This window comes from Silene latifolia, chromosome 11 (assembly GCF_048544455.1).
Source record: "Silene latifolia isolate original U9 population chromosome 11, ASM4854445v1, whole genome shotgun sequence".
NCBI lineage: Eukaryota > Viridiplantae > Streptophyta > Magnoliopsida > Caryophyllales > Caryophyllaceae > Silene > Silene latifolia.
Genome location: NC_133536.1, coordinates 134997274 through 135069362, shown reverse-complemented (window position 1 = coordinate 135069362; position 72089 = coordinate 134997274). Strand labels below are relative to the sequence as shown.

The window sequence follows — 72089 nt, the reverse complement described above, 5'->3', positions numbered from 1 at the left end:
AAGGAATTTCAAAACGAAGTAGAAAACCAATTGAACAAAAGGATTAAGGCACTACGATCCGATCGTGGTGGTGAATACCTTAGTCTTGAATTTGATTCACACTTGAAAAGTCGTGGTATTATATCACAACTTTCTCCACCCGGAACACCACAACTCAATGGTGTTGCCGAAAGGAGAAATCGAACCCTACTTGATATGGTTCGATCCATGATGAGTCAAACCGAGTTGCCGAACTCGTTTTGGGGATTTGCGATTCAAACCGCAATTCGATCTTTGAACAATAGTCCCACAAAGTCCACCGAAAAGACTCCATGTGAGATGTGGACGGGTAAGATCCCAAATATTTCCTATATGAAGATTTGGGGATGTGATGCTTACGTCAAAACTAAGAACGACAACAAGCTTGCCCCAAGATCCGAAAAATGCACCTTTGTAGGTTACCCCTCGACCTCTCGAGGATATTACTTCTATAAACCTCAAGATCATAAAGTGTTTGTGTCTTGCGAGGCTGTCTTTTTAGAAAGAGAATTCATTTCTAAGAGACAGAGTGGGAGAAATTTTGAACTTGACGAAGTTCAAGAGCCACAAACCGAGATAGAGACGCAAGAAGATGTTCCTTCGTCGTCTAACGCGGTTGTACCTCCTCCACTAAGAAGGACGGGCCGAGTAATTCGCCATCCCGATCGATATGTGGGACTTATCGAAGAAGATGGAACACTCGATGTGTTACTTATGGAAAGTGACGAGCCCGCCACCTACAAGGCCGCAATCTCTAGTCCTAATTCCACCTTATGGCTTGAAGCCATGAAATCCGAAATGGAGACGCAAGAAGATGTTCCTTCGTCGTCTAACGCGGTTGTACCTCCTCCACTAAGAAGGACGGGCCGAGTAATTCGCCATCCTGATCGATATGTGGGACTTATCGAAGAAGATGGAACACTCGATGTGTTACTTATGGAAAGTGACGAGCCCGCCACCTACAAGGCCGCAATCTCTAGTCCTAATTCCACCTTATGGCTTGAAGCCATGAAATCCGAAATGGATTCTATGCTTGAAAACCAAGTTTGGGACTTGTTAGATTTGCCTAAAGGGGCAAGACCCCTCCAATGCAAATGGATATTCAAAGTCAAAAATGGCATAGAAGGACATGACGATGTCTACAAAGCTAGGCTAGTGGCAAAAGGATTTACCCAAGTCCAAGGTCTCCATTATGATGAGACCTTCGCCCCCGTAGCCATGCTAAGATCCATACGGATTTTGTTAGCGATCGCCGCATTTCATGATTATGAAATTTGGCAAATGGATGTCAAAACCGCTTTTCTAAATGGGCATTTAGAAGAGGAGGTGTACATGATACAACCCGAAGGTTTTGTTGATTCTAAAAATCCTAACAAAGTGTGCAAGCTTAAGAGATCCATTTATGGTCTTAAGCAAGCATCTAGAAGTTGGAATCATCGATTCAATCATGTTATAAAAGAAAATGGTTTCACTCGAAATGTTGAGGAACCATGTTTATACATGAAATTTAGTGGGAGCAATGTTGTGTTCCTAATCTTGTATGTCGATGACATACTACTCATTGGAAATGATATTCCAATGTTGTCTTCCGTTAAGAAGTGGTTAGGTAACCACTTCCAAATGAAGGATTTAGGAGAGGCACAACGCATATTAGGTATCCGGATCTATAGAGATAGACCCAAGAGGATATTGGCACTAAGTCAAGAGTCTTATGTTGATAAGATTCTTCGACGATTCAGCATGGACAAATCCAAAAGGGGTTTGGTACCTATGGTAACCGGAACGATATTGAGCAGGACTCAATGTCCCTCCGAACCCCATGATGTTGAACGCATGAAGTTGATCCCTTACGCTTCCGTTGTTGGATCAATCATGTATGCCATGATATGCACACGTCCTGATGTCTCGTATGCCTTGAGCATGACGAGTAGATATCAAGCAAATCCGGGTGAAAGTCACTGGATTGCTTTGTCAAAGAACATCCTTAAGTACTTGAGAAGAACTAAGGACTCTATCCTTGTGTTTGGAGGAGACACCGAGTTGCGTGTTACAGGATACACGGACTCAAGTTTTCAAACAGATAGAGATGACATGAAATCACAAGTGGTTTTGTTTTCATGCTCAATGGTGGTGCCGTAGTGGAGAAGCTTCAAGGAAGTCAGAATCATGATTCAACAACGGAGGCTGAGTACATTGCGGCATCGATCGAGGCTGCCAAGGAAGCTATGTGGATCAAGCAATTCACGGAAGGTCTAAAAGTAGTACCTACCGCCGATGATCCCATCACTCTCTATTGTGATAATAGTGGGACGATCTTCCAAGCTAAGGAGCCGAAGTCTAGTAATAGATCTAGACATGTACTTAGAAAATATCATGTAATAAGAGATTTCATTGAAAGAAAGGAAATTGCGATTTGTAAGGTTGGGACGGATGACAACATAGCCGATCCGCTCACCAAGCCTTTATCGCAAGCTAAGCATGATGGGCATGTTACGTCCATGGGACTTAAACGTGTACCAAATTTCTGTTAGATTTTGAAATGAAATAAAAGTGTTGTTTTTGTTCATGTTCATAATCGCATTTGTCTTTTATCCTTAATTTATACTTTGTTACATCCAAACGGGTTGTAGAGACAATTGAACCTCGTTAAAGTGAACATGGATTAACATTGTTTTGCCCATAGTTACTTATATGAGGTGACGTCTCGAAGTGACTAGAGTGTGAGGCGATTGATGGCAAGTTCAAGTGCCATACAGTCATGTGAGATGACTAGTCGATCACATAGGCGGACTGTTAGGAACATTTTGTCGGGCCTTATGACCGCTTATAGAGTTCTGGCAAATTTATATAGCCTGGTCGTGGCGAGAGCTACTATAGTATTCAAATGAGTCGATTCTTTTGACTAAAGACTATTCGCCTAAGATGGCACAGTTTCAGATTAACTTTGATTTGTGTTACTACGACCTTCGTAAATGGGGTCAAATGGGCATATTTTGGGTTATGATGGTCGTGGCTAGTCGAAGGGAATGAGTGCGATAGGAATTGTCCACCCCTAGTCAGGGTTATAACAATATCTCAGGGCCACTCGAGGAGTAATGAACTGGAAATGCGTGGCCACGCTCGGAAGGTATCCAGTGTGGATAAATCCGGTCAATCAGTTATTCTCCAGATCGAGGAAACCACTCTCGATATGATCACTTGCAAGTACGACCTGAAAGACACCTTGCATTGAGTGGGAGATAGTAATAGGACAAGAGAATTGGTGACGCACACTTGTCGAGGACAAGTGGGAGATTGTTGGGAAATGTGTCCTCAACAATAGTGCGATCACATGGTTTAAGTATCATTATTAAATCTCATTTTAAGAATACAATTGGGAAGTAATATTATTCTTTTGTCAAACTGGTCAACATATATCGGTAATGATTGGCTGACTAGAGTTTGACATTACTGTCGTGTGACGGTGGTGATCAGTTGACCCCCTAGGTCATACCTATAGGGCAATACTCTTAATTGATCATTTAATTAATCGTATAGTGTTACGAGTTAATTAAATTACTTGAAAAATTGACGGACGATTTTGGAAGTAAAATTTACGTATCATATTGAAATGAGATTAAATGAGATACGGTCTGAGTAATCGAATTGTTTCATTACTCGGATGAAATTATTGTTTAAAGAAACAATCAAAGTTGAATGAATTTTTGTAAATACGATTTATAAATTGGTAAAAATTTTGGCACAAGTAATTATGAAATTACTAAGTCGATTTTTGTATGTGACGTATTTTTATTAATACGTTGATTTTTAATATGTTAAAAATACATAACAAATTTATGTGACATGTGACATGTGACATATTGACAATTGACAAAAATAATATGGATCCCATATTATCATTTGTGCCGAAAATAGGAGGAGGTTTAAACAAATATTGTGGTTGTTTAATTAGTGGTGAACATAATGATGATTAACCTAATTCTAGCCATGCACCCTACACTTTCTTGTGAAGAACAAATTGTGCATGCATTGGCCTTAACCTCTCCTCCTACCCGGTTCTACCTAGAGAAGAACAAGGAGTTCTTTTGCTTATTTTAATTATTATTCACAATATGTATTGTAGTGTAATAATTTTATTCATTCACTTTTCATAATATAATTTTTAGAGAGATAAAAATTACCTTCCTTCTCACTTCCTCTCCTACCCGGTTTTAGGAGTATAACCAAAGATTTTTGGTTCAATTTTTCACTAAGATTAATATTATACTAGCTCTAATAATATTAATTAGATTAAGAGAAAGCCTTGGGTATAAAGCATAGGGAGAGATCTTACTCTTAGATCTTTGTTCTTCCATTGGAATAAGCTCAAGAACAAAAGAGAAAGGTGATCTCTTTTGTGCCCTAATAGCCGAAATACTTCAATGTAAGGAGATTATTTCTCTTCTCTTTTATTAATGTTTGCATGCATAAGATCCGTTTTAATTTATGACAAATTAATTAGACATATATGAGTATGTTAAATATGTATATAGATCTACTTTTCCTTCATTGAGATCAAAACATGCAAGCAAATAAAACATGAAAGCATATTAATTTAAGCATGAATCATTCCCCATGTTGGTTTCCCCTAATCACCCATTAACCCTAGCTAAGAGACTACTCACTCATTATCATGTTGATCATGCTAGCAAGGTTGTCAATCATACCAACAATATGAAACATGATGAATAAATGAAAGTAATTAACAATAATTCAAAGGGATTAAGAGATTATACCTACTAATGATTCCAATAATAAAGCAAAGATAAAAGAAGTACTTGAATGCTTGATTGGAAGGTTGTCAATCTCCCAACAATAACCCAAATAATCTTCAATTACCCAAAATAAAGGATGAACAAAAGAGAGATTAAAGAACTAAAACTTGGATTAAAACTTGATTAATACTTGATTACAATATTAAAGAGAGATTTGATTGATATTAACTACACTAATTATTGATAAGAAGAACATGCTCCTCTAATTAGACTAATGGGGTATTTATAGTGGAAATTAGGGAGGATGTATTAGGGTTAACTAAGGGCTAAACTAGTAATTACACTTTTTAAGTTGAGCAAGGAGGACCCGGTATTTTTCGAGAGAAGGGCTTCTTTCTTCGTAGCTTGGAGAAGACAATCCGTGCTGTGCTGGAATCCGGGCGGAATAGGGTCGGGACGGGCGGATTCTGGCGTTGGAATCCGAGCGGATTCAGGGGAATCCGGACGGATTGTGGAGGGGGAATCCGAGCGGATTAAGGCAAAGCCGCTCGGATTGTCTTCTTTGGGGACGGACGGATTGGTGACGATCCGCTCGGATTGTCGATCAAAGAACAAATATTCTTCTTTTCTTCCCTTTTCTTCATAAATTCCTTGAGGATTTCCTTGGGGACTCAAGGATCCTTTCTCAACTTTGCTCTTCTACTATAATATGTACAAAGGCCTTCTAATCTTGTCTCTCCTTGATGCTTGGTCATTGAATTCGATCAATTTAGTCTCGTTTTGCCATGAAAATGCAAGATTCTTACTCCTTTCCTACCAAGGGATCAAAATCTCAAAGAATATGCAAAACAAAGAACTAAAGATAAGAAATGACCCAAATAGGCACTAAAAAGCATGGGAACAAGGCTAATTCGGGGCTAAATATGCGCCAATTATGGTCACATCAAATATCCCCAAACCGAACCTTTGCTCGTCCCGAGTAAAGAGGTGACAAAGACTAGGACCAATACTAACCTATCCTAATAATATAGCCGATATGAGACAATTAGCGGGTCTCACTGCGCCCCTTCAACTCACAACAAGACAACCATGAGGTAGGATGCCTTCTTGCAAGGCAAGGTGGGTCTTGCCAAAATGGCGACACATCCAAACTTTAAGCACACAAAAACACATAATGGATGCATCTACAAAAAGAATAGCCACTCCCTCATCAAGTGGCGGGGGCACTAAAGAGGAACAAATTTAAGAGCATGTAATCCTTCACAAATACTAGTTCAACAAATTACTAAGTCTAAGAGGATGGCACTAAATCACCTCCAAATGGTGTTAAACTAGACTACTTTCGTCCTCAATTTCCAAATGCTTTCGTCAAGAGCGATCGGATGGTGGTGGAATGATGATCCCTATGATGCTAGTAGCATATGACATGACAAGTCTCGAATTCTCTACAAAAGTAAAGGTCATGGATCGTCCCAAACTCGACCAAGTGGCTTGACAAAAGGCTTTTTGGGAATGAAATGCTCAAATCTTTATTCACAACGGGTGGATATGACTAGTATTCAAAATTGTCCTCATTTCACTTTCACATTTCAAAAATTTAAGATGGGGGTTGTCCCTTCCGGGCTAGTGTCCTTTGCTTTCGCCAATCGCTTATTAGGCAACCGGTTAACCTCTAGACAATAGCTTTTCGGGGTGATAGTCACTCTGTCTCTGGGCGGCCGAATTCACAACCGTATGGGTGCCCAATTCAATGGATCCCGCACCAAAGCACATCGAAGTGGTACGCCTCCATCAAAACAACTTAACTTTCTCAACTTTCAACAATTCATAACATTTGAGGTTTCCTTGGCATTACATTACTTCCACATGACAAAATTTCTTTGAAATGAGCACTTCAAGCTTATTGATAGAAAATATTTTTGGGTTGCCTTACCACAAGGTCAAACAAGGTCACCTAGACAAGTTAGCCAAGTCTACATCGCATCACGGGGTTGGATAGGTGACTCACATGCAAACCCTTGACTAGGCCTTGGGTCATGGGTCAAAAGACACTAGTATGACACTATCTAGGGTGTTTTACAACCATTCTAGTAGGCAAAGTCTTAAGTTGAACAAGTATTTGTAATGGCTTAGTTGCTCTTGTCAAAGGTCCTAAATAGGCATTTTTCAAAACATTTCTAACATGCAACTACATGCCATGATGCAACTAATATAAACATCCTAATGCAAATAATTCTATCAACTAATATGACATATAAACTAAATGCAAGTCCTAAATTCACATTGTTATACCGCATCAATCAAAATAAAGCCACATAGTCATTAACATAAAGAGGAAAAAGGAGATTGGAAAGATCATACCATGCGGTCTTCAATATCCTCATGTCTCAGATGTGGCGTAGTCAATTAATGTGAACAAGGATAGAACAAACACAATATATACAAGACAATATATACAAGACTTTAAAAGGAAATAGACATGTTTTTGGGTTTTCAATTTTCAAATTTTTATGATTTTTGAAATTTTTCAATTTTTTTGGATTTTTTGAGTAAAAGTTAAATGTTAGAATTCACATCCCCACACTAATATGGGCATTGTCCTCAATGGCCAAAATGATGGAAATTATGCAAAGATGATGCATGATTTCTATACTAAATGCAATCTACACTAAGCTATACTACATGATGCATGGTTTTTGTTATGACGGAGAGGATAATTTAGATTACCTCCCGTTGTGTATGCATTAACTTCCCCAAACTGAGTGAGACACTATTGCTAATGTCCAAGGATGGGTGTAGTTCATGCACACACTATGCTATGCATGAAACTAATTTGTCATTTTGGATTTTGAAAATGGGAACAATAGAATGAGAACACCTCAATGGTACCGAGGTGTGAGTCCCCTAATGGGGCTAGGACTACTCCAACAATGATCAAAATTAGGTAAAATACAAAGAGAGAAATAGACAAACCATGAGAGGGTAGGAGTCTCCAAGGCTTGCTAATCTTCCATCATGCTATCATCATCACTTCCCTCATGAGAAGTGGTCACATTGCCACTTTCCTTGTCATTTGCTTCTTCACTTTCTTCCTCATCTTCCTCATCATCATCTTCACCATCCTTTTCTTCTTCACTTGCTTCTTCCTCAATATTATCATCAACTTCTTCATCATTTCCAACAACCTCATTGTCACCCAAAACGACCCTAGATGCACCCGGAAATAGGACTTCTCTATCCGCCCAACTAGGCAAAGGACAAGATGGATCAAGTAGTCCTTGCCTAGCTAAAAGTAGGAGGGGTGGATATTGAGCCAAGTAGGCATTTTTCCGATCTTCATAGGCTTGCTTGTGCATTGCTTGCATGAGAAGAGTCACATAGTCTTTCCCAACTTGAACTCCTTCCGGCTTGAACTCTTCATACTTAAAGGGGTAAGGTGGTATGACAATGGAAGAGGAGGGCATTTCAAGATCACCCTTTTGTTGTTGAATGATATACTCGGCCTCTTTGGAAAGGGGAAGTAGATAATTGGTCCGGTGGACGCTTAGACGACAAATCTTCGAAGGCAAGGTGAACGATCTAGCTTCACTAGTGAGCCATCCATACTTAGTGTCAAGGGGGTTATGGGCAACCCACTTGAACTTGTGAATCATAGTATGCATATCAACAAGATGACCACCCTCCTTTGCTTTGTACTTGTTATCCTTATTAAAGTTAGGATCAAAGTGCTTGGCTAGGATAGTGACTAGGCCGCCATTGACAATAACTGTCGTGCCCTTCTTCCCACAATCAATGTTGAGCCATCTATCTACCAAGAGCCTCAAAGAATTGTAAGGCTTGGTGTGTACTCTTCCGATATTCAAAGCCGATTCAAGGAGAATAAAATCAAGTCTTGTGAAATGGTTGGTATCTTTCCTAGCAATTATGGTGTTACCCACGACCTTGTGCCATACTCTTATGCCCGGATGGTGGACCAAAAGAGCACGACTCGCATGAAAATCCTCAAATTTCTTCCCGGAGATTGCCTCCCAAAGAGGTTCGGGGTCATACTTGACACGTCTGTCGCGTACCTGTCAAAAATAACCAATTGGCCAACTAACTAATATAGCTAGGGAAGTCAGGTCGAATCCACAGAGAGGTAGGAAATTGACTGCTAAAACTAGGCTCGTCTAAGTAACCAATTTTGGGGGTTTATAAATTGTGATTTCTAAACTAACAGAGTAAGGGAAAGAGAAATAAAAGGAGGAGTTAACAGATAAAAGAGAATAGCTGAGACAAGCGGTTCGCCATAATCATCTGGTCGAGTAATCTAGGTCCCAGTCAACGCAAAGATGCGGTCTAAAGGGTAGCGAACGTCACCTTTCGGTCCTTAATTCACCCTAAAGTGTAAACAGTTTAACTTTCGCCCTCGCTGCAATACTCTATTGTTCGCTACTAGTCTGCCTCTTCCAACCTTTCGGTCCAGGTCAAGGTCCACCAAGAATAAGGGTCTAATTGCGTCGACTCAATTAGGCAATTACAGTTATTTGTAGCATTTAAACAACAAAGACGGTACCGGCATTGATCTAGTAATTCGATTACTCTCCCTTTAAATCATGGGTCCCCTATAGTCTCAGCATAGGAAATTAGCTACTCATAATTGTCAGATTAACAATAACAATAACCAAACAATTAAAACTAAACATGATGAATAATCTAATTGATTGAACGATTAAAAGGTAAAGAGAGAGAAGGAATTAAAAACAATAAATACGATAAAGAAGTAAATTAAATTGATAATACCGAATTCGAGTAGCAAGGTAGAGAATAGAATCCCAAGAACAGTGACAAAAGTAACAAATGAAATGTACGTCGTAAAGGAGATGACAGCAACGTAGTGTCTCCTCAGTCTTATATTGAAAAATTGTCTTAAACCTAATCTATGGACTGATTACCAAAGCCCATAGAGGATTAGGCGGAAATAAACCAAAAACACACGAAATCCTCTCGATCGAGCAGAGAGATTACTCGATCGAACTCCAAGTTACTCGATCGAGCTAGCAAAATCCCTCGATCGAGCACTGCTTGCAGAACATCCTCGATCGACTCCTTAAGCTGGTCGATCGACCAACCTTGAGTGTGTAAAGCATTCGATCGAGCACTAAAGCACTCGATCGAGCTATATAGGCGCATCAGGACTTGAATTTCTTCCTTAACTCAGCTCATACGTCCTCCAAGTGTAAGATTCCTAAGCTCCGACTCCTCATTTCCCATGAATGCATACAATTAGGACAATTAAGGCTCGATTTAGCTCCTCCTCGGTCAATTCCTGCAAATTACAATAAACGGACCAAAGTAGAATATTCGGGGGTATTTGTAGCCAGATGCTACATAAAAAACACAAGAATGCGTGTAAAAATGAGGTGAAAACCTTATATAAAAGACACGCATCAAATCTCCCCAAACCAAACCTTTGCTTGTCCCCAAGCAAATATGAATGCAACTAAGGGTGAACAATAGAACGGGACCAACGCATCAGCTACAAATCTTAAGGAAATGTAGATCTTTATACATAAACATACTCACATATGTTATAAATTAATTTGTCATAAAATTAAATATGGATCTTATGCATGCAAACTTTAAAACAAAATAAGGAAGAAGCATTATTCTTACATATGGATTTTCGGTTTATGGGCACAAGAGAGATCACCTTTCTCTCTTGTTCTTGAGCTTTCCAATAATGGATGAACATACAAAAATCCCAAAGTAGAGATTCTCCAATTAGTAGCACCCAAGACAATCCCTTAATCCCACAAACTAACATGTACTAGATGTTTATATTGTGGTTTACCTTAAATTTGATTACTAATACTCATATATTACTTTGATAATTTTAGTAATCTTTTGAACAAATTTGGATTAAAATCTCATCTTTTTGATGAAGATTAAAGAGAGAGAAGAGAGAAAAGCATGAACCTTTTTGCATGTTTTGTAAGAATGAATTATCATCATATGAATGTGTGTGTGAGGAAAATAAAATAACCAACAACCCATAATGGAGAGGGAGTGTCACGGTTGGAAGAGCCTAAATTGGCATCATTTCTTTTCCTTTTACTCTTCTCAAAATAGTAGGTGTGTAAGATGTGTAAGACTAGTTGTAGGTAGGCATCATTATGTTTATTTTATCAAATAAAATAAAACAACCAAAACCCACTAACACACCCTCCATTTTCGGTCCATGTCTTAAAATGGACTACCATTTTATTTTGTCAATTTGTCAATTGTCACACAAAATGTCACATGTAGTATGATACATGTTACTAATTAATTAAATGCATATTTATCACATAAATATCATTTTATAAATTAATTAAATTATATTCAACAAATTGATTAGTGATACTTGATCACGTAAATAAAATGGGTCATATAATTATAATTCACAATGTCTTGTAATTATAATCAACCATTCATTCTTATCTTTATTGTTTCTCAAACAATAAACAATTTTAGTAATAAAGCATTTTATTACTAAAATAAATCTTATTTAATCCCATTACAATAAGATATCAATATTCTCTCTCACAAATCGAATTGTTCAATTTTAAGGAATTAATTAATCAGACGGTATACAACTAATTAACCTTTTTAATTAAGGGAATCGTCCTTTAGGTGTGACCTCAAGGGATCAATCGATCACCACCGTCGCACGACGAAATGTCAAACTCTAGCCAACCAATCATTACCGATATGTGTGGACCAGTTGACTATATATATATGTAATGTATCATCCCTTCCGTATTCTTGAAATGAGATTTAATAATGATATTTAAATCATGTGATCGCACTATTGTTGAGGACACATTTCCCAACAATCTCCCACTTGTCCTCGACAAGTGTGCGTCACCAATTCTCTTGTCCTATTACTATCTCCCACTCAATGCAAGGTGTCTTTCGGGTCGTACTTTCAAGTGATCATATCGAGAGTGGTTTCCTCGATCTGGAGAATAACTGATTGACCGGAATTTATCCACCATGGATACCTTCCGAGCGTGGCCACGTATTTCCGATTCATTACTCCTCGAGTGGCCCTGAGATATTGTTTTAACCCCGACAAGGGGGTGGACAATTCCTATCGCACTTATTCCCTTCGACTAGCCACACCATCATAACCCAAAATATGCCCATTTGACCCCATTTACGAAGGTCGTAGTAACACAAATCAAAGTTAATCTGAAACTGTGCCATCTTAGGTGAACAGTCTTTAGTCAAAAGAATCGACTCATTAGAATACTATAGTAGCTCTCGCCACGACCAGGCTTTATAAATTTGCCAGAACTCTATAAGCGGTCACTGCCCGACAAAGTGTTCCTAACAGTCTGCCTATGTGATCGACTAGTCATCTCACATGACTCTATGGCACTTGAACTTGCCATCAATCGCATCACACTCTAGTCACTTCGAGACGTCACCTCATATAAGTGACTATGGGCGAATACAATGCTAATCCGTGTTCACTTTAACGGTGTTCAATTGTCTTTACAACCCGTTTGGATGTAACAAAGTATAATAAAAGAGTTTTAAAGTAAAACTCGAACGACAAATGCGATTATCACATATGAATAGTCAATGCTTGATTACTACTTCATATTCTATAATCTAATTTGATCTTTTATGTAGTTATTCATCTCAATTTAATTGAAATGACATGACTCATCATGTTAAGCCTATGAGAAGGCTTTGGTTAGTAGGTTTTATCAACTTCTTGTACCTTACTCAACCTTACTACATACTCGTTTTCCTTTGTAATGTATACATTTGCATTACAAAACTTTCTGAGTACGTGTCGAGATCCAATCAAGACATAGGCCCTCTTAGCCTAAGAATAGCTCCCACTGTTTTCACAGTGTGCGGGACTCATCCTCTTGCACATCTCATGATTGCAAGTGTACTCAATTTCCATTGTAAACATTTCTCATTGTTCTTTATTGCCTAGAACGATTCTAGAAAATCTACTTCTTAATTAACATTGCCACAATGGTATCTTAACCATCATGATGTGTTTTGATTATGGTTTTGTCGGAAACCATGCGCAATCTCAATTGTCAATTGTCACTTGTGTAACACCCTTACACAAAATTGCATCATAAACACTTTGCTTTACAGCCTTAATGCTTCTGTAAGCACTTAAGGGTAATCTTTATTGCTTACTGGGCAAAGATTACTTAAATTCGATTTTGAAAACAATTCATCATACTCAAAGCATATGAAGTGTTATACATCATTTCCTTTTAATTGATTCGGCAGCGGAAGCAAATGGAATCAATCAAATATGTTCAATATAATTGAACTAGTCATGAATCTTATCAACGTAAGACTTCTTATTGACACTAATATCATGTGGATTTATCTTCATAAAACCGGATATTCAAGACGTATTATAATACTCCAAAAGTCTTAAATCATTCTCGATGATCAATATGTCATCCACATATCGGACTAATTAAAACTTCCGTAACTCCCACTAAACTCCATGTGTAAACATAACTTCTCGACTTATCGAGAAATGTTTTATCACATGATCAAAATGTTGATTCCAACTCATGGATGTCCTACTTAAGACCCTCTCTTAAGTTTCACATTATCTTAGGATTGCAAGAATCTACAAAACTCATGACATGTATTGAATACATTCCTTCTTTTGAAGAAGTGGGTTTTAGATTCACTTGCTACGTATTTCATAACTTCATAATGAAACACAATCCCTAAAAAGATCCAAATAGACTTAAGCATTTCAATTAGTGCAAAACCCTTTGCAACCAATCTTGCTTTGAAATATCTCTTTATTAGTGCAAAACCCTTTGTAACTAATCAAGCCTTTTATTTCGGATTCTCATGGCTCTAAGCCTTGTATTGAGTTGTGACTTAAACACTCTTATGTAAGTCATATGTTCATTACTTTCTAGAAGTAATCAACTTGAATCAAACAATTTCTTTTGTAAGTTATAAGCTCTTTACTTTCTTAAAAGTAGCATGAATTCATCATTTTTAACAAGTGACGAATTTAACCTCCTAGGTATTGAAGAAACAATGTATAATGTTTTACACAAAACGTCTCATGTAGCCAAGAAAGACCAGTTTCTTGCGACATAAAATTCTTTGTGGCATTCTTTGTGGCTCTTGAATAATTTCTCCCACTCTGTCTTCTAGAAATAAACTTGTATTTTAGAAAGACAGCTTCACGAGCCACAAACCCGGTGTACTCGTGATAATTGAAAGGGAAAAATGAGCATTTGTTTCTTGTGAAAACTTACAAACATGGTACCCTTACCATTTCATATCTCATATGATTCGATTTAGTGGAAAAATAATTTAGACAAAAATGATAATATCCCCAAAAGGATCAAGTAACTCAAAGTAACTTGATTGAAGTTCAACCATATCGAATAGCATTTGATTTCTTATCCAACCACACATTATTCCATAATGTGTGCTAAGAGAGATTAACTTGTGATACTATATCACATTTCCTTTGGCTTATATCAAAGTCTTCACTTTGATAATCCCATCACGACTTAAATCGTGATTCCTTGAACTCTTTGAAATTCTTCAAAGATTTCTCTATTTACCTTATTAAGTGAACACATTAGCGTCAACCTAAATCGTTGGTAAAAGAAAATGATCAACCTATTTTGGATCAATGATTTACAACCTCGATCTCCTTTTCAACCAAAAGGCACGAGACATCTTGCTTTGAATACAAGATACGCATATACCATTAACAATCTAATGGTTTCAAGAGTACTCGATAACTCTTTGCGTTCATCATTCCAATATTTAAGGTTTGATCTTGGGTTACCAATTTGAGTCTTGCATCATCTTCATGATATATCATTCTAGTTTGGTTTAGAATATTATCACCTTGATAATGGGCTAGCCATACATCAAATCGTGGTGTATAGGGTCACAAAAGTGAAACCTCTTTTGTATCTTAACAAGTTTGTATTATTATTTAGAGTTTATGTACTTAATAGTCACAATTAAGTACAACTCCAAACCCGAAAAACTAGATTTAGTACACAATGACTCTATCTCTCGACTTCATTGTTGCTAGTCGTCATATTCTAATCATTCTTATGTATCGCATACCATGATGAAAACCACCACTGGTTTCTAATATTGACGAAGTGGTACTAGCAAAATTTATGTTTAACCAAATAAACATTTAAAGAAGAAGATCCCATTAGATGTCCCACAACTAATTTTGTTGATTCTTCAATAATTTGGGGTAGTTTCCTCTCTTGTGTCCAACATTTAAGACAATGGAAACTTTATCGGTCGGGATTGATAGGTTAAGTATCGTCATTCTCAACAACTTTACCTTTAACATTACCTTGTATCAATTCCATTATAATTTTTACTTCTTGAACCTCGTCCTCATCTTAACGGTTTAAGAGAATGCTCCCACTCATTTCAATGAGTCTTTGCTTTGAGAAGCAAAATTGAATTCATGAAGATTACTCTTCATTTGTTCGTTTTAGTCTTAAAACTTTCATTGAAGTGGTTGCGTTATTTTGGACAATTACGAATTCTGATAAATCTAATTTACCAAAACAATTTATCGCTTCAAGGTACTTAATTCAATTAAGTATATGAATAATAATCCATTGTAAGTAGATGTGTTAGTCAAGAATCAAAAACCTGTTTGATAATGAATAACTTTAATCTATACTCTTTACAAGAGATCATTAGCAATGGTTCATTTGAGGTTTTAGAAGCAAATTCATATTTGTCTTTAGTTACGATGTTTTAATGGAGATTTGAATCAAAAATCGAAATGATATCGTATATGATTGTGGTAAAGAAATAGAACAATATAATAACGGAATAGTGGAAAACTTAACATTTATCGTTTTATTAATACTTGTAAATAACAAGTAAAGCATTTACATAGTGCCCTCTACCCAACTATGATAAATGATTCCAAGATCCAAATTCATATTAACTTGGGCACGGTATGGCCGATGAAACCCTTATCAATATAACTCGGTGGATTAACGTTTTAATCGATTCTACTTTTAGAACTCTTGGTCGATAAAATTACTCTAGTAATTATCTATAGCCCGGAACACATGCAACTACGGTCGCGAATACTTCCGTTGAGCTCAATCCAAATTTCGAATAAATGTGTCCATGATCCAAATCCACATCAACTTGGGCACGGTATGGCCGATGAAACCCTCATCAACATGAATTCGGTGGATTGACATTTATCACCCACTTCCCCTACGTAACAAGGTTTGTACCCCGGTAGGGCCGAGTGCACTCCCTCGCGAAATAAGTTTTCATGGTTTCTACTATTTGGTAAGGCTATGTCTCAATTAATTGTTTTAGCGAGAGGTCATGTCAATTTATTATCTATCACGTTTTAAGTGAACTAAAGCGGTGAACTACGATAATTTTAATTGACACGGTCGATAAACTCGATAAAAGAAAATGCATGTTTTAGTTATGGCGATTTAGCGATGCATGTGACATAAAATAAAATGCAAGCATAAAAATAAATAAATCCTAGTATGGCCTTTCCTAAAATAGAAAAACTATTTAACTATTACATATTCGGAAACCAACTCCATTGGTCCCTTGAACTTCGGTTGTGGCACGCATCTCGAGGTAACACCGTCTTTATGTATCGCCATTCTTGAAGAAATCCATCTTTGGGAACTCCGGAATGAATAAAATTACATAATTTCCTATTATACATTTGTAACTAAAATAAAATAAATCTATTAAATTACAAAACGGTGATACGAGATCACAATAAAATTACAACCGAATCGATATTCCCATACATTTCGGGAAATATCAATTAAAATCTAAGGCCATACTAAGTAAAATTACATAATTCAAAATTACATAAATTAAAATTATGACAATCATAAAGAAAATGCAGCATTATAATATGTATGAACATGCTCAATTTTATGCTAAATCGCCTTTAATTAGCCAATATCATATATTACTCGGTTTTTACAGATTTGCGTGATTTCAACATTTTACAATCACAAAAATTACATAAATTCATATTTATGCATAAGTTAATTACCCTAACATCTTAGGACTCAAAATTTAGTCTTTACTAATAATTTGACCATAATTAACTCATTTTTATAAAATTGTTCATTAATGGACTAAAAATACAAAAATAAGCTATAAACTTCAAATAAATCACAAAAATTTCAAATAAATTCAAAATTTGAAATTTAAACTCATGAACATTCTGGAAAAATACCATGACACTCATAATGTTCAAAATCTTAGGTTAAAAATTTCGAGATTTTTCCGGAAAAACAATGTTGCGGTTTATCGATTTTAACTAAAATAATCATAAAAACATGGGAAAAATAATATTCATAAACTTTTCAATTTTAGATCTGAAAAAGATAATAAAAAGCAACATTAGACGTTTTTCCTAAGTCATAGATTATGTTTTATTAATTTTACACTAATAATGTCACTATTTATGCTATTTTTCTTCAAAAATCCATAAATCATGCAAAAAGACTTCTTTATAGCCAATTATTTTACACACATCTTGTAAAATTGCATGTGACAACATATTAATTTTCTATGACCAGATTCGAAATTTAACTCATATTAACCTATTTTTCACCTAAAACCGAATTTAATAATGAAAAATCCATTTTTCGAGCATAACAAGTCCAAAAATTATGAAACTTTACAGGTTATCTCAAAATAATATATGTGACAACATATCCAAAAATCAACTGAAAATTCGAAGTATAGCTAATTTTAGACCAAAAATGACATTTTTACTCATAAAATCATATTTAAATGTCATTATTGTATAATATGAACAATAAAAATCCGTAAAATTAACCAAAATATCCTAAAACATTTTAGGACCAGAAATATTAACATGCATGATTTAATTTCGTGATATTTCATAATAACACAAATTTTATAAGTTTTATATGTTATTCTTATAACTCGGAAAAACTTTTAACCGATTTGCATGCAAACAACCATGGCTCTTGATACCGATTGAAGGAAATGTAGATCTTTATACATAAACATACTCATATATGTTATAAATTAATTTGTCATAAAATTAAATATGGATCTTATGCATGCAAACTTTAAAACAAAATAAGGAAGAAGCATTATTCTTACATATGGATTTTCGGTTTATGGGCACAAGAGAGATCACCTTTCTCTCTTGTTCTTGAGCTTTCCAATAATGGATGAACATACAAAAATCCCAAAGTAGAGATTCTCCAATTAGTAGCACCCAAGACAATCCCTTAATCCCACAAACTAACATGTACTAGATGTTTATATTGTGGTTTACCTTAAATTTGATTACTAATACTCATATATTACTTTGATAATTTTAGTAATCTTTTGAACAAATTTGGATTAAAATCTCATCTTTTTGATGAAGATTAAAGAGAGAGAAGAGAGAAAAGCATGAACCTTTTTGCATGTTTTGTAAGAATGAATTATCATCATATGAATGTGTGTGTGAGGAAAATAAAATAACCAACAACCCATAATGGAGAGGGAGTGTCACGGTTGGAAGAGCCTAAATTGGCATCATTTCTTTTCCTTTTACTCTTCTCAAAATAGTAGGTGTGTAAGATGTGTAAGACTAGTTGTAGGTAGGCATCATTATGTTTATTTTATCAAATAAAATAAAACAACCAAAACCCACTAACACACCCTCCATTTTCGGTCCATGTCTTAAAATGGACTACCATTTTATTTTGTCAATTTGTCAATTGTCACACAAAATGTCACATGTAGTATGATACATGTTACTAATTAATTAAATGCATATTTATCACATAAATATCATTTTATAAATTAATTAAATTATATTCAACAAATTGATTAGTGATACTTGATCACGTAAATAAAATGGGTCATATAATTATAATTCACAATGTCTTGTAATTATAATCAACCATTCATTCTTATCTTTATTGTTTCTCAAACAATAAACAATTTTAGTAATAAAGCATTTTATTACTAAAATAAATCTTATTTAATCCCATTACAATAAGATATCAATATTCTCTCTCACAAATCGAATTGTTCAATTTTAAGGAATTAATTAATCTGTATCGGTATACAACTAATTAACCTTTTTAATTAAGGGAATCGTCCTTTAGGTGTGACCTCAAGGATCAATCGATCACCACCGTCGCACGACGACAAGTAATGTCAAACTCTACCCAGCCAATCATTACCGATATGTGTGGACCAGTTGACTATATATATATGTAATGTATCATCCCTTCCGTATTCTTGAAATGAGATTTAATAATGATATTTAAATCATGTGATCGCACTATTGTTGAGGACACATTTCCCAACAAAATCATCCACTAGAACCAATTTAATGCAACAAAATGACAAAGTGGCAACTGAAAAGTGCAAACGAGTTAAATTAATGTTTCAAGCTTACTGAACCGTCGACCTTGCAAGATTCAAAGATGTCGGACTCTCACGGGTCGCTCGTCACTCAAAATCAGGTACAAGGTGAGAATATATGTGAAAGATAGGAAAAAGCAAGACACTCACCTAACTCGACCCATAAGAACATGCATGCAGTTAACATGAATAAAGTCTCTACAACCGTACATACGCATTCCAACCATACTAGTGACCAAGACACGTGCCGAGGACTTACATTTGGGTTAGTGAGGTAATGGGTAAGAAGGGGCTAAAATGAATTTGGATATGTGGGGTTAATAGCTAGGCTAGCAACAACGGATCCAAATATAAACTGCATCCCAACTTCATACTCATAACAGCTAGATGAAACGGTGCAAAATTTATGCACTAAACTCACAAAACACCAAAAGTCGTCAACTCCCCATAAGATATAAATAAGGCATGGGAGTGTGAAACGTTGCGCAATTCTCATTCTTTTTTCTTTCTTTTTCGCACTCCTTTTTTTTTCAATTCAACATTTTTTCTTTCTTTCCCTTTCAATCTTTCTACCATCTTCTGAAATCAGATGAAATAACCATTTTGCAATAACACATTCCAGGAACTACTCGTTACTAGCTCAGCTAGGGTAGGAAATATTATAGAAAGTAGTTGATGGGACAAAAAGGCAATTTGGCTATGTGAGGCTCATGGGTAGAATGAAATAAGGGGAACTGCCTCACCTAACACGTGTCACCATCCACAGACCGAATGCATACAGGTATTAAGAAGACTGGACTCATGCTTATGCAAATTGATGTTACATGTCTTAAAGAGAGTACTACTCACATCCTAAATGAAACCGGTCATGAATGTCACCAGTTTAATAAGCTCTAACCTCAGAATGTATTGTAGCTTGCCGACATAAAGAATCAAGTCTATTCGTTCAGATAAGAGAGAAACAAAAACTCGTAGATTATGCACATAAACATGCCAGCTAAATGTCAAGAATCTGCCAGGCTCAAGTAAGGATTCAAAGTAGCGTCAATGTTCAAACGTTCCGACTCAATTTAAACATGAAAATTTTGAAATTTTTTTTGAATTTTTTATGATTTTTATATGAAATTTTGAATTAATTAAAACAACAATGCATGCGGAAATAAATAAACGTGCAAGCAAAAATGCAAGAAACATGCAGACACAGATATGGATGCATACCTCCCCAAACCAAACCGTACAATGCCCTCATTGTACCAAAAATAGGGAAAGAAATGCAACTGAAAAGAAAAGGAAGATTGGAGTCGGAAAACTTACAAAACGTCATAAAGCGGGACCTCCCCAAACCGACCATGAACATGGGAGGTCAAGGAAAGTCAAGGAGTGGCTTTGTAGACGTAACCCAACAGCGGCTGGAGATCATAACTGCTCGATCGAGCGCCTGGAACGGCTCGATCGAGTAGACCAGTGTATTGGAAGGGCTCGATCGAGTGACAACCCACTCGATCGAGTAAGCACGGTTATGTATCTGGTCGATCGAAGACATCATCCCTCGATCGAGTAGCAGCCGCATCAGAAAGTGCTCGATCGAACACAAAAACCCTTCGATCGAGTACCCTAACCTGCAAAGGACGCATAAAAGCAAGGAAGGCACAAAAATTGTTCATAAAGCAGCGTCTAACGTTTAACGTAAAGCTAAATAAAAACAAAAAGTTCAACAAAAAGTACAAAAAACTGTCCGGGCTGCCTCCCGGAGAGCGCTGGTTTAAGAGGTCCCGCACGACCTTTCTGGTATCAAGTAACTGGCGCGTCGAGATCGTCGAAGAGCAACACTTCAACGCGGTTGTCCGCTTCACTCGCCTCATAGTAATGCTTCACATATTGGCCGTTCACCTTAAATCTGTGGCCCTCGGAATATTCAAGCTCCACGGATCCAAATTTGGTGACACCTGTCACCGTGTATGGACCACTCCACCTGGACTTCAGCTTGCCAGGAAATAGTCTCAAACGGGCATTGAACAAAGAACACCTTCGCCCCCCACATGAAACTCCCGAGGTAAGATTCTCTTGTCATGCCATCTCTTCGTCTTTTCCTTGTAAATGCGCGAGTTATCATAGGCATTAAGCCTAAACTCTTCCAATTCATCTAGCTGCAAAAGACGATTCGACCACACAGTTTAGGATCATAATTAAGCTCACGGATTGCCCACCAGGCCTTGCATTCCAGCTCAACAGGTAAGTGACACGATTTCCCATAAACTAACCTATAAGGTGATGCACCAATCGGTGTCTTAAAGGCAGTTCTGTAAGCCCATAACGTGTCATCTAGCTTAAGACTCCAGTCTTTCCGTGATTTAGAAACTACCTTAGACAAGATCTCTTTCAGCTCACGATTAGAGACTTCTACCTGACCACTAGTTTGGGGATGATACCCTAAACCACGCCGGTGTTGGACACCAACTCTAGACAGTATGGAAGTGAGTTTCTTTTCCTTAAAATGCATCCCCCCGTCACTAATGACGACCCTAGGGACACCAAAACGGGGGAATATGATCTTTTTGAACATCTTTATCACGGTCTTACCATCACAATGGGGTGAAGCAATTACCTCAACCCATTTTGACACATAGTCTACAAATACTACTAAAATGTACTGTTACCTTTCTTTGGACGGGAACGGTCCTTGGAAATCAATGCCCCAGACATCGAAAATCTCAACCTCTAGGATGCCGTTTTGTGGCATCTCGTGTCTCTTCGAAATATTCCCGATCGTTGGCATGCATCACAAATGAAACAAAAGACTTGGCGTCGGAAACAAAGAAGGCCAAGAAAAAAACCAGATCAAGTACCTTAGCCACGGTGCGCGATGGATCGTGGTGACCACCATATGAAGAGGAGTGACAGCCTTCCAGGACTATTTTGGTCTCCCACTGCGGAATACACCGTCTGTAGAGACCGTCTGCACATTCCTTAAACAAGTAAGGGTCATCCCAAAATCTTGCTTAGCGTTATACGAAAACGCTTCTTTTCTTTGATGAGAAAGGTCGGGCGGCGACTTGCCACGACAACGAAGTTAGCTATATCTGCATACCAAGGTTCCTGGTCAACAATAGACGATATAACAGCAATTAAAGAATCGTCAGGGAAAGAATCATCAATGGGTAGAGAATCTTCCCCTTCTTGTCGCATCGATCGCGACAAGTGATCGCTTCTAACGTTTTCGGCTCCTTTCTTATCCTTAATCTGCAAATCAAACTCCTGAAGAAGGAGTATCCATCTCAATAGCCGCGGTTTAGCCTCCTTCTTAGCAAGGAGATGCCTCAAAGCTGCATGGTCGGTAAAGACAGTGACTTCGACCCAACTAAATAAGTACGAAACTTTTCTAAGGCATAAACTACATTGCTAACGCTCCTTCTCGATGGTAGTGTACTACTTCACTTGAGCCTCATCCAGAGTTCGGCTCGCATAGTAAATAGCATTCAAGGCTTTGTCTTTCCTCTGGCCTAGCACCGCTCCTAGTGCATAGTCACTCGCGTCGCACATGATCTCGAAGGAAGTCCCGTTGGGAGGTCAGTATGATCGGCGCGGAGACTAAGGCCTGCTTTAACCCGTTAAAAGCGGAAAGACAAGCGTCGATAAACACAAAAGGGGCATCTTTAAGCAACAATTTGTGTAAGTGGTTTAGCAATTTTGGAGAAATCCTTGATAAACCGGCGATAAAAGCCAGCGTGACCAAGGAAACTCCTCACCCCCTTAACATTAACGGGAGGTGGTAATTCTTTGAATCACTTCCACCTTTGCTTTGTCAACTTCTATTCCCCTATCAGAAACCAAGTGCCCTAAGACAACTCCCTCGTTGACCATAAAGTGGCACTTCTCCCGATTCAAAGACAAGGTTAACCTCAATACAAATACCTGCAACACTTTCTCAAGGTTAGACAGACAGTTAGAAAAATCACTTCCATAAACACTAAAATCGTCCATAAAAACTTCCATGATAGACTCAATATACTCTGAAAATATCCCCATCATACACCTTTGGAAGGTGGCAGGGGCATTGCATAAACCAAAAGGCATTCTCATGCGGTACGCAAAAACGCCCTTAGGACGGGTAAAAGTAGTCTTGGCCTCGATCGTGCAGGTGGATAGGGATCTGAAAGAACCATGAATACCCATCTAAATAGCAGAAAAATTTATGAGAAGCTAACCTTTCTACCATTTGATCAATAAAAGGAAGGGGAAAGTGATCTTTCTTAGTGGCGGCATTCAGCTGTCTGTAGTCTATGCACATCCGCCAACCAGTCACTACTCGGGTAGGTATTAATTCATTTTTCTCATTCTTAACTACAGTTGTCCCTCCTTTCTTTGGGACTACCTGTACTGGGCTTACCCATCTAGAATTACCTACCGAATAGATAATACCTGCATCCAGCAGCTTCATTACCTCAGCCATCACAACATCCTGCATCTTCTGGTTCAGCCGACGCTGACCCTGCCTGCAAGGTTTGTGATCCTCCTCCAGCTCTATCCTGTGCATACAAATATCGGGGCTAATACCCGTGATATCATCCAGTGAATAGCCCATTGCTTTCCTGTTTTTCTTAAGTACAGCTAACAAAGAAGTCAGCTGATCATCACTAAGCTTGGCACTAACGATGACCGGATCTTTTCTCGTATCGTCTAGAAAGGCATATTTAAGATGAGATGGGAGAGGCTTACGTTCCGGTACCTTTACCTCAATGGAGCAAAAAGTGCTGATCATTTGTTCCACCTGCTCTCCCTCATGTTCATCTAAGTCATCCACAAGCAAATCCAACGCAGCGTCATCGTCCTCTGGGCTATCTGCACACTCATCAAAAAGCATGAGAGCTTCCAGTGGGTCCTTCATAAAAGAACCCGACCAGAAGTCATAAATAGACTCATCAATGATATCGACCGAATAACAAGTGTCCTCTATCATTGGGTGGGCCAAAGTACTGGGCAAACTGAATGTGATAGTGTCATCCCCTACTGCAAGAGTTAGACGCCCTTGTCTGACATCAATAACGGCCCCAGCTGTACAAAGGAACGGTCTTCCTAAAATAATTTGGGTCCGGGTGTCCTCAGCTATATCCAAAACAATGAAATCTACTGGGATGTATAGCTTGCCTATTTTCACAGGCACATCCTCCAAGACACCTAAAGGTCTCCTAACGATCTATCACCATCTCGTAGGGTGATGTTAGTCACCTTGAAGTGACTCATCTTTAATTTCTTGCGAGACGGAAGGGGCATGACACCGACACGGCACCTAAATCACAGAGGGCCTTATCAATAACCATATTACCTATGACACAAGTAATAGAAAAGCTGCCCGGGTCTTTCATTTTTGGAGGGGCCTTATTTAACAGCAGATTACTAGACTCTTCCATAAATGAAATCGTCTCAAATTCGCTCAAATTTCTCTTACGCGTCACGATATCCTTCATAAACTTGGCGTAAGTGGGTACCGAGTAACAAGTTCGAAAAAAGGGACAGATTACGAAGGTTCTTCACGATGTCCACGAACTTACCATATCTTGTTGCTCGATCCTTGCGTCCTTCAGACGGCTCGGGAAGGGCACCCTGGTAGCGATGAGTGGTCCCGCAACCTTTCCTTTACCCTTATCAATTCGTGACGTCTCCACAGCAGGGGAAGATGACACGGTGGCGGTATTAGATAATAAATTAGGATTCCCGCCACTTACAGCACTGGGTCGAACACTTTTACTGGTCGATCGACCAGTTTCTTCTTCAATTTCATTCGATCGACCAGTCTTGGCACTCGATCGAACGTTTTCCTCAAAGATAGTTACTCGATCGACCAACCTGAGTTACGTGCTTCTCGATCGACCGCCATTGTCACTCGATCGAGTGGCTGGATGATTAGAACCGCTCGATCGAGTAGATGAGTTGCTCGATCGAGTGGTCACTGCACACGCAGCAAGTATTTCTTGCAAGAACTCGTCTAGATCATCATCTGAGTCATCATCAGTTGCCAAAACCTCGTCCTCTCCATGAATAAGGTCATTTTGAGAATTCATGGCACTGACGGGATCGCAAATTGGAGGAGTCTTGGTTTGGTCTGCCGCGAGTGTTAACTGCGCGACTTGTTCTTTCAACTCCGATATAACAAACATCGATTGTCGTGACCTACTCAACATGATGGATTTCAATTCGGCAATTGCTTCTCTTGAAGAAGGAGAGACCGGTTGTGGTACGGGTGCAGAAGGGGTAGAAACGCTTTTTATCTCGTCATATAGCTGGGAGAAAGGAACTCCCTGCTTGAACTTCTTATATGCAAGGGCGCGCTCTATACTTGACGTACACTCATAAAGATCGTGCCCTTCTTCACCACATCTTCCACATGGCTCTGTATGCTCTGTAATCGTAGGCATTTTGGCAAACAACTTCAAAACAACGGCTTATCTGCAAAACCGGTCAAAACTTTGCAGAAAATGAGATAGTCCCAAGGAATAAATTCCTCGAGACAAAAAGACAAACTTAGTTAAAGCAACAAATATGCGCCACCTCCCCCTAAACACGCCTTAAAATTTGACACGTCTGTCGCGTACACAAAAAATAACCAACTGGCCAACTAACTAATATAGCTAGGGAAGTCGAGTCGAATCCACAGAGAGGTAGGAAATTGACTGCTAAAACTAGGCTCGTCTAAGTAACCAATTTTGGGGGTTTATAAATTGTGATTTCTAAACTAACGAGTAAGGGAAAGAGAAATAAAAGGAGGAGTTAACGAGATAAAAGAGAATAGGCCGAGACAAGCGGTTCGCCATAATCATCCGTCGAGTAATCTAGGTCCCAGTCAACGCAAAGATGCGGTCTAAAGGGTAGCGAACGTCACCTTTCGGTCCTTAATTCACCCTAAAGTGTAAACAGTTTAACTTTCGCCCTCGCTGCAATACTCTATTGTTCGCTACTAGTCTGCCTCTTCCAACCTTTCGGTCCAGGTCAAGGTCCACCAAGAATAAGGGTCTAATTGCGTCGACTCAATTAGGCAATTACGATTATTTGTAGCATTTAAACAACAAAGACGGCATCTCACCGGCATTGATCTAGTAATTCGATTACTCTCCTTCAAATCATGGGTCCCTTATAGTCTCAGCATAGGAAATTAGCTACTCATAATTGTCAGATTAACAATAACAATAACCAAACAATTAAAACTAAACATGATGAATAATCTAATTGATTGAACGATTAAAAGGTAAAGAGAGAGAAGGAATTAAAAACAATAAATACGATAAAGAAGTAAATTAAATTGATAATACCGAATTCGAGTAGCAAGGTAGAGAATAGAATCCCAAGAACAGTGACAAAAGTAACAAATGAAATGTACGTCGTAAAGGAGATGACAGCAACGTAGTGTCTCCTCAGTCTTATATTGAAAAATTGTCTTAAACCTAATCTATGGACTGATTACCAAAGCCCATAGAGGATTAGGCGGAAATAAACCAAAAACACACGAAATCCTCTCGATCGAGCAGAGAGATTACTCGATCGAACTCCAAGTTACTCGATCGAGCTAGCAAAATCCCTCGATCGAGCACTGCTTGCAGAACATCCTCGATCGACTCCTTAAGCTGGTCGATCGACCAACCTTGAGTGTGTAAAGCATTCGATCGAGCACTAAAGCACTCGATCGAGCTATATAGGCGCATCAGGACTTGAATTTCTTCCTTAACTCAGCTCATACGTCCTCCAAGTGTAAGATTCCTAAGCTCCGACTCCTCATTTCCCATGAATGCATACAATTAGGACAATTAAGGCTCGATTTAGCTCCTCCTCGGTCAATTCCTGCAAATTACAATAAACGGACCAAAGTAGAATATTCGGGGGTATTTGTAGCCAGATGCTACATAAAAAACACAAGAATGCGTGTAAAAATGAGGTGAAAACCTTATATAAAAGACACGCATCAATACTTTCCATAACTCTTAAAATAACTCGGTTCATCACTAAGACCCAAAATTTCACCCAATTTCCTAAAGGTAATGCGTCTACTAACATTAGCTAGACGAAACTCGAGATTCTCCCTATTCTCAACTTTGGTGACTTTCAAAGAACTGAAAAATTCCAAGGTAAGGGAGGGGTATGTCAATTCCCTTTTTTCAAACAATTTCTTCAACCCCATGGCATTGAAAAAGGCTTTTGTTTGCTCAAGAACACCCAATTTTTCTAAGGTATCTTCACATATGAATTTGGTGGATTGTAATGACTTCATAGCAAACTTGACAAAGGTATTTCTATGGGTATCGGAAATAAAAGTTACCTCCGGATAATGCAAAAGTTGATCAATTACCGGAGTAGAAGGTGTTGTTGCTCCCATAGAAGGTTGTTGTTGTTGCACTTCCAAGTTTGGTGTTGCTACCACCATAGCCAATGCTTTCTTTGTTTGAAGAGCCTTTTGCCTTTGTGAGAGTGCCTTAGCCTTTGGTGCCTTTGTTGCCTTTGTTGCTCCCTTAGTCCTTGCCATTGATGAACTAACCAAGAAAAGAATTAAAAATCTTCAATTTGTAGTATGCCCAAATCGATTTGAAGGTGAAAGGCTTTGCCTTTATGAAATCAAAAATCGACTCAAAGGTTGAAGATTTTGTGCTTGGTTTTGATTTTTGTTGAGGAAGGAGTGATTGATTTGTTGTTGGAAGGATGGTTTGATTTGTATTTGGTGAATGTTGTTGAGGGTTTTTGTTTTTGTGATGGAGAGGATGAGGGTTTTGATGTTGTGGGTAGTGTTTATGAATGAATGAATGAAGGTGGGAGGGGTTTTAAAGAGACCGAAATTTTCGAATCTGCAGGGGCAATCCGTGCGGATTCTGTCGAATCCGTGCGGATTCTGCTCTTTCTGGACTTTGCAAAACTCGCCTAAAGACGGGCGGATTGGCGACAATCCGCTCGGATTTGCTTAACACGGGACGGGCGGATTTGCTTAAAGACGGACGGATTTCAGTCCAGAAAATTTTGCTTGTTTTCCTCAGCTGCAAAGACGGGCGTCTTTCTTACAAGACGGGCGGATTCTTCAAGACGGGCGGATTCTTCACAGGACGCCCGAATTCAGTCACATTCAAGAATTTTTCAAAATTCAGCTCAGTTCAGGACGGGCGTCTTTTCTGCAATACGCTCGGATTCTTCAAGACGGGCGGATTCTCTGGAATCCGCTCGGATTCTTCCCCTGTGTACACGGATTCAGTTCCATCCGTGCACAATGCGTTTCCCATACCATTCTTCCATTCTTTCTTCAAGTCTTGTGTTCGTCATCGTGGGGGCACTACTAAGGCATGGATAGCCTAGGCAATTTCCATCCCCACACTAAGCTAAAAGCACTACACATCAATTGAAATCGTTAGTCCCTCCCTCACTTCTCTCAATCATGACAATTATTTTGATCAAAGTAAATAAAAATCCAAAGATGACATTGTAACTTTAAAAACAAAAAAGAATGAAGAGAAACCCTAGAGAAACCCTACGCAGACATCAACTAGGGCTTCAATTTTCTGCTTAATTTCACCATTATGGCACGTAATTCATCAAACAAAACGAAATCCAAGCATGTTAGTAGGATTACTAAGGTGAAATCTGGTGGAAAAAGTAGTATTACAATTCAGGAATTGAGGAAGAAGGGGCCGTCTGAGAATGATGTTACTAAAACAGCAAGCACACAAGAGGTGCATGGAATCCCTGGACTGTCCTTTGATGATGATGACGAGGAACCAGTGGTTGAAAACAACCTATGGATTACCAAACGAGGAAAGAAAACAGTAGTAGAGGAAGAGGATGATGAGAACGATAGTAACCTAGTCCAGTTCACAAAGGAGGACACTCATGATGAGATTGAATATTGGAATAAAGCAGTCTGTTGCTTTGTGTTGGGTGCTAACCCTCCTTGGGAAGTTCTGGATGGTTATATACGTAGAATTTGGCAAAAGCATAACATTGATAAAGTCTCGTTTATGCCAAATGGAGTTTTTCTTGTCAGGTTTAAGGAAGCAAAGGATAAGGATGATGTTCTCAAGGCTGGACACTTTATGTTTGACAATAAACCTCGATAGTGAGGCCATGGACCGAAATGTGGAACTTACAAAGGAAGATGTCAAAAATGTCCCCGCATGGATCGGAATTCATGAACCGCCTCTCTGCGTTTAGGGGTAAGTGCCTGCTGTTATAGCTGGACTGGTAGGAAAATATCAGAAAGCAGATCAGGCTACCACAGACAAGACCAGACTGGGATTTGCTAGGGTTATGGTGGAGTTAACTGTTGGAAAAAAATTCCCTAACAAAGTGAAATTTCTTGATGAAGAGGGGAAGATGATAGCTCTGAACATAGAATATGAATGGAAGCCTTCTTTATGCGGAAATGTAAGGGCATTGGTCATGAGAGCCAGAACTGCTGAAAGAATGCTCCACCCACCGGTAGAAGCCACCGCAAATTCAACAAGTTTGGAAACCGGTGAAACTTAAGATTGTTCAGCAGCCTCAAGAACATGCAAAGATTGATAGACCCCCTGTCCAGACTATAGAGAAAGGAAGCACTAGTGCCACTGTGGTGATTAGCTCTCCTGTTCCTATCAGTCAGACAGTTGCTATGAATGAAACAACCCCAGAAAAAGGGAGTGCACAAATTGGTAACTTAACTCCTGAACCCCCTGATAATAATGCATAATCTAGGTTTTTGGAATGTGCGAGGGTTGAATAATGTAAATAAGCAAAAGTTTATTAAATGGTTTATTCACAATAATAATGTAGGGTTATTTGGTTTCCTGGAAACCAAAATAAATAGTAAGAATATTCATAATATCTCCTCAACTATGCTGGACGGATGGAGTGTTACTACCAATAGTAACTATCATAAGGGAGGAAGAGTTTGGCTTTTATGGAGACCTAGTTTATTTGATGTGCAAGTGCAAGCTTATGATGCACAATTCATTCATGCTAAGGTTACATCTAGAATTACCCTGCAGTCCTTTCATTTGACTATGATCTATGCTTTTAATGATGGACAAGAGAGGAAAGTTTTATGGCGATTTGGAACAGTTTCGACTCGGTGTTCGAGTCCATGGGCTTGGGCAGGGGACTTTAATACAGTGGTAAATCCTGCTGAAAGATTGGGTGGACAAACCAAGCAAAGTGATATGGATGATTTTATTGAGTGTATAGCGACTTGTGGCATGACCGACATTCCTGCAATCGGTGCTTACTATACCGGACTAATAAGCAAGAGCCTCGGACAAAGAGTGTATAGTAGACTTGATAGGTTCCTGATAAATCAAGAATGGGGAGATCTATTTCTTGATATGAATGCTCACTTTCATCCTGCTGGACTGTTTGATCACAGTCCATGTATTGTTAGTCATACTCAGATAGGAAGCATGAAGAGAGCCAGCTTCAAGTACTTCAACATGTGGGGTAAAGCTCCATCTTTTTCTCCAAAAGTCCAAATGGTATGGCAGCAAGAGATACCTGGGCATAAAATGTTCTGTGTTGTGAAAAAATTGAAAGCTCTGAAGCCTGTGTTAAAAGATATAAACAAAGAGTGCTTTTCTGATATAGAAAATGCTACTGTACTGGCAGAGAAGGAGTTGTATGCAGTGCAAACGAAATTATATCAAGATCCACAGCATACTGATCTGATCCAGCAGGAAATTAAAATTGCTGACTCTTTGAGGAGACTAACAGAGGCAAGGGATAGTTTTTTATTGCAGAAAGCAAAGGTAAAATGGACTGAGCATGGGGATAGTAACTCTGCATATTTCCATGGAGTCATCAGAAGGAGATGAAATCAAAATAAGATTATACAAATTGAGGATCAAAATGGTGTTATGTGCAAGGACAGTCAGAGCATTCAGAATGCATTTCTTGAGTACTATACTCAACTGTTAGGCACTCACAAACCTACTGAGAGGGTCAGAAACCAGGTTATTCAGGTTGGGAATTGTTGTACTCCAGCACATGTTGATATCCTGAATACTCCCATAACTAATCAGGAAATAAAGCAGATATTTTTTGAGACTCCCATTGATAAATCTCCTGGACCTGATGGTTTTACTAGTGGATTTTTTAAAGATAGCTGGGAAATTGTTGGAGGGGATATATGTGCAGCCATCAAAGATTTCTTTCACACAGGTAAATTGCTTAACCAAATAAATGCTACTAATATCACTTTGATCCCAAAATGTGATAGACCTACCTCTGTTAAGCAATTTAGACCTATAGCTTGCTGCAATATGATCTACAAAGTGATTTCTAAACTATTGTGCAATAGATTATCCTTGGTACTTCCTGACCTTATCAGTGCAAACCAAGGGGCATTCATTAAGGGAAGATCTATAATTGAGAATGTCCTTATATGCCAAGACATAGTGAAGCTATACAACAGGAAGGTAGTATCACCTAGATGTCTCTTCAAAATTTACTTGCAAAAGGCTTATGACACTGTTGAATGGGGTTTTGTGGAGCAATTATTTCAGAAAATGGGATTCCCTGAAAATTTTACTCAAAGAGTCATGACTTGTGTGCAATCTACATCTTTCTCCATGTGTCTAAATGATAGCTCTTTTGGATACTTCAAAGGAAGGAGAGGACTCAGACAAGGAGACCCTATATCTCCTCTTATTTTCACAATGTGCATGGAGTACCTCACTAGAATGATAAACTATGCTACTGACAGATGGCCTTTCCAATACCACCCTCTATGCAAGGGCATCAAGTTGAATCACCTAATGTTTGCAGATAACTTACTAATGTTTTGTAAGGGCAATACTCACTCTATTATGCTGATGATTAGAGCTTTCTCCTCATTCTCTAAGGCTTCTGGATTGGTCATGAATAATACTAAATCAGAGGTGTACTTCAATGGAGTTAAACAAGAGCTTAAAAATGACATCCAAAGAAGTCACCGGGTTTGTTGAGGGTAGCATGCCCTTCAGATATCTTGGAGTTCCTATACAGGCTGGGAAACTCACCAAAAAAGAATGCAACATCCTGACTGAGAAGATGGTCAATAGAATTCGAAGTTTGGGGGCAAAAAAGTTATCTTATGCAGGGAGAATTGTGCTTATAAACTCAGTCTTGAATACTCTTTATTCATATTGGGCTGGCATTTTCCTTATCCCTAAAGCTGTGATCAAAAGAATTGAAGCTATATGTAGAAATTTTCTTTGGGATGGGAGTTCTGACTACCATAGGGTACCCTTGGTTGCTTGGGACACAGTTACTCTACCAAAGGAGGAGGGAGGCCTAGGGATTAAAAAGGTAGAAACCTGGAATGTAGCTATTATAGCCAAATTAGTGGACTGGATTTATGGGAAGGCTGATAGGCTCTGGATCAGATGGATCAACCAGATTTATCTGAAAAATGGGGACTGGCATAACTATAAACCACCTCCTGATGCTGCTTGGGCTTGGAAACAAATTTGCAAAGTGAAAGAATTGATGAAGAGTTCATATATAGACAGTCAATGGATGCATGACATAGCTGGTTACACAGTTAGACAGGGTTATGAATGGCTTAGACATTCACAACCTAAGAAAGACTGGTCTATTGCAGTTTGGAACAAATGGAATATAGCAAAACATGCTGTTATTACCTGGCTCTATATGAATAAGGGTCTGAATGTCGAGAAAAGTGCATAGAATTGGATACTGTCAGAGAAGACTTGCTGCATTTGTGAAGATGCTTGATGAAACTGTGGAGCATCTGTTTCTTTAATCAGAACTACAAGAGATAATTTCTTTGCAGATATAGAAATCTGGTGCGGGTTCAGAATAGATGTCAATATGAGTGTTACAGGGAGAATGGGAGTAAAAGCTCAGTCTCATGCTATGATATGGACTGCTTGCTGCTACTATATCTGGCAACAGAGGAACAATGCACGAATGAATGGAGTGTTGGTGAGACCAGCTACCCTTGCTGAACGCATGATAAAGGAAGCTAAGCATAGAATCAGGAGTATGGTTGGCAGGAATATGCAAAGAGGAGAACGAGAGTGGCTTAATAAATGGGGGTATGTACATCCTATTGTTGGGCAGCAGGCTGCTTAGTCTGAGTTTCTTTGCATACATGTTGGTTTGTTTGAGCTATCTGAGTGTTAACGGTTTCTGTTAATACTCTTTCTAGTTTTGCAAGTTGTAAATTTGACATTTTTTGTCCTTGATATATATATACTCTCACATTTCACCAAAAAAAAAAATCCAAAGATGACAAAAATGCAATACAAGAATTGAAATGTAAGTTAGGGAGTTAGAAATATTTACAAGTGGTGGTTTAGGGAGGACTCCACCAAACTCTCATTCTTGATGAGATGTCAAGGGGGCATGTCCAAGGTGTTGTTGATGTTGCTCAACACCTTGAAGAAGTAATCAAAAGCTTGTTCATTATCATGGTAGAGGTTCTCAATAGACCGTGGCCCTTGTTATTGGTCTTGATCGATGGCATTACCAATGTAGGGATTAAAAATCCCTTCAAATTCGTCGTCCCAAAGACCACAAACTTCATTGAGTTGATCATTGAAAATCTCTTGCTTAGATGGAGACAACTCTCCCAATTTCTTCTCTTGGCCAATGAGGCCATCCTCTTCTTCCTTGGTTGATTTTGATGAGCTTTGCAGGCTCTCCTTGTCACAATTCACTTGCTCTTTGAATGGAGCATCTTCAATTTTCTTCTTCCATTGGAGTTCCGATTTCTTCCTTTCATCCTTCCGGCTATAATGATCAATCATGAAACATGGTTCATGCAAACGAGGAGCTCTCATAGTCTTGTCAAGATTAAAAGTTATGCTTTCATCTCCCACTTCTAGAGTGAGCTCACCATGTTTCACATCAATCACCGCACCGGTGGTGTGTAGGAAAGGTCTTCCTAGGATGATTGGAATGTTGGAATCCTCCTCCATATCAACAATGACAAAGTCCACCGGGATGAAAAACTTCCCAATTCGCACGGGGACATCTTCCCATATCCCTAACGGTGTCTTCGTCGATCTATCGGCCATTTGGAGTGTGATGTTGGTGCATTTAAGCTCTCCCATCCCCAACCTTTTACTCACCGAGTACAGCATGACACTCACACTAGCCCCTAGATCACATAAGGCTTTGTTGATCGTTGTGTCGCCAATGGTACACGGTATTGAGAAGCTTCCTGGATCTTTGAGTTTTGGAGGTGAACTCCTTGAAGTATTGCACTACTCACCTTAGTGAAGGCGATAGTCTCAAGCTTCCGGATCGACTTCTTCTTTGTGAGGATATCTTTCATGTATTTCGCATAGGCCGGCACGTGATTGATTAATTCCGTGAAAGGAATTGAGACTTCCAAATTCTTCACAATTTCCATGAACTTCCCAAGTTGATCATCAAATTTGGGCTTGGCTTGACGACTTGGAAAAGGGAGTCTAATCACAATGGGCTCCTTCTCCTTGGCCTTGTCTTCATTTTTCTTTGAACTTTCTTCTTTTGACGATTCTCCATCTTTGGAGTTTTGCACAATTTCTTCCTTTTCACTAGCTTCCACAACTTCATCCTCAACTTGCTTCTTCGGTGCTTCATACCTTGTACCACTTCTCAAGTGAATGGCACTAACCGTTTCATGTCTAGGGGGATTACTTTGAGGTGGTAATTGCCCCTTTTGTCTTTGTGAGCTTGAAGATGCTAGTTGAGTCAATTGTGTTTCCAACATCTTGGTGTGAGCTAGAATGTTGTTGATGGTGGTTTCCTTTGCTTGGCTATATTTTTGCATTTGAGTGAAAAATTCTTGTTGATTCTTTTGCATTTAGAGGACCGCTTTTTGGACATCAAAACCTTGGTCATTTTGGTGATTGTATGGATTTTGATTTTGGTAACCTTGGTTTTGATTGTAAAAGGGTCTTTGATTTTGGTTTCTCATGGGTGGTGGAGTGTATGTTGTTTGAGGGTTTTGAACATTTTGGCTTTTGTATGAGAGATTTGGATGGAATTTGGTGTTTTCATTGTAAAAGTTGGAATAAGGGGTACCACTCTTGTATGCTTGGAAAGCATTCACTTGTTCATTTGTTCCCCTACATTCACCTTGGTCATGTCCCAAAGTTCCACAATTCTCACATATCCCACTTGGGATTGATGAGGATGCCGTCATGGCATTAACATGATGCTTTGATGATTTTGAGTTTTCCTCAAGTCTAGCCATAGCTTGTTCAAACTTCAAGTTGATTGTGTCAATGTGAGCACTAAGTTGAGCACCCAATTGAGTAACGGAGTCCACTTCATGCTTTCCTCCTCTAGTAGCCTTGCGAGGTCTACTATATTGTGAGTTATGGACCGCCATTTCCTCAATCTTGTTCCATGTTTGATTGTCATCAACTTCGGTGAACATTCCATTTGATCCCATATTGAGAATGTTCCTAGAATCTTCATATAAACCATTCCAAAATTGTTGTACTAAAAACCATTCGCTAAGTCCATGGTGAGGACATGAGCGACAAATTCCTTTGAACCGCTCCAAGCTTCATACAAAGACTCTTCATCCCTTTGCTTAAAACCCGTAATTTGAGCTCTTAGCATGTTAGTCTTTTCCGGTGGGTAGAATTTTTTGTAGAAAGCTAGAGCCAACTTCTTCCAAGAATCTATTCCAAGGGCGGCCTTATCAAGGCCCTTCAACCATTGCTTTGCGGTGCCGATTAAGGAAAAAGGAAATAAGACCCATCTAATTTGGTCTTGAGTCACGCCCGTTTGAGAGATAGCATCACAATAGTCGCAAAAGGTTTCCATATGAGAATGAGGGTCCTCACTAGGCATCCCCCCGAATTGGCTCCTCTCAACTAATTGGATGAAGGCGGACTTGGCAATAAAATTTCCGGTTAGATGTTGCGGTGTAGGAGTACCATTTGGTAGATTCTCCTCGGTGGGTACGGAGTGTGACGAGAATTTTGGCATTGTAGGTGGATTTTGTGGGGTATTGTGTAATGGGTTCTCTTCTCCTTCTATTGCGAAAGGATTGACAAACTCACTAGTGGGTTGGACAACTTCACTAATACCTCTTAAATTCCTCCTAACAAGTCTCCTATTGTTCGTCAAGGTTCTTTCGATTTCACGGTCAAAAGGTAACAAATCACCTTGTAACCTTCTAGACATGCAAAATATCAAACAACTCGAAAACAATTAGAACAAACCTTGAGGAGTTTTACTTCCTCAAGGCGAAGAAAGACACAACTAATAACAATAAAAAGAAATCTAAATCAAACAAACACCGTCCCCGACAACGGCGCCATTTTTGATGCGATCCCGCTAAGTGTTCACAAATTAAGATGTGGTCGTTGGTCACGGTCGAATCAAAACACAATTTATAGCTCCACAAACAACTCTACAATTAGTAAAGAGGCAAGTAAAGGTCGGATCCCAAGGGACGGGTATTGAAATGAGATTTCTATTGCAACTAGCGGTGTCTAAGGGGTGTCACAAATTGGGTTGATGTAGAAGGTTACTAAACTAAAATAGCAATGAAAATAAACAAGCAAGATGAATTAAAGGGGTGTAAACAATTGGTTAAAGGCACTAGGGTGTCATGGGATCATAGGGGAATCATGGGATATGATCATACAAACATGTTCTCAAATTATAAGCAAGCAATTATTGTTGTGATGGATTGAGTTGGGTTATATCTTACAATCCTAGGAAAGTTTGGGTCCCGGAGCCGAATCGATTAGATTGTACAACACCTACAAGTCGACTTAATCTTCCCTACTCAACAACATGCATGGTCTAATGAGACTCGAGTTGGGTTATGTCTTACAAGTCTCATTGAAAAGATAGAAGATGATAGTAAATGCAAGGATTCATAGGCTTAGCATTTCATCAAATATAACATGTGCATGAGTTGAGATCAAAACAAGCAAGCAAATAAAACATGAAAGCATATTAATTTAAGCATGAATCATTCCCCATGTTGGTTTCCCCTAATCACCCATTAACCCTAGCTAAGAGACTACTCACTCATTATCATGTTGATCATGCTAGCAAGGTTGTCAATCATACCAACAATATGAAACATGATGAATAAATGAAAGTAATTAACAATAATTAAAAGGGATTAAGAGATTATACCTACTAATGATTCCAATAATAAAGCAAAGATAAAAGAAGTACTTGAATGCTTGATTGGAAGGTTGTCAATCTCCCAACAATAACCCAAATAATCTTCAATTACCCAAAATAAAGGATGAACAAAAGAGAGATTAAAGAACTAAAACTTGGATTAAAACTTGATTAATACTTGATTACAATATTAAAGAGAGATTTGATTGATATTAACTACACTAATTATTGATAAGAAGAACATGCTCCTCTAATTAGACTAATGGGGTATTTATAGTGGAAATTAGGGAGGATGCATTAGGGTTAACTAAGGGCTAAACTAGTAATTACCCTTTTTAAGTTGAGCAAGGAGGACCCGGTATTTTTTGAGAGAAGGGCTTCTTTCTTCGTAGCTTGGAGAAGACAATCCGTCTTTGTCTTTGGAATCCGGGCGGAATAGGGTCGGGACGGGCGGATTCTAGCGTTGGAATCCGAGCGGATTCAGGGGAATCCGGACGGATTGTGGAGGGGAATCCGAGCGGATTAAGGCAAAGCCGCTCGGATTGTCTTCTTTGGGGATCGACGGATTGGTGACAATCCGCTCGGATTGTCAGTCAGCAACAAATCTTCTTCTTTTCTTCCCTTTTCTTCATAAATTCCTTGGGGATTTCCTTGGGGACTCAAGGATCCTTTCTCAACTTTGCTCTTCTACTATAATATGTACAAAGGCCTTCTAATCTTGTCTCTCCTTGATGCTTGGTCATTGAATTCGATCAATTTAGTCTCGTTTTGCCATGAAAATGCAAGATTCTTACTCCTTTCCTACCAAGGGGTCAAAATCTCAAAGAATATGCAAAACAAAGAACTAAAGATAAGAAATGACCCAAATAGGCACTAAAAAGCATGGGAACAAGGCTAATTCGGGGGCTAAATATGCGCCAATTATGGTCACATCATCTAGGTAGTACAATGGGGTATTTATACTAGAGATTATGTACAAATATTAGGGTTACTAAGAGCTTAATTGACTATTAAGACCCTTAAGAAATGTTGAGGAAGTGCTCCTCTCCAAGGAGATGCTCATCTCCGTTTTGGTAGTCTCCAAGGAATATACTCGTCCCGAGGGTCTAGGCAGCAGGGACGGTTGGTTCTGCATGGGGATCTGAGCGGATTGTGGGAGGGACGCTCGGATCATTTGGCCTCAAGATGGGCGTCTTGGCATCAGGACGCTCGGATTGTAGCAGGGTGACGCTCGTCCGGGGCAGGGAGACGCTTGGATTCCTTGTCAGTCACTTCTCTTCTTTTCTTTCCTCAACAATCCTCGGGGATCTTGTTGTAGATGCAAGGATCCTTTCATCATTGCCCAAGCTACTTTATTTCCTATATAGGCCTTCTAGCATTGTCTTCCCTTTGGTGCTTGGTCATTGAATTTGATCAATTTAGCTCCATTTTGCCATGAAAATGCAAGGTTTGTACTCCTTTCCTACCAAAGGAACAAAATCTCAAAGAATATGCAAAACGGGAAACTAAAGATAGTAAATGACCCAATTATGCACTAAAAAGCATAGGAACGAGGCTAATTCGGGGACTAAATATGCTAAATATGAGTCACATCACCCCTCATGGTAAACTATCACTATATCATAATATCCGTGTGGGTCATTTAGAGTCCGTTAGACTACGTACAAAGGCTCGCCAGCCATAGGAAGGAGTCATACCTGAGGTATCTTCGGATATGTCCTTGCATGTTTGTGGACAAAGGCTCGCCAGCCGTGGTAAGGAAATCTACCCGAGGCATCTTCAGGATGTATCCTTGAAAGGTTTGCGGACAAAGGCTCGCCAGCCACAACAAGGAAATGTACCCGAGGCATCTTCGGGATCTGTCCTTGAAAGGTTTGCGGACAAAGGCTCGCCAGCCGATGGTAGGGAAATATACCGAGGCATCTTCGGGATCTCCTTGAAAGGTTGCGGACAAAAGCTCGCCACCAATGGTAAGGAAATGTACCCTATGTGGGAAATAATCTGTATACTTCCCTTTAACATGAAGGATTATAACGATTTAATAAAGATGATCTAAGGTCATAAAATAAAATACATAAACATAAGTAAAAAGATTTAGAATGAACCTTCGGTCCTAGCAAATATGGCCTAAGAACAATATCAAAATTGATATTCGCCTATTAGTTGCACCCAAGACGATCTGAGATATGCCCTTTGATTATGCTAGAAATCAATCTAAAATTTTCTGTAAAATTTAATTATCTTTGTGTTCTTGTGATGAGAAAGAGGAGGCTAGGTCAAGAAAAAGCATTAGGTTAGAAATAATTCTCTGCCTTTCTTTTTATATAGACCGAAATACGAAATCAATTAGGAAAGAAAATTACTTCCCTAATTTTCGGCCATCAGACCGAATTATGGAGCAAAATTCTCCTTATTTTGGTCTTTCCAAAAATATATAATATGTGTTGAATTGTCATCTAGTGAGGATCGAACCCATGACCTCTTGGTATGTGTACCCTCACTATTACCACTATGACACATTCAACTTGTTGATATTAAATACAACGATTATATTTAACTACGAATTAATTATTAATTCGTCCAAACTAACCTTATATATATTTAATTAAATATAACTTATTATATTTAATTTATGAATTGACAGTTAATTCGTCTCAACTTAATATTATTTAATTTTCATTAAATAATTATCTTATCAACACATTGACTAACTTTTTAGTTATTTTGGGCATCAATGTAATTATATTTCTATAACCACATTTCTCAAATACGTTTTATAGGTGTGACCTTTAGGGACCAGTTGATCACCGCCATCTGTATGATAATAACGTCAAACTTTCTAGCAAACCAACCGTTATTAGGTAAACGTTAATCAACTGATTAAATATACAAAGTATACCCTTGTGAACCTGTAAGAGATTTACAAATGTTATCACACTAATTTGTGGAGGACACAAGCTCCAACAAACTCCCACTTGTCCTCACAAGTGTATGTGCGATAACCGATTCTCATATCCTATAAAATTTCTCCCACTCAATGTAAAACAATTTGCAAATCCGAATTCACAAAGGTCGTATTTTACAAGCGATCAATATCAAGAGTGGTTTCCCCGACTAGAGAGTAACTTAACTGATAAACGAATCAACATTCGAGCATGGCCATGCATTTCAGTTACAACTCCTCGAGTGGCCCTGAGAAATAACTATACCTGATAAGGGTTGGATATTTTCCTCAACTCGAATCCTGAGATATAAGCACGATGAAATGACCCGAAAAAAATCTACTTAGCCTCAGTTACGGTAGACCGTGAGAAAGAAACCAAAGTCACCCAAAAACTGCCTTAATCTCAAGAGAGAGTCGATAGTCAAAAGAATCGACTCTAGGAACACAATGGATGTCCTATCCACGACCTGGCACCGAATGTTATAAAACATTTAGGACTCCATTACGTTGTCACAAAAAGTTGTCCTACGAGGTATCGTCATAATCTCGCATCTGTGATCGATCAGTCAACCGTTTGACTTATGGCTCGTTGAACCCACCATCAATCGACTGCACAATATAATAGCCGGAGTTATCAGCTCACATTGGCGATTACGGACCAAAACAAATATAATGTAATTCAGTTCACTTTGTGGCGTTCAATGTTGTCAGTACAATCCACATGAAAAACAAAATATTATATATAAAACGATGAAGTTATAAATAGTATATGAAAAAGATAATGTATCAAATCCATAATCAAGTACTACAACTCCGGAACACGTTTAATTCCCATGGAAATAACGTGCCCTATATGCTTATCATAATTCAACGATTTAGTCGTAGAATCTGCTACAACACACTAAGAGTGAAGACGAACTGGACTGAGATCCGTCTGGAAGCTACCATCTGCGTAACCGGTTGCGCATAGCTTAGTATCTCCTCCATAAGTTAATACCCAATCCTTAGTCCTCCGTAGGTACCTGGATTCTTTTGGTACCGACTCGTCATACTCAATGCATGTGCCACGTCTGGACGTGTGCACATCATGGCATACATGATCGATCCTATTGTAGATGCATAAGGAATACAACTCATGTGTTCAATCCCTTCAGGCGTCGTGGGTGACTGAGACTTGCTCAACTACATCCCACACGTATTCTTGATATATAAGCATGGTTCTTCGACTGATCGAGTGAAACCATACTCTTTTATCACTTGGTCGAAACGATGATTCCAACTCCGAGAAGCTTACTTAAGTCCATAAATGAAACGCTTAAGCTTGCATACTTTCTTAGGATGTTTAGGATCTATGAAACCTTCGGGTTGCACCATGTACAACTCTTCCTCCAAATAACCGTTTAAGAAGGCGGTTTTACATCCATTTGCCAAATCTCATAATCATGAAATGCGGCAATCGCTAAGATTATCCGAATGGAACGTAGCATGACTACAGGTGCAAAAATCTCATCATAATGCAATCCCTGCACTTGAGTGAAACCTTTTGACACAAGTCATGCCTTATAGATATCGGGTTGCGCGTCTACAGAACGCTTTATTTTGTAAAGCCATTTGCACTGTAGAGGTTTTACCTTATTAGGTAAATCAACTAGATCCCATAGGTTATTCTCATACATGGAGTCCATCTCGGATTGCATGGCTTCGAGCCATAGCTTTGAGTCGGAACAGGCCATAGCACCTTTATAGGTTGCGGGTTCATTACTTTCTAGAAGTAAAACGTCATTCTCCTCGACCATACCAATGTATCTGTCCGGAGGATGAGAGTCCCTACCCGACCTCCTAGGTTCCTCAGGAATATTAACCGTATCATCAGTTGGAGGTACAGCTTCCTCCATCTGTTCCTCGGTTGTTGGTTCTGGAATCTTCAACAGCTCGAAGGTTCTATTACTCAACTTGTTCTCAAGAAATTCTTTCTCTAAGGACGTCGCACTACCCGCAACAAATACTCGATGTTCGGTAGACGAATAGAAGTAATGACCAAATGTTCCTTTTGGATAACCTATAAAGTATGTCTTGACCAATCGCGGGCCGAGCTTATCCTCGTGTCTCCACTTGACATAAGCCTCGCAGCCCCAAACCCGAATAAAGGACAAGTTAGGTACCGTTCCCTTCCACATTTCATATGGAGTCTTGTCGACAGCTTTAGACGGACTTCGGTTAAGTATAAGAGCAGCTGACAAAAGAGCATAACCCCATAATGAATCAGGCACTACGGTGTGACTCATCATGGATCGAACCATATCAAGTAAGGTTCGATTTCTCCGTTCGGACACACCATTTAATTGAGGTGTTCCAGGTGGAGTTAACTGTAGAGCGATTCCACAGTCTTTCAGATGTTGATCAAACTCATTTGAAAGATATTCGCCACCCTGATCTGAACGAAGTGCTTTAATCTTTCTACCCAGTTAGTTCTGTACCCTATTCTGGTATTCCTTGAATTTCTCAAAGGACTCACTTTTATGCTTCATTAAGTAGACATATCCGTATCTACTCAAATCGTCCGTGAAAGTGATAAAATATCTATAGCCATCCCTAGCGGTAATTGACATAGGTCCACATACGTCCGTATGTATGAGTCATAATAGGTCACTAGCGCGAATTCCAACACCTTTGAAGGAAATTCGAGTCATCTTGCCAATGAGACATGATTCACACGTGCCATATGCAGAAAATCCGAATGAGGGAATAGTCCTATTATCGACGAGTTTCTTTACGCGTTTCTCATTTATGTGTCCCATTCGACAATGCCATAGATAGGTTTGATCTTTGTCACCAACCTTTAATTTATTATTATTCATGTGTAATACTTCCGTGGTTTGATCTAAGATATAAATTCCATTCATGGAAACTGCTTTGCCATAAATCATTTCATTAAAAGAGAAAATACAACTATTATCCTATATTGAAAATGTAAAACCGTCTTTAGCAAGTACGGAAACAGAAATAATGTTCTTTGATAAACTGGGTACATAGTAACAGTTATTTAAAGATAACTCAAAACCACTAGGGAGTTGGATTACATATGTTCCCTTCGAGGCAGCAGCTACTCGTGCTCCATTACCGACTCGCAGGTCCACATCACCTTTTTCGAGAGGTATGATGTTCTTTAGGCCCTGCAAATGATTACACAGATGAGAACCACAACCAGTATCTAGTACCCAAGTTCCGAAACTTGCATGGTTAATCTCAATCATATGAATATAAGATGACATACCAACAGGAACGACGCGGTCTGCCTTGATGTCCTCACGGTAGACGGGACAATTCCTCCTCCAATGTCCAGTCTTGTGACAATGGTGGCACTCTATGTCACCGCCCTTGCTCTTTGTCTTGCCCTGTGAGCCACTAGTCTCACCGGGCGCACTCTTACTGTTTCCTGGCTTTTTAAACTTTGGCTTACCTACAGCTAGGTCGCCATGAGCCTTGCCCTTACCTTTACCTTTGTTGTAAATTGTGAGAACATCCTGCTTCATGCTCCCACTCAATTTCATATCCTTCTCGGTCTGTACGAGAAGGGAGTGTAGCTCATGAGGACTCTTTTTCAAGTCATTCATATAGTAGTTCGCCCTGAAGATGGCAAAACCATCGTGAAGAGAATGAAGCATTCGATCAATGACAATGGTCTCACTGATTTTAGAATTCAGTGCCTCCAGCTTCTCGACATTCTCAATCATTTGATGAATGTGTGGGCTAACCGGTTGGTCCTTCTGGAGTTTCGCATCAAACAAGCGACAGGTATGCTCATATGTAACGATTCTCGGTGCCTTTGAGAACTCGTTAGTGAGCGTGGTGAAAATCTTGTTTGCACCTTGGGCAATGAAGCGTCTCTGCAAATTGGTTTCCATTGCAAAGATAAGTACGTTCTTTATCGCACCCGCTTCCATAACGAAATCACTATAAGCAAGTGGTTCGTTGACTCCTGCATTTGGGCCTGGGTTGACCGGTATTGGCTCAGTTAAATACCCGAGCTTACCGTCAGCAATGGCAGCATTCCGTAGTGCCGCCTCCCAGTCCGCAAAATTGGACCCATCATTCTTCAGTCGAGTGGACTTATTCATTTGGTCCATAAACATTTTTAGCCAGGACGAACGATCTAGTGTGGCATTAGGCATTGGGATTGCGTTATTTCCAGCCATTTGTTGTAACAGTATTATCGATAATAAACGTGTTCTACACTGCGAAAGAAGAATAAAATAATAAGCATGTGCATCGTTTTGATTTTAAGTTTAATGAACTAATGTCATAACGCGAAGACTCGAAACATTTATACAATTGACCTCCCTCAAGAATTATATAAATGACCCCAAGACTCAATTCTCTGCAAATTGATAAGCTAACCTTTTAGCTAATTCTACCGTTAGAATTCTTGGTCGATAAATTTCTGTAAATTCTATCTTTAGTCCATCATAATCACGAGAAACTCTTCGGACTATGATGTTGAGGTAAACTAAGTCAACACAACTACTTACCCAGCGTTTTAGAGGAAGAAGGGACTCATAGATGTTTGCCCTTATAAAGACTAATCTCAATTTCCGTTTTAGAGGAAGATCCCATCAACTATTTTTAATTCATTTTAAGTGAACTATAATCTAGCATGCGAGAATGATTTAAACTAAAGTGATGGCTTATAGATCGTGACATCTCGCATGTCCATGAAAACTAACATACAACTATATGAGTCAATTTTCATGCATTTTAGTAGTAGGTGGTTTGGTTTTAGGCGGAATATGATGCAATTACTAGCAAGTGAATGAAAAGCAATAAAATAAAAAACGTAAAAAAAACAGTAAAAGTCCTAGTGTGGCCTATCCTATCAAAATGAACAATAAATACAAGTTTGGAATCCATCCTTGGACCCGAGAAGCTTGTCTTGATGTTCCATCTTGATCCATGTAGCGGGAGTGAGCTTGAATCTTCATCTTTTGTCTTCTTTAAAATTACAATAAATAAAATTACATAATTGACCTATTAATTACATTCTAATTTCAAAACCCAAAACTAAAATAAAGGAGATTCGAGATCTCATAATTAAATAAAAATCATGTTTCCTTCATTACGAAAACATAATTGACTAAGGCCACACTAAGTATTACAAATTACAACCGATTGCAAAATTAAATACGTAAATAAAATTCATTCATTCGATTCATTCAACATAATTAAAAGCATCAACTAAAATAAATTAAACATACATAATACAATACATTAATTATGTTGATTAATTTATCCAAACCACCTATTTAAATTAAATTAAGTGACAATTCCGCAATTTAATCACATTAATTTCATTTCAATCCATATTAAACTTGTAATATGAATTCTATCCGTCAAAATTTTAAACCGCTTTAAAATAACTCGGTATCTTTAAATTGTGAACCGATTCACAATAACTAATTGGCCAAAAATAAAAAAAACAAAAACCAATTAAAATTGGTTAGGCTGAAAAATAAACAAATTTTTTTTTGTTATTTTTAACAGCTACTACACGGCTGATCATAAAAAAAAACAGCCCCTTCCCCGTTTTTTTATTCGGCAATTAAGAAAAAAAACTTCCATAATTTTTTTCGGAAAAAAAACTTTCCTTTTTTTTTTTTTTCTTTCTGATTCGGTAATAGAGAAAAAAAATAACCTAAAAACGTTTTTTTTCCACGGCATACCTAAAAACAAATGAGCCGTCAAAATTATTTTCCTTTTGCGGCAAAAAGCCCTAATACAAAAATTGATGAAGAACAAAGTTTATAGCTGCTAATAGAACATGGTTTAGCAAATGAATTAACAATCATGATTAATCTTATATGCTAAAACTATATAGCAAAAACAAGTTCTTGTATCAATGACATGATGATACTATATTTATTTTAACTTAATCTGCATTAAATCAAAATCTACCAATTCTCATATGATAATTTTAACCGATTAAAACAATGATATGATCTAAGGAAATTGGATATAAATCATCAAACAAAAGGAAAAACGAAAGAAGAAAAAAAACAGGCCGAAAGATAAAAAAACTCGGCCGATTTTTTTTTTTTTTTTTTTTTTTTTTTTTTTTAGCCGAAAAAAAAACGAAACCCTAATTTTTTTCTCGAAAATTAGGTTATAGTTTACATACAAATTTTATGAAAATCATCAAAATTAAAATCGTAGCCTATTGCTCTGATACCACTTGTGGGAAATAATCTGTATACTTCCCTTTAACATGAAGGATTATAACGATTTAATAAAGATGATCTAAGGTCATAAAATAAAATACATAAACATAAGTAAAAAGATTTAGAATTAACCTTCGGTCCTAGCAAATATGGCCTAAGAACAATATCAAAATTGATATTCGCCTATTAGTTGCACCCAAGACGATCTGAGATATGCCCTTTGATTATGCTAGATCAATCTAAAATTTTCTGTAAAATTTAATTGTCTTTGTGTTCTTGTGATGAGAAAGAGGAGGCTAGGTCAAGAAAAAGCATTAGGTTAGAAATAATTCTCTACCTTTCTTTTTATATAGACCGAAATACGAAATCAATTAGGAAAGAAAATTACTTCCCTAATTTTCGGCCATCAGACCGAATTATGGAGCAAAATTCTCCTTATTTTGGTCTTTCCAAAAATATATAATATGTGTTGAATTGTCATCTAGTGAGGATCGAACCCATGACCTCTTGGTATGTGTACCCTCACTATTACCACTATGACACATTCAACTTGTTGATATTAAATACAACTGATTATATTTAACTACGAATTAACGGATTAATTCGTCCAAACTAACCTTATATATATTAAATTAAATATAACTTATTATATTTAATTTACGAATTGACAGTTAATTCGTCTCAACTTAATATTATTTAATTTTCATTAAATAATTATCTCATCAACACATTGACTAACTTTTTAGTTATTTCGGGCATCAATGTAATTATATTTCTATAACCACATTTCTCAAATACGTCCTATAGGTGTGACCTTTAGGGACCAGTTGATCACCGCCATCTGTATGATAATAACGTCAAACTTTCTAGCAAGCCAACCGTTATTAGGTAAACGTTAATCAACTGGTTAAATATACGAAGTATACCCTTGTGAACCTGTAAGAGATTTACAAATGTTATTACACTAATTTGTGGAGGACACAAGCTCCAACACCCTAGGCATCTTCGGGATCTATCCTTGAAAGGTTGCGGACAAAGGCTCGCCAGCCAATGGTAAGGAAATGTACCCGAGGCATCTTCGGGCTCTGTCCTTGAATGCTTGCGGACAAAGGCTCGCCAGCCAATGGTAAGGAAATGTACCCGAGGCATCTTCGGGATCTGTCCTTGAATGCTTATGGACAAAGGCTCGACAGCCATGGGTACGGTCGGTTAATGGACCATGGGAGTATCCGCGTCGAATGGGCTTGTTTTGAAAGTAGCGAACTCATGATGCCGCTGCGGGAATAGTGAGTATGGATTTTCACTATCACTGTTTTTGGAATGAGCGGGTTCCGCGAGGAAGCCCCCTGCTGGTATTTGAAAGAATAGTGAATTTGGCATCTTCATCATTCGTCGTTCTTCTTTGAACTTGAAGTGGCGGTTTCGATCGCCGTTTGTTTTAATTGTGAAGGAAAATAGCATATTTGAGCTTGCTATTGCATTTTGAAGTGACGGTTTATATGCCGCCGTTGACATTTGATGGAAATAGTGAATTTGGAATCTTCACTATTAATTGAAGTGACGGTTTATGTGCCGCCGTTGACATTTGATGGAAATAATGAATTTGGAATCTTCACTATTAATTTAAGTGACGGTTTATGTGCCGCCGTTGACATGCGTGGTGAAAATAGTGGAGTTCAATTTCCAACTATTATTTTGAAAATGACGGTTTTAATTGCCGTCGCTTAAAATTTGGAGAAATAGCGGTTTTTGAATTTTCGCCATTATTTTTGAAATTTTGAAGGGTAATGGTGAATTTTGATTTCACCATTATTTCTGAAATTGGCGGTTTTGATCGCCGTTTGCTTGAAAATTCCCGAAAATAGTGAATTTAAATTTTCACTATTCGATTGAAGGGACGGTTTATGTGCCGTCGTTTAAAGCTTTCGAAAATAGTAAATTTGAATTTTCACTATTTGTTTTTGAGAAAAATGACGACCTTTAATATCGTCAAATGAAAATTTGAAGTTTGTCACGGGAAATTGGGCTAAAGCCAAAAATCCGCTGAAAGAGCAAGGGGGAGGCCTGGTTTAGGCGCGAGCCACCTGGCGAACCAAAGGGGCTTCCCTATTTTTCTGTAAAAGACGCGAGTTCAGGCCGCATACCATTCATCATCTCGTCTTCTTTCTCTTCGACAAAACAAAGCCAAATCCGCCATTGTTGGTCCTTCTTGCTTGTTCGAATTCTTGCCTTCATCAACAATGTCATCTCAAATTAAGTATTTCCTCTTGAATCCATTCAAATTTGTTGATATTTAGCTTGATTGAATTAGGGCGAATTTTGCCCTAAAAATCGAATTGAGCATTTTTAATTGAGTCCATTTCGAGTGAAATTGATGCTTGCATTAGGTTAGAAACCTGTTTAGGAGTATAGGGGTGCTTTTAGTTTGCATTTTGGTCCCCGTTCCCGCTCCCTATGCTCGAAAAACTTGAGTGAGGCGAGAAACCGTCTCATTTCACAATGCCAAGTTTATTTGCTTGGGTAGTGGGTCCCAGGTTGCATTGTAGTTGGGAAAACCCGTATTTGCCATTTAAGGACCTTCGTTGGATGTTTGCGGGCAAAATTGGATTTTCGCCCTTTGCGACGGTCTTACGTCTGACCAAATAAGCGCCTGTTTGGGCTTGTATTGAGTCAGTTTGCCTTGAAATGGACCTCATTGGTATTTTAGGTCATTTTGAGGCGTGATAAAATCACGTTCACCATTTGTGGTCGTTTTCGAATTTTTGACCGGTTTGGGCTCAAATTAGCGTATGAATTACCTTTTTGAGTCGCAGAAAAATATCCCATTGTGTCGGGAATGTATTTTGGTGTGTAGGCGGGCCTTGTATGGGTCTAGAAATGCCGTTTTTGTGGTTTTGACTCGTCTTTTGCTTGAAAAGAGGGGCGAGTCGTTTTTGTGTTTTTTTTTTGTGAACCGTTTTGTTTAGTTGGATTTTGGGCGGGATTGCCCTTGTTTTTGCATTGCAGGTTGTGTTTTTTTTTTTTTTTTTTGGATTTATCCATCTCATGCCGTCGTAATGACGAAACTCCGGCTGACGTTTTTTTTGTTTGTAGGAGAGTGTTCGGTGCAGGCCGAGTTCATGGCTGCGACTCTTGAGGAGTTGTTCGGGACGGGCCCGGTTAGAACTCCGGTTAGCCCGCCTGCCGTGGTTGTGGAGGACGTCACTGAGGAGGAGAGACCTCCTAAGCAGACTGTTGGGGCCTCAGGGGCCGTCGAGGAGCGTGAGAAGCCCGTTGTTGGGGCTGTTAGCACTGGGAGAGCTCAGACTGGGGCTGAGGCGAGTACCTCTGGGAGGAGGGTTTCTTCGAGGGAGCGACGTCCTCGGGCGACTAGGCGGTCGTTGCGGGATGTCAACAGGGTCGTTCAGTTGGGTCCTACCCACCACGTCGAGTCTCGCGGCCATAAGAGACGGAGAGTGGAGACAGCCGAGGACGATACTGACGTCGCGAGTTGGAGAGCCAGGCGAGTTACGGCCTAGCGGGGTTTGATTTTACGGGCGGCGCCTGAGTGGGCCGAGGGTTTTGACGGTAGTCAGTTGTTGCTTCGACTAGACTGACACCTTTCCTACCGTGCTCACGAGGGCATGGTGAGTCGTATTCCCTGGTTGAATTTTGTCATTTTTGAAGTGTCGGGCCTAAATAGGCATTCTGACGTTGTCTGTTTTTGATTTCAGGAGATTGGCGCCATGAGGACTTTCTCGGGCTTTTCTACCTGCTTGGGTCTCTACGACGTTCTCCGAACCGGGTCGAGGGCGTTGATAGAGAGGTCGGCTTTTGGGCCGTTGGTGGCCGCTTGGCGGGACATTCACTGGTCTTCGATTAGGGCGAACCTGTGTTTGATCTGCGCTATGTTGGATCGGTATTGGGATACGACGTCGTCGTTCCACATGGAGTATGGGGAGGTTGGCGTGACTTTAGAGGACTTCGCCATGGTATCCGGCCTTCCCTGTGGCGAGCTGCCCATTGAGTTTACCGAGACGCCGGAGAGAGTGACCTCTCCTGCGGTTACTGCTTTGATCGGTACTGCTTTGCCGGAGCCTTCCGACGTCACTCCGTACTTGATTGCAAGTTCGTACGTGAAGGACCACTTCACTGAGAGGGTGGCAGGTGTTGCTCCGGCGCCGTTGGCGAGCCCGGAGGCAAAGGTTGAGGCCGACGCGAAGGAGGCGCGGCTGTGGTTGTCGTACTTCTTGGGTGCCACGTACTTTGGCGACAAGGGTGAGCGCTTGTCAACCAAGGTGCTTCCTCTCCTCACCGACCTTGACACTTTGGGTCGGTTTGACTGGGTTACGCCGGCTTTGGCGAGTTTCACCCGGTACTTGCACGCGGCGGTGCGTCCAGAGACAGTGGGAGCGGGTAGTGCTCCTGCCTTTGTTGGTCCCGGCCTCATCTTTGAGGCACGGGTTTTTTTTTTTGAGTTTGATTTTGATTTTGACTTTGGCAATTTTTGAGAAATTGGCTGATTTGTGTTTGCTGTGTTTGATTACAGGCTTGGTTGTATGCTTACTTCAGTCCTCTGCGTCCGGGGACTACAGACGGTGTTCCCTCGGCTTACCCTGCTGTGAGGGGTTGGACGGTGGCTCGGAAGAAGTCGATTAAGTCGACTTACGAGGACTGCAGGCATCGCGTGAACAAGTTTCGGGTTGCTGATGTAAGTTTCCGCTCTCTTCCCCTTTTCCTTTATAGAAGTAGATAGAGATAGGATGATTAGGTAGCTTATGAAGCCCTCAGTTAGCTGAATAGCTTTGTTTTAAATGCAGTTTGTTGGGCGGCCTTGGGAGCACTACACGGGTGTACCGGCTGCCATCAGGGAGCGTTTGCGGCCTCGCAGCTCCCTGCGTCTGTACTTGGAGACGGCGATTGAGCCGGTCTGGTACTTGGGTGAGCGTTTAGTTCGCCAGTGCCTTACCGAGACTTTCGTCGTGCCGGTTGACCCGCCTGGGGTGTTGTTCCAGGAGTCGACTCCTGATGAGGTTGAGGAGTACCTTCACGGTCGGGGAGGTGAAGAGCTGTTGCTGCGGGACGCCGACTACGACACCTTCCGGTTGTCGAGGCTTGCTTGGTACCCGATTGAGGTATGTTTTCCTCTTTTCTTTTATTTTCATTGCCTCCCTTGATAGGAGGGTTTGTCATCTTTGATGTGGATCCAAATGGTAGGGAGTCGACCCGCTGATGAGGACTCAGCCCCCAGCTTTCCCGACGGAGACCACTTTTCAGGGGCCGGGTTACGCTTACCAGAGCCCGCGACAGCCGAGGTGACCGATGTCGGCATAGAGTGGAGGTTGATTGTTCTGAGGGTGAGTTCCTGACTTGAACACTTTCTCCGATTATGCTTTGCCATACATTGTATTGAAGGACATTTTTGTTTCGCAGGTGATGACTGTTAGTCACCAGAACTTGTGGCAGATGGCTAACCGCTAGAGGATGCTTGCTGGTGACCTGGCTACGAGGGAGGCTCGGCTTTCTCAGGTACGTTTTATGTGCTGTTTTTGTGTGTTTGGTGTTGTATTTCACGTTTTTAGATCTTGAGGATCTGTTACTGTATTTTATAGGGCACTGCGGATCCGGCAGAGCTTGCTCGGGTCCGTGCTGAGTTGGAGGCAGCCAGGTCGACGATTGCGGGCCAGGAACTGGGGATCATCCGTCGGGACCAGGACTTGAGGCGTCGTGAGGACGAGCTGCGGAGTCGAGACGCGGAGATTGCCTCCCTCAGGGCTCAGTTGGCTGCGGCGGAGGAGGTTCGCGTCGTGCTGGAGGAGGAGACGCGGGAGAGTTCTCCGGAGAGGGAGCCTGAGCAGGTGGTGGTGTCTACGTTGGCGGCGACTCCTAGTAAGACCAGGACTGGTCCAACGGGAGACGTCGAGTAGTTATTGTAGTTTGTCCGTGTCTTGGACTCTTGTCTGTACATATTTACATTTTGCGTGAGGCGGTTTGTATACATGTGTTTTTGGATTGTGGTTTATTTTGTGATTTTTGGCCTTTTGTGATGTGTTTCGGAGGAGCGTTGTCGGCTGTTTGATTCTCCTTTTGCTTTGCACCAGTTCCTGCATCGTTAGTGTAGAAAACAGGCAACAGATAGCACATACGCATAAACGTAAACACGTGGAAGCATTTGATTGAAAACCAAAATTAACCAAGATGACTTGAAGTTAAAATTGAAATTTGAAGATTCCGTGACAAATCATGATGTTCGGAATTCAAAAGGAAAGATTTGAAAATTTGAGCAACTAACTCGTGTCGTGAATTAAATTGCATCGAAATTATCGAAGTTGACTCGAAAAAAAACTCAAACTCAAACCGTCAGGGAAGAATTTTAGAAAAGGATTTTTTTTTTTGCGAGTATATTTGATTTTTGAGGTCAAGACTCGAATTTGTGGGTGCTTGAATTTTTGAGGAAAATTGATGTCGTGTTATCAACCTTCGATTTTGATTTTTGATGGAAAATTGCGAAAAAGCGAAAAATTTTCGGAATTTCGACTGACGTGGAAACGATCCATCGCGGATCGGGGTGACTAGCCCTTCCCCCCTTAAAAAAAGAAAGAAAAATCCATATGCTTAAAGCTGCGTCATGGAAACCGTGTCGAATTTCGTAAAACGCGAAAACAAGGAAATGTGAGTGTGAGGAAACACAAAATGTCCCGGATTATCCCTAAGAGACACGAGCTTCCTGGCGGGAGGTTTGAGGTGTCAGGAGAAAGCACATGTTGAAAGAGACAAGTCAACAGCGGGAATCCTGGAGAAGCCTCAAAGAGGTGCGAGCGGCCTGGCGATGGAAGCCAGCTCTCCCCTTTTTTCTGAAAAATGCGCTGATCATTTTGTATAAATAGGGACGTTTGCGCTTCATTGTTTCATCATCCGAAACACAAAAACATCTCTACAAAACCTCTTCTTCTTCCACAAAAATATTTCATGGATGCTTTTGAGAACGCCTTGCGACAATGGTGCCGGGATTTGTCGCCTCCCGAAAAGCATCAACTCGTTAGCATGGGAGTTGGTCAATTGTTGGTGCTTCGTCAAGTCAAGGTGCAACCTTCGTTTCTTGAAGCATGTTCTCGGTTTTGGGATTCGAAACACCATGTTTTCGTTTTCCCGAAAGGTGAGCTTTGTCCTCTTGCCGAAGAAGTTGGAGCCATTGGTGGGTGGCGGGGTTGTGCTCCAGTGCTTCCTCCGACTCGGTTGTGCTACAAGGAGAAATTCTGTTCCATGTTGGGCTTATCAACAAGCCAAATCAACTTTCTTCTTGCTCCACATGGTGTGGATATGTTGGCTCTTATCAACATCTTTTCAAACCGATTAGATGCTAATGTCTCAGAGGTGGCTAGGAGAAGGGCTCTTGCATTTTGCCTTGTCCATGTGTACCTCTTTGTTGATGTCTTGAAGAAGGAGGGGCCGAGATGCCATGGTAGCATGACCCTTATCCATGTGATTGAGCAAATGGAGCATGGTAGAGATCCATCATGGTTGGTGCTTAGAGAGATTATCCAAGCTCTGGACAAGGAAGGCTCTTGTGGAGAAGCTCCCTCTTTTGGATCCCCAAGGATCCTCCAAGTGTGGCTATTGGAGAGGCTAAGGTATGTAGAGCCTCCGGTTAATCCTTCTTCTTACTCCTTCCGTCACCTTACTATGAGGAAGAAGTTGTACCTGGATAGTTTTGCTTCCACCGAGGCCGATTGGGCCGCAAGATTGGCGGAGGAGGGTGGTCCTCATATCCGTTGGGTGGTGCCGTGGTGGCACTTGAGGTCCTTCACAGGGTTGCCCGCTTCGGGTGCTAGTCCTCGTTCTTTGATGGTGGTGGGCTTGAAGGTTGTTTCCTTCATATATCCCGAAAGGCTCATGAGGCAAATGGGGCGTCAACAAAAGGTGCCCGCTCAAGATACTCTTGTCCAAGAGAATGTTTTCCGGAACTCCGAGCTTGTGGAGGCCTTCGAAAGATGGTGGGCCACTCGGCCTCTTTGGGAGGTACCAAACCCCGTTGCCACGACATGGGTGACTCCCGCTTATGTCAAGTGGTCGCGTGCTCCGTCTTTGGAAGAGAGATCCAAATTTCGTAAGGACGAGGTTGTCGATTTGAAGTATCGAGAGGTTGGCAAGGCCAACCGTGCCTTCTTTGAGGAGTATGTTGATGGAGCTACCCCCGATGTGATGAGACCACCGAAGAGGAGGAGTTCCGGCCCCAAGAATATGGTGAGCCGTGCATTGGCCCTTTTTGGGTTGAACATGAGGTCTTGTGCTAGACCGGAGGCCGTCGCCGTCTTAGATCCGTTTAGGATCCGTTCCGAGGAGGAAATCCATGCTAGGCGGGCCAACAAGAAGAACAAGGGGAAAATGTACCCCGAGGGAAAAGGCAAGGGTAGAATGGAAGAGTGAAGACCTCCATTACCCGTTTTATTATTATGTTGTATTATTGTTGTGAGTTTTTATTATGTTGTACTAGCTAGTTGTTGTGTGTTTTGTGCTAGTTTTATTATGTGAGGTGTGTTAGTTGACACCTTAGCTTTGACGAGTTGTAGACTAGTCGAGCTTTATTTGTTGTTGAAATTGTAATCCCTCCCATTATTAATTAAATAAGAGAATTGCCCGTGTCGAGAATTGTGAACGCTTGTTTCTTCCATCCGTTTGGTGAAGGCAATTCAATTTGAATCGCCTTAAACAATTGCACTTGGAAAAGTGGTATTTTGTGGAAAGGGAGAAAGGCTCATTTTTGTATGTTGGTGGGAAAGCGAATGGTTTTCCCTTTCTTCCTTTTTGGGATGTTTTTATATGTGGGTAATGTTTTTTTTTTTATTGTGGGAATGGTTGTATCCTTCTTGTGAAAGAAAGGACTGCCTACGTATTTACCCGAAGAGGTGAAATCAAACCATTATCGTAGTTCGAAATGTTTTGTGAATTTGAATTGGGTTTTGTGGTTGTATCCCTTAGGCATAAGAGGGACTGCCTACGTATCCACCTAGAGAGGTGAAATCAAACCATGCTCGTAGTTTAGGGGCCTTTTTTTGTTTTGGTGCAAATAGACGTTGCCTTTGATAGATCAAAGGCCATTTGAAACGGGCAAGGTGTCGTAGCTTAGACTCGATAAAACATGCAATTTCAAATCAGAACACGTTGAGGAATTTGACTTGAAAAGGGTTGAGGTCGTTGCTAGCTGTAAAACTAGGCTAGGCCGTTGGTTGCTATGGTTCAAGGGTAGTATTTCTTGAGTTGGTATAGGTTGGTCGGGTTTGTAAAGTCCTCCCCATCTAGGTCACTCAGTCTCACTGCGCCCCCCGAAAGTATTTTCTTGACCAGGTATGGCCCGGCCCAGTTGGGTTTGAATTTTCCCCTCGGATCGACGGGTAATGGTGCTCGAACTGACTTGAGGACCAAGTTTCCCTTCCGGATGTTTCTGGGTTTAACCTTCTTGTTGAATGCCCGTTGTATACGTCGTTGGTATAACTGGACGTTGTGCAAGGCGTTGAGTCGCCGTTCGTCTAGAAGAGTGAGTTGTTCGTACCTTCGACGGGTCCATTCCGCCTCAGAGACTTGACTCTCCAGTAGGATGCGTAGAGATGGGACCTCTAACTCCACCGGTTGAACCGCCTCCATACCGTATGCTAGGTAGAAGGGTTGGCGCCTGTCGGTGTTCGAATGGAGGTTCGGTATCCCCAGAGTGCGAATGGGAGTTTGCTCGGCCAATCGCGGTAGTTGTCTTGCATTTTGTTGATAATGGTGACAAGAGTTTTGTTCGGTGCCTCCACCGCTCCGTTAGTTTGGGGACGGTAGGGGGATGATCGATGTCGTTTGATCTTGTATTTGTCCAGCAAAGCTTGAGTTTCCGCCCGGAAGTGAGAGCCTTGATCGCTGATGATTTCATGGGGTACCCCATATTGGCAGATGATGTTGTTTTGAATGAACTTGGCCACTTGTTTGGCGGTCAAGACTGCATATGATTGTGCTTCTACCCATTTGGTAAAGTAGTCGATGGCGACGAGGACGAAGCAATGCCCCTTGGTGCCTATCGGGTTGACTTTCCCGATGATGTCGATGCCCCAGGTTGAGGAAGGCCAGGGTGACGTCATGGTGTACAAAAGGGATGGTGGTATGTGTTGTATGTTGGCAAAGATTTGGCAATTGTGGCAATGTTTGACGTAGTTACGGAAATCGGTTTCCATGGTGGTCCAGTAGTAACCTAGCCGCATGATTTTCCATGTAAGCATCATTGCACTCATGTGGGGGCCACATTCTCCGTCGTGAACCTCTTCCATTACTTTTTTGGCTTTGTTATGGTCAACGCAAAGGAGGAGAATTCCTTGGGGTGTTCTTTTGTAGAGCTGATTTAGGTTTATCACGAATTGTGATGCAAGTAAACGGATGGCTCTTTGTCCTCTTTGATCAGATTTGGGAGGAAATTCGTTTTTGGTTTTGTAATTGAGGATGGCTTGGTACCAAGGTTCATCATGGCCTTCCCCGACATCGATAATGACACAAACGTGAGCTGGCTCGCTCCGTCTTTCGACACATAGGGGCATTGACGTCATTTCGTCAGGTATGTTGACGAGCGCGACAAGTTTTGCCACGGCATCAGCAAATTGATTTTCCTCTCGTGGCAAGTGGAAGTAGTCGATTCGGTCAAAGAACTCGGCCTCTTGACTAATCTTCGCTTGGTAGGGAGCTAAGCTGTCAGATCGGATTTTCCATGATCCGGATACCTGATTGATGATGAGTGAGGAATCGCCGTGGACCCTCAGTCTCTTGATGCCAAGTGTGATGGCTGCTTGTAGGCCGATGAGACATGCTTCATATTCAGCGGCATTGTTGGTGACGGCGAAGTCTAGCTTGACCGAGATTGGAACATGTTCTCCCTCTGGTGATATTAGAACGATTCCTACCCCGAAGCCTCTCAGATTAGATGCACCATCAAAGTATAGGTCCCATGCGTCGGAGTCGGCACAAAGGATGTCTTCGTCAGGAAGTGACCATGTATCGGTCGTTAGATCCTCGTTGACGGGATTTTCTGCTAGGAAATCGGCGACTGCTCTTCCCTTGATAACCTTGAGGGGTAAAAACTTGAGATCAAACTCGGACAGCATGAGTGTCCACCTAGACAGCCTTCCGTTTAGTACGGGTTTTTCGAAGATATATTTGATCGGGTCCATCTTGGAGTAGATGTGGACCGTGTAGCTGAGCATGTAATGCCGCAGCTTCTTAGTTGACCATACTAGGGTAAGGCATGTCTTTTCTAGTTGGGTATACCTCGTCTCGTATTCAATGAACTTTTTGCTGATGTAGTAGATGGCTCGTTCTTCGTTGCCATATGTTTGTGCTAACATTGCTCCCATGGCTGTGTTGGTAACAGTCAGGTATAGGGATAGAGGAATCCCTGGTTGAGGTGGCATGAGGACAGGAGGTTTGGATAGGATTTCCTTTATCTTGTCGAAGGCCTTCTGACAGTCGCCGTCTCAATCGGTGTGATCGGAGCCACGAAGCTTTTTAAATATTGGTTCACAAATCATAGTAAGCTTGGCAATGAACCGGCTGATGTATTGGACCTGACCGAGAAATCCCCGAATCTCCGTCTCGTTCCTGGGCTGAGGCATTTGTTGAAGGGCTTTGATTTTGGTTGGATCAATCTCAATGCCTCTTTTGCTGACGACATGTCCCAAGAGTTTTCCGGAGGTGACCCCGAATGCACACTTCTGAGGATTTAGTCTCATGTTATATTTCCGCAGACGAGCGAAGAATTTCCGGAGGGCACTGATGTGGCCGTCCCGTTCTTTCGATTTGACAATCATGTCGTCAACATACACCTCTACCTCCTTGTGCATCATATCATGTAGGAGAGTGGTAGCGGTTCTTTGATAGGTTGCTCCGGCGTTGATGAGGCCGAAAGGCATGATCGTGTAGCAATATGTTCCCCACTGTGTAGTGAACGCAGTTTTGTGCATGTCTTACTCAGCCATTTTAATCTGGTTGTACCCGGCATACCCGTCCATGAATGATAGAAGAGCATGCTCGGCGGTGTTGTCCACCAGAATGTCGACATGTGGCAAAGGGAAGTCGTCTTTTGGACTCGCCTTGTTCAGATCCCTGAAGTCGACGCAAACCCGAATTCTCCCGTCTTTCTTCGGTACAGGAACAATGTTGGCCACCCAATCCGAGTATTCGGACACTTTGATGAACCCAGCCTTGAACTGTTTGTCCACTTCTTCCTTGATTTTTAGGGCCCACTCCGGACACATTCGGCGTAGCTTCTGTTTCACAGGTTTAGCTTCGGGTTTATTGGGTATCCGGTGCTCTGTAATTTCTCTGTCAATCCCAGGCATATATATGTAAGACCAGGCGAACACGTCCTTGTATTCATGGAGGAGGTCAATGAACTGTTGTCTTTCCGAGGGGTCCAGGGTTATCCCTATCCTAAGTTCTTGAGGTGTATTGTCGGTTCCTACATTAATAGGTTCGGTCTCCTCAATGATGGGGGTTCTGGTTTCCCGTTTGTCAAGTTCTTTGGCTAAGTGAGGTGGGTAGTCACTCAAGTCAAATTCCTCATAGTCATTCAGAATTGCATTGCAGTTAAATTGAGACGAGTCATAAGCAAACTTAGCGTTCATTAAGTTGACACGAGCGAAAGCTCGGAAAGGACAGACGTCTCGTGGTCAGTCAGAGGCGACACAACAGAGGAAGTGGCCCCTGGAACAGGCTCCAGGTTGTCACCATTCATGGGAATGGGGGTGACCCTAGTAGACTCGGCCTCTAAATCAGCCACGACTTTGTGATAAAATAGTGGAAAGGGGACCTTGACTGGGACATTAGGAGTGTTAGGAGCTATGGCAGACTCTAACTCCGACTCCGACTCAGACTCAGATCCTTCATCACTTCCCTCCTTGAACATAGGGCCTTCTCCAGTTGTTATCTTGAGTTGCGGCCTTGGCGATCGGTCCACTTGATGGTTTTCCTCCAACTTTAGGTAACTTTCTCCGGGTCAGTATCGGAGATCAAGGCGGTTAGATCAAATTGATTGTCTTTCAGGGCGATGTTGATGATGTCCTCATAGTCGAGGTGTTTGACGTTATCTTCCCCGAAGAGGAGTGTGACAGTTTGTCCGTCAAGGCATGGTGACGGCTTGGACTCAGTTGATGCAGCTTCGATGTTGTCGGGGATAAAGTATTGGAGGTGGTGTCCTCCAGTTAGTGCGGATAACGTCATTGCACACACACTTGTACGGACAAGTGGGAGCTTGTTGGGGCTGGTGTCCTTTACAGTTAGTGCAAGGACTTATAAATCTCTAAAAGGATCAAAGGGTATACTTTTGTATCATAATCAGTTGGTCCACGTTTATCAATAACGGTTGGCTTGCTAGATAAGTTTGACGTTATTGTCATACAGATGGCGGTGATCAACTGGTCCCTAAAAGTCACACCTATAGGATACGTTTGAGAAATGTGACGGTATGAAAATACAGTCATGTAGATGCCAAATTTGACTAACCAGTTAGTCCGAGTTATTTGACTAGTAATTAGTCAAAAATGTGATGTTGAGATATTTTATTTAATACGGATTAAATAAAAATGGCTAAGACGAATTAAACGATTAATTCGTAAAATTGAATATAAACGATTTATATTTGATTAATGTATATTGAATAAATTAATTATACGATATTGTCTTTGTCGGACATGTATTAATAATTCAACTAACCCGTCTTATTAGTTGATGCTTTAATAACCGATAACCGATGACGATTTATAATTAGACCGTGTCATATACATTTAGTAATTTGGATTCGGACCACGAGTTTATATGAAGAGGAAATGAAAAAGCCCATGAGGCTCCCTCTCACTCGGTTTGGCCGAGCCAAACATAGACAAAAGGAGCCATCTCCTCTTTTGTTAACCTAAGCATTTTCATTTGTATGAAAACTAGGGTTTTGAGAAAAATTGCCTCTCAAAAATTCGGATCTCACATCCAACCAAAACTCACAAAACAATCCTCTCTATATTGCAAGGCAATTAGAGGATTCATTCTAGCACAAGGGCATTTCTCGGACGATCTTGGGTGCAACAATTAGGAGGAGGTCTACTTTGATCTCTCATTGCCGAATTGCACTAGGACCGAAGGTTATTCCTTAATCTTTATCGTTTCATTGTTAATTTCGTTTATGACAATAAATTGCATATAAAATTTGCGTTATAATCCTATAAAAAAGGGTTTTATACGGATATAACCCTTCAAGAGGAAGTGGAAGCCCACTTCCCCTTGTTGGTCTCGGCATTTTTTTATGTGCCACGGCCTGTTTTTGCATAGGAAACCGTGTCCAGTTTACACGGTTGTATCCTTGTCGATTTTCTGATTTGTATTCCTTTTGTTCTTTGCGAATTGTTGTTTTAAACGATAATTACAACAATATGTGAAGATCATGTCAATTGTAATTTTGTTTTAATCCGGATTAGATTAAATTGCAATTGAGTTTTTACAAATCGTTTTGTTGTTTGATCACTTGTTTGATCTCGTTTTGAGCGGCTGTTTTTTTTTTCCCCTTCTTTTTGCTCACGGCAATGAGCAATTTTATAAAAAAAAAAAAAAATTTTACGGGTACTGTTCACGCCCAACAGTAAAAGAAAAAAAAAAAAATTGTTTTGTTTTTTTTTTCTCGGCCAATTTTGCATAATACGAATTATGCACTCGCTTGATAGTGAAACGGTTCACCCACGAACAATCAAATTACTTTAAAACGATTTAAAGTAACGGATTATCACGAATTAAAATTAAGTTGATGAAGCCGTTTTGTCACATAATTTTAATTATCTTTGGTGGTTTGGATAAATTTAACATAATTACGGAATTATGTCACGAATAAATTTAATTTAGTTGATGCATTTTATTTATCGTTTTTATATATATTTTGAATGCTTTTAATTACGTATTTATTTATTTATTTTGCAAACGGTTGTAACTTAGTGTGGCCTTAGTAGAACGTGTTACCGTAATGATGGAACACGGTCTTGGTTGTATTTTGAGATCTCGTATCTCCCTTTATTTCTTTTAATTACAGTTTTTATTTAGAATGTAAATAGGTTTATATTTTGTAAATTTTAATTGTAATTTTGAGAAGACTAAAGAAGGAGACCGGATGCTCACTCCCGCTACATGGACAAAGATGGAACATCAAGACAAGCTTTTCGGGTCCAACGGTGGATTCCAAAGTTGTATTATGTTCTTTTTACTAGGATAGGCCACACTAGGAATTTTTATTTACGTATTGCATTCATTTATTTATTTTATCGTAACGATAGTATGCATCATTTTCCGCCTAAAAACCAAACCACCTAATAATTGCATGAAAACTGACACATATAGAGGTCACGAGTTAGTTTTCTTTGACATTCTCATGTCACACGATTTAAGCCATCATCTAAATTAATTCATTCACGCAGTTGCTAGTTATTCGTTCACTTAAAATGAATTGAAACTTAGTTGATGGGATCTTCCTCGTATAATCAAAAATTGAGAACGGTCTTTATAGGTCAAACTCCAATGAATCCCTTCTTCGTCGGTAGGCATAATATGACCCCTTCTACGTCGGGTAAGTTGGAACCGATTGACTTATTTTATCTCAACACTATGGTCACTCGTACGATCCTGTGATTATGGTGGACTATAGATAGGATTTCCAGAAACCTATCGACCAAGAGTTTTTACGGAAGAACTAGCTAAACAGTTGGCTTATCAATTTACGGAAATTGAGTCTTGGGATCACTTGTATTATTCTTGAGGGAGATCAATTATACAAGTGCAATGAGTCTACACGATTAAAATGAATTTTAATAGACTTAAATCACCTCGATGAGTTGCTTATTTCGTTTTTGTTTCTTTCTTTTTCAGTGTAGATCACATTCACATAAACTGCTAATAACAATATGGCTGGTCACTTGAACGACCCAATGCCAAGTGCCACATTGGACCGTGAGTCCTGGCTTCGGATCTTCATGAATCAGATGAATCAGTCAACTCGACTGAAGAATGATGGATCCAACTTCGCGGACTGGGAGGCAGCATTACGGAATGCTGTCGCTGCTGACGGAAAGCTCAGATTTCTGCTTGAGCCCATGCCGTCAAACCCAGGCCCCACGGCTGGAGTTAACGAGATCGACAAGTATAACGATTTCGCCTTGGAAGCGGGTGCGATTAAAAACGTACTCATTTTTGCAATGGAACCCAATTTGCAGAAACGCTTCATAGCCCAAGGTGCAAACAAGATTTTCACCACGCTCACCAAGGAATTCTCGAAAGCACCGAGAATCGTGACCTATGAGCATACCACTCGCTTCTTTGATGCGAGACTCCAGAAGGGCCAACCAGTTAGCCCACACATTCTCAGCATGATTGAGAATGTCGAGAAGCTGGAGACCTTTGATTGTAAGATCAGCGAGAACATTGTGATCGACCGCATGCTTCACTCACTCCACGATGGTTTTTCGCAATTTAGAGCGAATTACTATATGAATGATTTGAAGAAAAGTCCCCATGAACTGCACTCCCTTCTCGTACAGACCGAGAAGGACATGAAGTTCAGTGGGAGCATGAAACAGGATGTTCTAGTTGTGACAAACAAGGAGAAAGGTAAGGGCAAAGCTCAGGCAAACCTAGCAGTAGGTAAACCGAAGTTCAAGAAGTCGGGTTCAGGTAAGAGTGGGCCTGGTGAGTCGAGCACCTCATCAGGCGCGACAAAGAGCAAGAATGAAAACATGGAGTGCCATCATTGCCACAAGACTGGGCATTGGAGGCGTACATGTCCTGTTTATCATGAGGACTTAAAGGCAGGTCGTGTTAAACCTGTTGGTATGTCTTCTCTCTCTTCTACTTTTATTCATATGATTGAGATTAACCACGCAAGTTACGGAACTTGGGTACTTGATACTGGTTGTGGTTCTCATCTGTGTAATCATGTGCAGGGGCTCCGAAACATCGAACCCCTCGTAAAGGGTGAGGTGGACCTGCGTGTTGGGAACGGAGCAAGAGTGGCTGCCATCTCAAAGGGGACATATGTGATCCAGCTTCCTAGCGGATTTGAGTTGTCATTATATGAATGCTATTATGTACCCAGTCTTTCGAAAAACATTATTTCTGTTTCTGCACTTGACAAACTTGGTTTTTCATTTGTAATAGAGAATAATACTTGCATTTTCTCTTTACACGATATGATTTATGGCAAGGCAGTCTCCATGAACGAAATTTATGTTTTAGATCAGACCACCGAAATATTACACGTAATGAATAAAAAGTTAAAGGTTGGTGACAAAGATCAAACGTATCTGGGCCTAACGCCGTATGGGACACATTAATGAGAAACGCGTAAAACAGCTCATTAAACATGGAGCTATCTCGGCCTTTGATTTTCAATCATTTGGCACGTGTGAATCATGTCTCATCGGTAAGATGACTCGTATTTCCTTCAAAGGTGTTGGAATGCGCGCTGCTGACCTATTAGGACTCATACACACGGATGTATGTGGACCTATGTCAATCACCGCACGAGAAGGCTATAGGTATTTCATCACTTTCACGGACGATTTAAGTAGATATGGCTATGTCTACTTAATGAAGCACAAAAGTGAATCCTTTGAGAAATTCAAGGAATACCATAATAGGGTACAAAACCTATTGGGAAGAAAGATTAAAACACTGCGTTCGGATCGTGGTGGCGAGTATCTTTCTCACGAGTTTGATCAACACCTTAAAGACTGTGGGATTGCCCTACAGTTAACTCCACCTGGAACACCTCAATTGAATGGTGTGTCCGAACGGAGAAATCGAACATTACTTGATATGGTTCGATCCATGATGAGTCACACCGTGTTGCCGACTCATTGTGGGGTTATGCTCTTCTTCACCGCTTGCTAATACTTAACCGAAGTCCGTCTAAAGTCATTGACAAGACTCCATATGAACTATGGAAGGGAACGGTCCCTAACTTGTCCTTTATACGGGTTTGGGGCTGCGAGGCTTATGTCAAGTGGAGACACGAGGATAAGCTCGGCCCGCGATCGGTCAAGACATACTTTATAGGTTATCCTAAAGGAACACTTGGTCATTACTTCTATTCGCCAACCGAACAACGTGTTTTTGTTGCGGCTAGTGCGACATTCTTGGAGAAGGAATTTCTCGAGAATGCAAAGAGTGATAGAACCTTCGACCTGTCGGAGATTCCAGAACCAAATACCGAGCAACCATTGGAGGAACCAATTCCTTCAATCCCGGCTGCGGTGAATATTCCTGAGGAACCTAGGAGGTCGGGCAGAGTCTCTATTCCTCCATACAGATACATTGGTATGGTCGAGGAACATGACATAGATGACGTTCTACTCTTAACGAGTAGTGAACCCGCAACCTATAAAGGTGCCATGACTAGTTCTGACTCAAAGCTATGGCTTGAGGCCATGCAATCCGAGATGGACTCTATGTATGAGAACAACGTATGGGATCTTGTTGACTTACCTGCTAAGGTTCGTCCCCTTCAATGCAAATGGCTTTACAAGATAAAGCATTCTGTGGAAGGTCAACAAGATATCTATAAAGCACGACTAGTTGCTAAAGGTTTCACCCAAGTGCCAGGTTTGCACTACGATGAAATTTTCGCACCCGTAGTCATCTTTGCGTTCCATTCGGATTATCTTAGCGATTGCCGCTTTTCATGACTATGAAATTTGGCAAATGGATGTGAAAACCGCCTTCTTAAACGGTTTTTTGGAGGAAGAGTTGTACATGGTACAACCCGAAGGTTTCATCGATCCACAACATCCTAAGAAAGTGTGCAAGCTTAAGCGTTCCATTTATGGACTTAAGCAAGCATCTCGGAGTTGGAATCATCGCTTCGACCAAGTGATTAAAGAAAATGGATTTACTTGATCGGTCGAGGAACCATGCCTTTATATCAAGTCGAGTGGGAGCAAGATTGTCTTCCTAATATTGTATGTCGATGACATACTCCTGATTGGGAATGACATACCTCTCTTAACTTCGGTGAAAGTATGGTTGAAAAACCATTTCCAGATGAAAGATCTGGGAGAGGCACAAAGAATTATGGGCATCCGTATCTATCGAGATAGATCACGACGGATGTTATCTCTCGATCAGAGTCTTACATAGACAAAGTCCTAGAGAGATTCAAAGATGACTAACTCCAAGAAGGGGTTTCTTCCTATGGCTCCAGGGGTGCATTTGAGCAAGTCTCAGTCACCAGAGACACCGGAAGAGAAAGAGCTCATGACACGGATTCCTTATGCCTCGGCTATAGGATCAATCATGTATGCCATGATATGCACACGTCCGGACGTGGCATATGCATTGAGTATGACAAGTCGATTCCAACAGCATCCAGGTGAATCACATTGGATGGTGTCAAGAACATTCTTAAGTACCTACGGAGGACTAAAGATTGGGCATTGACTTATGGAGGCGATCAAAAGCTATGCGCAACCGATTCTGCAGATGCTAGCTTCCAAACGGATCGTGATGACTCGAAATCTCGATCCGGATTCATTTTTACTCTTAATGGCGCTGCAGATCACCGTGGAAGAGTTCCAAACAAATCACATAACAGATTCTACGACTGAGTCCGAGTACTATGCCGCGTCCGAAGCTACAAAGGAAGCGATATGGATGCGTCAATTCTTACATGGACTATCTCAGTAGTGCCTAGTTCGAATGACCCGATCACCATCTATTGCGACAATAGAGGTGCCATCTTCCAAGCTAAGGAGCCAAAGTCTAGCAACAAGTCTAGACATGTACAACGGAAAGCTCATCTAATCCGAGATTACGTGGAGCAAAAGGAAGTAGTGATAGAAAAGATTGCTACAGATGATAACATAGCAGATCCTCTCACTAAACCATTACGACAAGATAAGCATGAAGGGCATGTTAATTCCATGGGAATTAAACGTGTCCCTAAGTTGTAGTACTCTTTTATGGATTAGATTCATTCTCTCTTGTACTCTATACGACATCATCGTTTTGATAATTTTTATATATTTTGTTTTTCATGTGGTTTTGTACGACAATTTTGAACACCACAAAGTGAACTGAACAAACATTATATTTTATGGTCCTTAATTGCCCACGTGAGCTGATAACTCAAGGTAATTATTTTGTGACGTTGGTTGATGGTGGGTTCAACGAGCCATAAGTCAACAGGTTGACTGACCAATCACAGAGGCGATTTATACGGATATCTCGTAGGACACAATTGTGACATCAACGTGGAGTCCTAAATGTTTTACAACATTCGGTGCCCGGTCCTGGATAGGACCTCCATAGTGATCCTAAGAGTCGATTCTTTTGACTATCGACTGTCTCTTGAGACTAAGGCAGATTTTGGGTGACTTTGGTTTCTTTCTCACGGTCATCCATAACGGGGGCCAAGTAGATTGTTTCGGGTCATTTCATGCTGTCTGCTTAGATCGGAAGGAGTTCGAGTTGAAGGAAATATTCAGCCTTTATCGTGTACTCGATATTTCTCGGGGCCACTCGAGGAGTCAGAATCGAAATGCATGGCCATGCTCGGATACGGATTCGTTTTATCGGTTAAGTTACTCTCTAGTCGGGGAAACCACTCTAGATACGGATCGATTGTAAAATACGACCTTTGCGGATCCGGATCCGCAAATTGTTTTACATTGAGTGGGAGAAATTTTAAATGAATATGAGAATCGGTTATCGCACATACACTTGTACGGACAAGTGGGAGTTTATTGGAGGTGGTGTCCTCCAGTTAGTGCGGATAACGTCATTGCACACACACTTGTACGGACAAGTGGGAGCTTGTTGGGGCTGGTGTCCTTTACAGTTAGTGCAAGGACTTATAAATCTCTAAAAGGATCAAAGGGTATACTTTTGTATCATAATCAGTTGGTCCACGTTTATCAATAACGGTTGGCTTGCTAGATAAGTTTGACGTTATTGTCATACAGATGGCGGTGATCAACTGGTCCCTAAAAGTCACACCTATAGGATACGTTTGAGAAATGTGACGGTATGAAAATACAGTCATGTAGATGCCAAATTTGACTAACCAGTTAGTCCGAGTTATTTGACTAGTAATTAGTCAAAAATGTGATGTTGAGATATTTTATTTAATACGGATTAAATAAAAATGGCTAAGACGAATTAAACGATTAATTCGTAAAATTGAATATAAACGATTTATATTTGATTAATGTATATTGAATAAATTAATTATACGATATTGTCTTTGTCGGACATGTATTAATAATTCAACTAACCCGTCTTATTAGTTGATGCTTTAATAACCGATAACCGATGACGATTTATAATTAGACCGTGTCATATACATTTAGTAATTTGGATTCGGACCACGAGTTTATATGAAGAGGAAATGAAAAAGCCCATGAGGCTCCCTCTCACTCGGTTTGGCCGAGCCAAACATAGACAAAAGGAGCCATCTCCTCTTTTGTTAACCTAAGCATTTTCATTTGTATGAAAACTAGGGTTTTGAGAAAAATTGCCTCTCAAAAATTCGGATCTCACATCCAACCAAAACTCACAAAACAATCCTCTCTATATTGCAAGGCAATTAGAGGATTCATTCTAGCACAAGGGCATTTCTCGGACGATCTTGGGTGCAACAATTAGGAGGAGGTCTACTTTGATCTCTCATTGCCGAATTGCACTAGGACCGAAGGTTATTCCTTAATCTTTATCGTTTCATTGTTAATTTCGTTTATGACAATAAATTGCATATAAAATTTGCGTTATAATCCTATAAAGAAAGGGTTTTATACGGATATAACCCTTCATAAAGTAGCAGTCCTGGAAGACTTCCACTCCCGGGTTCCTAGCCTTCGCCATAGAGTCATAGATCGGCTCCGGAAAGCCGTGGTAGAGCTCGGACTCTCCCTCGGGGACAAAGTATACGTTGAGAGTCAGGTGGTAGGGACGGAGGATAACCCCGTGCTTCTTGCATTTTCGGACTAGGAGGTTCATCTCCCGGATATCTTTGTCTGTAGGTTCGTACCCCAGCCCAAAGGGAATGTTGGGGACCTTAGCCTGTTTCAAGGGAGGCAATGGGTCCTTCAGTGGATTGAGCGGCAAACCCGGGAAGTAACCCTGACGCATCATGATACGGTTGACCGTGAGGTTGGTGAACGGGTCACACTCAGAGGTCGCCAATTCATCAGTTATGGCGTTTACGGCTTGGAAACCCCACATTTCATTGTCGTCCTCCTCAATGGCTTGGGAGGCTATCCCCCTTCTCATAATTGCTTTGACTGGGGAAGCGGGAATCGTGATTGTTTTCCCGTTGAAGGGGACCCTGATCTTCTGGTGGAGCGTTGATGTGACTGCCTTGACGGCATGAATTCAGGGACGTCCAAGGAGCATGTTGAAGGACGCGTCGATGTCGACCACTTGAAAACTGGTTTGTCTTTCTAAGGGTCCGGTTGCGACGGTCAAAGTGACTAGCCCAGCGACATTGCGACGAGTGCTGTCGTAGGCGCGTACTCCTTGATTCGCAGGGATCAAATCATATTCCTTGACACCCAGCCTATGGGCAGTTTATAGAGGAATGACATTCACGGCGGAACCGTCATCTACGAGGACCATTGGTATATTTTTCTGAAGGCATTGTACGGTGATGTACAGGGCCAGTTTAAGATTGGCTCCGAACGGCGGGATGTCCTCGTCGGAGAAGACGACTGGGTTACTCAGATCCGGGGCGTCTCTCGTCATGTGCGCGACTATTTCTTCTTGGGAAGAGGTGGAGGGCACGGTTAATTTTCCCAAGGCCTGCAACAAGGCCTGTCGATGCTCAAAAGACGTTGCGCTCAGTTGCCAAATTGAGATTTTGGCTTTCGCTTTCTGGAGCTGTTTCAGGATTGAGTTCTCGGGGGCCTTTGGTTGAGTGTCCACCTCTGGGACGATTTGGTCATTCGTTGTTGGGACGACCGTTGAGTTGTTCTGATTTTGATAGGGACGTCCAGATCGGGTGAGATGTCCGATTTCTTTCGTCCGCTTCTCCTTTCCTGGGAGGATATAGACATCCTCTACATCATCCCTCTATATGCCGTTAATTTCAGAGTCTCGAGGATACCTTGGAGGGGTATTCCTTGGTGGGTAGTTCTTGTGGGGAATACTTTTGTGAGGGTGATTTTTATGGGGGTAGTTATTTTTAGGGTAGTTATTTTGAGGGTAGTTATTTTGAGAGTAGTTATTTTGAGGGTGATTATTTTGAGGGTGATTTTCGTGAGGTCTATGCCAGAATGGTCGCGGGAGCAATCCAACCTGGGGTGGGTAGTTTTGAATGCTTAGGGAATTCTCCCTTGGGCGCGGTGTTGGGAGATTGAAGATGGGTCGACGGTAGGCGTCGTCGAGTCGGGTGATTCTTTCAGAGAGGCTGGTTATGGCCTCTTCAACTTGTTGAAACATAGTGAGCATAGTGGCAGCACTAAACACAAACACTCCGTCTGAAGGATCCTTTTCCAAAGCATTCACCTCGTCGTCAATTGGCAGGATGAGGTGAGAGCAGTCTAGGGTCGGCTCATCGTCAGAAATGGCGTGAATCCCCAGAGGATTCGTCTTATTATTCGGCTTAGTTGGTGGGGGTATAGGCAAATCTCCCTTCTCAATCATGTCTTGAATGAGGTGCTTGAGTTTGAAGCAATTTTCGGTATCATGCCCCTTCCCTCGATGATATTGACAGTAGGCATTGGGGTTCCAAAATCGGGACTTCTTGGCGTCGGTCGGATCCGGGGTGGGTCCGATCGGTTGTAGCTTCCCTCGGTCCATGAGCCTTTTCAGGGCACTTGCATAAGTCGACCCTATGTTGGTGAACACTCTCTGGGGGCGTTCGGTTTTCTTGGCAGATGGTTCGACGAGGTTGACCTCATCAATCTTGTTTGTCTGACTGTAAGGGAGAGATCCGGTTGAGGTGGATCCCTGGTAACCACTGCCAGTGGTCTTTGCTAAGACACCCTTTTGGAGGTCGTCCTCAATACGTGTCCCCAGAATCTGCAGATCTTGAAAAGTTTTGATATTTTGATATCTCAGTAGGTTGGCATAAACCGGGCGGAGATTGTTGACAAACTTTTCCACCAGAGTTGATTCACTAGGCTTACTGACCAATTGAGTTCTCACCCTCCTCCAGCGGGTTAGGAACTCAGTGAACCCTTCCTTGTCATTTTGGGTTAACACCTCGAGAGTACGGGTGTTGGCCTGGATTTCGACGTTGTCGGCATACTGCTTGGCAAACTCAACTGCGATCTCATCCCAAGTAGTAAGGTTTTTCGGGTCCAAGGAGTAGTACCATTGGCGAGGAATCGGCTCCAAAGAGGATGGGAATATCCAGGTAAAAAGCTCCTGTTTGACCCCCTTAATGGCCATGTAGTCCTTGAAAGCACGGATATGGTTGAGTGGGTCCTCCACTCCCCTGAACTTAGGCACATCAGTCAGGGTGAAGTTGTCAGGTAACTGGTCCCCGACAGGCTCAAACCTTCGGTTGTTCTCAAGATGGATATTGTTACCCCGGGCTAGGAGTCGTTCTTCCAAGAGTTTCGATCTCTTCTCGGTTTCGATCGAGAGGTGGGGTATTATGTTCCCCAGTTTCCTTGTTCTCCAGGGCGTCGATACGGGTCTCAACGCGATCCAGGGTGACCTTAAGAGCGGTAAGCAGGCTGGCTAGCTGATCAGTTATGACATCTCTGTTGTTATCATTGTTGTTGTTGGACGAAGCTGAAGACGGGGCCATGGCTTTGAGGCTGAAAAACGGCTCGCATTACAACTCAATCCGAGAAAGTTCTAAGACTGAACGCAGATAACACAAAGGACGAGACAAAGATCTGACTCGACAAGAAGGGGCGACCGTGTGTGGTCCCTCGGTGCTGACTCGACTTATGACGTGACGGTGTTTGACCGAACCTTTGACACGAGTCCAACATGACGGCGTGACGCCATTGGACGGGTCTCGTGGTGAGACGACTCACAAGTAAAGACCCATAAGTACGTTTGCTTTGACTCGATAGACACGAGGCGGAATTGGAATGGTGGACTGAAGTTTTCGAAAACAGGAATTTTCAAAAAGATTCATTTGTCGCTTTAATGGGCGGCTTCCAAAGATAGAGATCTCCGCAAGTCCATCAGTTGAAAGGGTTGTCTTAATTTTATTTGCAAAAGACGGTTTAAGTTTGAGTCAGCTCGGGAAACAGTGCATTGTTTCCCAAGACGATTTTTGAAATTCAAAATCGTATGTTTTGAAAATCGAGTTTGAAATGTTTGAAGAGGTCTCGGGGACGGTGTATGGTCCTCGGGATCCCGAAAGTGTCTTGAGAAGAGGGTGTGTGTTTTTCTCGGGTTTTGAAAGAAAGCCATTGTCGGCGCGAAACGGGTTAAAATCCGTGTCTAGACGCGGCGATTATGACGGCATAAAAAGGTGATTTGAAAAGGTTATAAAAACCGGGCTTGAAAATCGTCATTACGACGGCCTAGAAAGGCGTGTTGAAAAGGTTATACAAAACCGGGTTTGAAAATCGTCATTACGACGGCCTAGAAAGGCGTGTTGAAAAGGTTATAAAAACCGGGTTTGAAAATCGTCATTACGACGGCCTAGAAAGG

General features: G+C 40.7%; 1 protein-coding gene and 1 non-coding gene across 2 annotated transcripts; both read left to right on the top strand.

The window, feature by feature from the left end:
- Nucleotides 1-30049: 30049 nt before the first annotated feature.
- On the top strand, nt 30050-31018 carry LOC141614040 (uncharacterized). The gene has a single exon (XM_074432794.1). It carries the CDS (start codon nt 30050-30052, stop codon nt 31016-31018), a length of 969 nt encoding a protein of 322 aa, XP_074288895.1.
- Nucleotides 31019-35662: 4644 nt separating this feature from the next.
- LOC141615678 (small nucleolar RNA R71) lies at nt 35663-35768 on the top strand. Its single transcript, XR_012530085.1, has one exon. It is a non-coding gene; the product is annotated as a small nucleolar RNA R71 (small nucleolar RNA).
- Nucleotides 35769-72089: the final 36321 nt, after the last annotated feature.

Excerpts from the sequence above, each read along its gene's own strand:
- LOC141614040 (XM_074432794.1), top strand. The coding sequence starts at position 30,050 with ATGCTGGACGGATGGAGTGTTACTACCAATAGTAACTATCATAAGGGA.